This window comes from Trachypithecus francoisi, unplaced genomic scaffold (genome assembly GCF_009764315.1).
Source record: "Trachypithecus francoisi isolate TF-2019V2 unplaced genomic scaffold, Tfra_2.0 Lachesis_group10, whole genome shotgun sequence".
In the NCBI taxonomy this organism is placed as follows: Eukaryota; Metazoa; Chordata; class Mammalia; order Primates; family Cercopithecidae; genus Trachypithecus; species Trachypithecus francoisi.
Genome location: NW_022681455.1, coordinates 43,984,737 through 44,055,673, shown reverse-complemented (window position 1 = coordinate 44,055,673; position 70,937 = coordinate 43,984,737). Strand labels below are relative to the sequence as shown.

The window sequence follows — 70,937 nt, the reverse complement described above, 5'->3', positions numbered from 1 at the left end:
TTTGTATTTTTGTATTTTTAGTAGAGACGGTGTTTCACCATGTTGGCCAGGCTGGTCTTGAACTCCTGACCTAAGTGATCCACCCACATCAGCCCCCCAAAGTGCTGGAATTACAGGTGTGAGCCACTGCGCCCGGCCAGCAATTAATGTTTTAATTGCCCGTTCCACTTCTCTTTCAAACTCTTACTCTGAGGAGGATAGCTATCTGCTCATTGCTGGATATTATGGGCTGTACACTGTGTTCCTTGGTCTGAAAAAAGGATGGTTGGTCACCCAAATCCATGCAATATTTTCTGTTCTGTTGTTTTTTGTTTTTGTTTTTGTTTTTATGGCACTCTGAAAATTTTCATCTTCCACCAGGTAAGCAAAGCCCACTCCAGAGCCAGTGTCTATTTCTGTCTAGACCCACTTGTAGCCCCTCAGGGTACCACTCACTTGCCAGCTTTCTTTAGGGCATACCCCCTAGGGAAACAGCCACGTAGCCATTGGCAGTCTCTGGCTCCCTTGCTGACAAACAGAACAGTCTTATTAGTAGTTTGTGCCTGAGACGGTGCAAGAGGAACATGTCTAGATCCAGCCTTTCTCTGCATCCCCATCTCTGCTCATTTCAGGGACCCAGGTGAACACCTCAAGGAAATACAGAGATATCTGCTTGTCAATTCCAGTCACCTTGCAAACATGGAGAGGGGCTTTCTTAGTGGGTGCTGACATGTTCTACTTTAAGGCACCCCTCATACTTCCACAGGCCCATGCCCCATAAGGGCATTTCCTCAATAGGCCACGTTTCTATTGCCCTTCTGCCTAACCATCTGGCCAGGCCATTGGCCAATGCCCATGAGTCAGTAAAAACCCAAACACAGGGGCTTCTGGCATCGTTCAATTCTTCCATCGCTGTTAGGAAAGCAGCATGTGATTCAGCCCACCAATTTACCTTCCTGGATCATAGGAGCAGCCTTCCAAAGAGGAGGTTGTCCATTTACCTTGGAACTGCCATCCACAAACCAAGCAGTTGTTTGCTAGTCAGTTGAGAGCACTGTAGGATCCAGTAGCTGCTCACACAGTTCCACAGTCAGTCCTGGGGTAATGAGGCTCCCTGCTCATATCTCCTCCTTACATTCCTCAGGTTGCATGATTCTGTGTAAGCCATTTCCATTTTATTATGGAAACCTCCTAGGCACTGCTGTCCTCATTAGTGTTTTTCTGACATCACCCGGGACAGCGTGGGTATTTCAGGTGTCAAGATCATTTTATGTCCTTCAGACATGGGGTACCAAGGATACAACAAACAGATGCGTAAGACAAGGTATGGAGGAAGGAAGTGGAGCTTCCATGCCCTCCCTGGGTGCACCACCCTCCAGGAACCGCCATGTTTCCAGCTATCCGGAAGCTTCCCACTTCCTTTTCTAATGCTCACTAACCATTCCTTCCATAATCCACAAGTATCCTTGCCCAGGACTCTTTTTAAAACTCAGAGCCACATTTTCCCTTCTCCAGGCCCCCGTGCTCTTGACTTTCTCAGGTGGGACAAAGTGGCCCCAACAGTCTCATTGACAAGCTTCCTTTGTGCCAAAAATGTTTTTTTATGGGGAGAGGCCCTTCAAGCACCCCAGCAGCAGTGGAGAGGGAAGGGCCTATCCCATCTCCAGGGCTCCCTGGGCCTCTGTTTCATCTACTGCTGCCCTCTGGGTCTGCAGGCCACTCTCCTGCAGGGGGCGCAGCAAGGAGCCCTGCTCTTCGTACACTCCCCACCTGTGCTGTGCCATCAGGCCCAACTGCAGCCTCTGGCTCCCTTGATCTTGACTGGCTATGATCATAGCTAAACAAGCCTGGGTTGCCCCTAGCATCTTTCACAAACCTCTACCAATTTTTATCTGCCAGAAACCCTCTTTACAGGCCCATAGTCCTGTCTCACATCTGTCCTTCCCTTCTCTGTTCAAGCCTGCTTAACACAGCAATTTGGCAAAGAGCGCTCCTGCCACACACTGATTTCTGTAGTCACCTCCCCTCTTCCTTCATTACTGGGACACAGACTACCCAGTAATGTGTGGGATTGCACAGTGTCATGTACATTTTTGAGAGCTTCCCAGCCTTCTTGAGACATCTATCCCACCCAGAGATTCGTGCCATGGAACCCTGCCTATCTTTTTGCTGAAATATTGGCAGTCTGACTTTGGAAAGTCTGTTCCAGGCCCTCCACCGCTCTCATCTGGATGGCTGCAGGAACCTCCCTGCTGCACTCTGAGCTTCTCACAGCCTCTCCCACCCACCCAATCTCTGTACCAGCATTAAGTAATCTTTCTAAATTGCACAGCCAGCCCTGCCCCTGCGCTGGGGGAAGCCAGGATAAATTGGTTAAACAAGGTTGACAGCATGACTTTCAAAACCCACCATGGCCTGATTTCTTCCACTCTCTACCTGCATCTCTCTCTCTCTCTCTCTCTCTCTCTCTCTCTCTCTCTCTCTCTCTCTCTCTCTCTCTCACCCCCCTTCCCTTAACTAAATGTCTAATTGTGCTCACTTTCCTGGACGTACTATGTTATTTCACATGTCTGTCTCTGCTTCTGCTCCTGCTGTAAATCTCCCTAGGATGACGTTCCAACTGTTCTTGATACAGCTGTTCTAAAACTCACTCAGGAGCCACCTTTTCCAGGAACCCTTCCCTCAGCCCCCAAGTTAAGCCAGCTCTGCTCCTCTGGTTTCTCTTTGCATCCTGAGCCTATCCTAGCTCTTGTCACACAAGGCAGGCACTGCTTATCCTACGTAACAGTCATTCTGCTCCACCCTTTCTTCATGCCACCAGAACCTCACCTTTTCAGGTGACAATGTATCTAGGCCCAGGGGATGAGTCAAGCTTCATCTAAGACATCACCAGCATCCTGTTCCTATTTGCTAGTCCCTCAGTTTCCTAGCCTCCCTGAAGCATTTCTTCTCAGTTGTGCCCAATGATATATGAGAGGTCATTTTCAGAGGGGGTTTCTGGGAAACACGTTTCTTCCCTGATAAAAATAGAGCCCCTTTCTCTCCTTGGCTTTTTTCTTTTCTGCCCTGAATATAATCACAGGAGTCACCATAGCAGCCATCTTGTGACCAGGAGGCAACAAGCATGGAGACAAAAATTAACGTGGTTAGGATGGCAGAGCAGAGGATAGAAAAAGGCTGTTTCGATAGCATCATTGATGTCATCCTTTCACCAAAGCTGGAACCCTCTGCCTCCAGACTTCCAGAGATGTGAAATTGATCAATGTCTTTACTGCTCAAGCCACTGTCTGTTGGGTATTCTGTTGCTTGATACCAAATATATTCCCAACTGATGTGGCCTGTCATAAAAACTATCTTGGTGTCTGTCTCTATGACTAGACTCCTTGAGGGCAGGAATTGTGTCTTATTTTTCTTAGTATTCCCAGAGCTAACACAATGACTCAATAAAGTATGGTTCGAGGGAATTAAACTGACAACTTTCCTTCCCTGACAATCACAAATAACAGAACAGGTTCACTTTAAATTTTTTTAATTAAAAAAAAATTTTTTTTTTTAGAGACAGGGTCTCACTATGTTGCACAGGCTGGACTTGAACTTCTGGGCTTAAGTGGTTCTCCCGCCTCAGCCTCCTGAGTAGCTGGGACTACAGGTGCACTCCATCAAGACCAGCTGGTTGCCTTTAGCCCAGGTTTGCCCTGTCACTGCCGCTCTGCCAACCAATCCCTCCTTCTTCCATTCACTTCCCGCACCCTCTGAAAGATTAAATGGTCCCCAGAGCCAGTTGAGAACAAGCCGGATGCTCTGCCCTGGCAAGTCCTCACAGGTGAGGTCCCCACCCACTGTGTTGTCTTGGGCCAAATGGGCATCGAGAAGGCGCCATCCACATCCTCCCGCTGGAAGACAGGACACACCCTGTTAGTCCTGATATCTGGATCCCCACCCGCTGTGTTGTCTTGGGCCAAATGGGCATCGAGAAGGCGCCATCCACATCCTTCCATGGCTGGAAGACAGGACACACCCTGTTAGCCCTGATATCTGGATCCAGATTTCTACTGTTCCAGAGAATCTCACCTTCACTCTCTTTAGGAATAGAACTTCCTTGAAGCCATAAAGTTGGCTTTCAGAACAGGCCCCAGGCCTAGGCAAGTACAGACACCCGATTAACAAAGAGGCCATCTGGGTCAGCCACTCCCACCCCAAACTGCCCTACCTACTGCCTTTCCTGAGCTTGGCTTGGGAAAATCTTAAGTTTCAGAATGAACCACCACCCTGTGCCCTAGGTCTGCTCGTTAAATATAGATCTAATTATTTAAGGTACAAAATATACTTTTAAAACCTAATCAGTGTTGAGCACTTGAAGACTGATAGCATTTCATATTGATTACTGGGGACTCCAAATATGTGTACTAAATACTGAATGCAGAACTCAGCTTCTCATAAAACTTCACAGGAAGTATCACCCAAGGATAGCTCTCCACCTCCCCCACATTGACATTTGGTAACCGGCCTCGCCTAGGGACTCACCCGTCACCTCTAGGTCCCACTGTGAAGCCTTCAGACAGAGGCCCACCTCGTGGAGGGCTCCAGCCGGGTGCTCTCCAATGTGCCTGCCCATTTCTGCTCCCACCAGCGAAGTCAAGCGTGTCCCAAAAGCCATTATTTCTGTCCCCAAAGCCAGTTGTGCTTGTTATTGTAAGTATACAGTTTAATAAAATGTGACACAAAACAATGAAATATGATGTGAAAAGAAAGAGTTTTCTTTTCTTAAAAATCCAGGTTGAACACTTTGGAAGAATTTGGTAACAGGAAGCAGCTGAAAAAAATGCCATTGAGCAAGGCATAGAAGAGACAGACTATAAAGAATGGTGCTGGCGGGTAGGGTGGAGGGCCTATTCTGGAAGGCATCTATCTTTGATTGGTTCTCAAGAGCCAGGAAGTTCTTACTCCACTTTAAATAAACCAAAACCAGAACCCAAAGAAGTGAATATCGTGGGTTAGTTTATGCCAAAATACCATGCAGGGCACAGGAGGGCCTGTGACCAGGAGAAGTCTTCATTCATACATCCAAATGCTGGCACATGTTAGCACATCCATAGGTCTCCAATTCTAATGAAATATTTACATTGTATAGGTTTTCTTTCTTTATCATCGTTTGTCAAACCAACCAACTACAAGCCTTGATGGTATTGGATAGGAGGGCCTCACTGCACCAATTGTAAGTCCTGCAGCAAAGACTTTATCACTGAGCCCCTGTTTCCTTGTGGATTTTCATCTGCCCCACCTCAGAGGACCAGTGAAGATTACTGGGAGAACGAAGCAGCCAGTAAAGTGCCTGTCGTTAGTAAGTATCAATTCTCCATTCCCATAAATGGTCTCACCATCCAGCCAATTAAGCAAGTCAGAAATCTCAGAATCATTCCCAGCAGTTCCCTCTCCTTCCCTTCCCAACTCCTTGTACACCTCACCTAGCACCAAAATCCTGCCAAGTCTCCTGCTGAAAAACTCCTGATTGTCCTTGGAGCTCCAGCCTTATAGCAGCTGCCCTGGACCAAGCCATCACCCTCTCTCGCCTGGGGTCCCTACCTGGCCCTGCTGCTTTCACTCTCACCCCCGCCCCAGAATCCAGCCTCCTCCTGCATCAAGAGGGATGTTTTAAAACATGACTCTAGGCCGGGCGCGGTGGCTCAAGCCTGTAATCCCAGCACTTTGGGAGGCCGAGTCGGGTGGATCACGAGGTCAGGAGATCGAGACCATCCTGGCTAACACGGTGAAACCCCGTCTCTACTAAAAATACAAAAAACTAGCCGGGCGAGGTGGTGGGCGCCTGTAGTCCCAGCTGCTCGGAGGCTGAGTCAGGAGAATGGCGTGAACCCGGGAGGCGGAGCTTGCAGTGAGCCGAGATCCGGCCACAGCACTCCAGCCTGGGCGACAGAGCGAGACTCCGTCTCAAAAAAAAAAAAAAAAAAAAAAAAAAAAAAACATGACTCTAATCATGTCACTTCTTTGCTTAAAACTCTTTGGCAACTTTCAAAATTCCTTCAAATGACTGAGAAAGCCCTACATACACACACACACACACACACACACACACACAGCTGCACCCACCACGTGTCAGCTCCTCAGAATGCACTCTGCTCCTTCGCACCTCAGGACCTTTGTACACACTGTCCCTGCAGCTTAGCACAGTCCTCACCTCTTCCTTCCTGGCTGGTTATTGCCTACTCATCCCGCAGGCCTCTACTTAAATGCCATTTTCTCAGAACAAATTTCCCTTTCATTTATACAAAAAAAATATTTACTCAGCACCTTCTAATGCCAGGCATTATTCTAGGTCATATCTTGGGAATACAACCATGAACAAGACAGACAAAATCCCTGCCCTTGCCAGGTGTGGTGGCTCATGCCTCTTCGTGAACAGAGTACTAAAGCCAATGGCTCAGCACTTTGGGAGGCTGAAGTGGGGGGATCACTTGAGGCCAGGAGTTCAAGGCCAGCCTGGGCAATATAGCAAGACCTCATCTCTACAAAAAATACCAAAAAATTATTCAGGCAGAGTGGCATGTGCCTGTAGTCCCAGCCTTGGGAGGCTGAGACAGGAGGGTCCACTGAGCCCAGGAGGCTGCAGTGAGCTATAATCATACCTCTGCACTCCAGCCTGGGAAACAGAGCAAGACTCTGTCCCTTAAATAAATAAATAAATCCCTGCCCTCACAAAGATTATATTCTAGTGGGGAAGAAAGAGAATGAATAATTAAATAAATACTATTTTCAGATGGTGATAATAAAGGCATCTGATCACAATATGATTCATTTTATTTTTAGAAAAAATAAATAATTACAAAAAATAATTTATATTTTTAGTTGCTTAAGGAAATTAGGTTTGAACAATATATCAAAGGAATTTATTTATACCAGTGACTGTTGAAATTTAGTTCTAGAATGTTGTTTCTGTTCATACAATTTTTAAAATGTGACTGTGGCATGTTCCTTCAATCAAAAAATAAAACAGGATAAAGTGGCGCCACTCATGGATACACACATATGAATACACAGACCTTTGAGTCACTTTTGAGGTCACACACTTTTGAGGTCAAAAGTGATGTGTAGAGACATCACAGTCTCGCATGTGTATACACAAAAGCACACCAGACACAAAACATGTCTCACTCACACACACACACACACACACACACACACACACACTTATTTGGAAACACACAGAGACAAGAGGCCAGGATGTTAGCACCACTACCCCCGACCTCCCTGGCACCTCCTACATCCCCACCTGCCAAGCTTGACCCTGCTTGCTTGAGGCACAATTGCTGAAGGTGGCATGTCTCCCTCCTCCAAGGACATCTTCAGGCCCTAAATTCTGCCCCTACTCCCAACAATTACCCAGCAACCTGAGCCCTGGCAGAGGCCAAGCTTAAATTAAAATAAAAGACAGATAAAGGTACATTGAAATCTTGTGGTCATTCTCTACTCTGACCTCTACTCACCCCCAACCCCCAAGCCCAGTATCACACTCAATACCTGTCCCATCACCACCATAGACCAACCCCACACACCCCACACTCACTCGGTGCACACACTCCCACTGGCCCTCTATGGCATGTCACTACCTCTGCCCACAGACCCAGATCCCTCAGATCTAAGACATGTATACTCACTGGAAATTCACAGGCACGTGTAACCCCCATCCTCACATCCCCACACTCACACCCACAAATCATACAGTCCTACGCAAGCCTGTCCCACAGTACGTGCAGATGCAGATCAGCCATTAGACTTCTCAGAAGACGGGAACATATGGGGTGTGAGCCCCACACCCACACATACCCAAGGTCCATGCACTGCCCTCTCTCCTCACCACTACCTGAAAGGTGTGACTCACTGCACTTACACCCAGAGCCAGCCATGCAGGACAAAGTGGTACCTCTCCACCCCGGCCCCCAGCCAGCCTCCAAGCCTCCCCATCATCCACTGCCACCTGACACCACCTGCCACACTGCCCGAGAGCATCCAAGAAAAGGCCAAAGTCTTCAGAACAAGGTCCCTCCTGAGTGGGAGGGGGTAAGTCACAGGACCTGAGGTGATGTCAGAGCATAACGACATCAGAAACCTAGTAAAGGCTGAGCCCTGGGCAGAGGGCACAGCTGACTGCCTGGGCCTGTGTAGGCCTGGCACCCCTGGGGCACAGCTGGCCATGGCAGCACTCCACTTTAAATAAACCAAGGTCATCATGTACCCATTCTCTGCATGGGGCTGGGGCCTCCTTATCTCTCCCACCCACCCACCCCCAGCTTAAATCATCTGCCATCACACGTAGGTCAAATTTGCCCATTCACCAAACACATAGGGAGACAGATGTAGAGGCAGTGTAGACATGAGTCACTTCAGAACCCCAGATGAAGGAGCCACGTGCACAGCATCATGTGTGCCACCACACTCAGCAATTTTTTTTCTTTTTTCTTTTCTTTTTCTTTTTTCTTCTTCTTCATTTTTTTATTTTTTATTTTTTATTTTTTATTTATTTATTTTTTTTTTTTTTTTTTGTAGATAGGGGTTTCTCACTATGTTGCCCAGGAGAAAAATGAAGGAATTCTGACACAGGCTGCAATATAAATGAACCTCGAGGACATCATGCTAAGTGAAATAAGCCAGTCACATAAAGACAAACATTGTATGATTCCACTTATTTGAGATACACGGGGGAGTCACATTCATAGTAACTGACCAGGGAATGGAGGACAGTGGGGCCGCCACAGGAGTCTGCCCCATTGCTACTGGATGCAGGGAAGGATCAGGGATATCTCCTGCTCTTGCTTCAAGGCTTGGCTCCAGGGTGCCTCTGAGAGTAACAACGATGCCAAGGAACCAGCCAAAATAGTCACATCAGAGAGACTCTGAGGGAAGACAAGGTCAGCACTCTATAGAAGGCCTCATGGTCTTCTCTCTGATCCCCTGATACCAAGAGTAAACCCGACAGCCAGCAAGGTGTAAGGAGAACAGACACAGAATGTCCTGGGCCCCTCTGTGGGAACAGAACAGCCCTGAGAATCCATGATTCTGTGACCTGTGGCAGGGGACACAGAGGACAAAGAAAAGGGAGAGCAACAGCCCTCCTCCAGCCCTTCCTCTTGACCTGCCATCTCCACCTGAGTCCACACCTGGAGACGTGACTGTTCACATGGACAAAGTGTGGCCAGATCTGAGGTTACAAACCTGCTGCCACAGCTCACCCAGCCCTTGTCCCAGCCAAGCCCCAGTATCCCTTCATGAAGGACTGAGAACCAGCAGTTTCCCTTCCTAGGGGCCCCTGCAGGGCAGGGGGAGATGAAGACCCAGTGCGCAGCAGGATGCCGGAGAACAGGACTCATAGAGGCTCAGAGCCGCAACAGAAGAAACTGAGGGTGGCATAAGGAAGGACTGCCTGCACAACAAAAGACAATCTAATTCGATTAACAAATACTGGCTGAGTGCCACCTCTGGATCAGGCACTGTGTTTAGGTGCTGGGCCATAAGAGATGTAGAAAATGTATTCTATGCCCCCAAAAAGCTGAGACTATAACATCGTAATGACAGCCAGCACCAGCACAGCGTTTTAGGATGTGCTAAGCTCTGTCCTCAGTGCTTTTCATGTCATTTGATCCTTTCAACCAATCTTCTAAACTAGATAACATTATTATTCCCATTTCAAAGATGGCAAAGACACAGAGGCATGCAAGAGCTGAGTAACCTGCCAAGGCTGCACAGCCATGAGCCAGGTTTGGAATCTGGCACTCTGGCTCCAGGGCCCTCGCTCCAGCCATGTTGCTCTCCATCCGCCTTCTGTATGGCAGTGGCAGGTCATCACGCGCTCATTCTCTGCATGGGGCTGGGACCTCCTTATCTCTCCCACCTGCCCGCCCACAGCTTAAATCATCTGTCATCACACATAGGTCAAATTCACCCATTCACCGAACACTTGCTGAGCACCCACTACATGCCCAGCCCTATGCTGGTACTGGCCTTAAAGAGCTCTTTGCCTGGTGGGTGACATCATCCAGATAAACCCAGGGAGACGGATGTAGAAGCAGTGTAGGCATGAGTCACTTCGGAACCCCAGATGAAGGAGCCACATGCACAGGATCAAGAACTAGGACCATTCTCGAAAAATATAAACTTGTATGCATCAAAAGACTACCAACAGAGTAAAAAAGTGGTCCACAATATGGGAGAAAATATTTGCAAATCATATATCTGATAAAGGATTGATATCCAGAATATATAGGGAACTCCTAAAACCCAACAACAGCAACAAAAAATTCAAAAATGGGCAAAAAGACTCGAGTAGACATTTCTCCAAAGATGATATACAAATGGCTGATAAGCACACTGAAAGATACTCGGCGTCACTAATTATTAGGGAAATGCAAATCAAAACCACAATAAGATATCACTTCACACCCATCAAGATGGCTACTATGCAGAAAGCAGAGAATATGGAGAAAATGGAACGCTCTGCACTGTTAGTGGGAATGTAAAATGGTGCAGCCACTGTGGAAAATATGTATGATGGTTCCTCAAAAAATTAAAAATAGAATTACCATAGGATCCAGAAATTCCACTTCTGGGTGTAAACCCAAAAGAATTGAAAGCCAGATCTCAAAGAGATACTTGTATACCCATGTTCGTAGCAGCGTTATTCACAATAACCCGAAGCTGGAATCAACCCAAGGGTCCATCAATAGATAAAAGGACAAGCAAGATTATTTAACATTTCAAATATTTAAAATGAAGAAATTCCTTTTTTTTTTTTCAGATAGGATCTTGTTCTGTTGCCCAGACTGGCGTGCCATGGCACGACCGTGGCTCATGACAGCCTCAACTTCCTGGGCCCAAACCATCATCCTCCTACCTCAGCCTCCTGAACAGCTGAGATCACAGGCACGCCACCGCACTCAGCAATGTTTTTTTCTTTTTTCTTTTCTTTTTTTTTTTTTTTTTTTTTTTGTAGATAGGGGGTTCTCATTATGTTGCCCAGGTGAACAGTGAAGGAATTCTGACATAGGCTACAGCATAAATGAACCTTGAGGACATCATGCTAAGTGAAATAAGCCAGTCACACAAAGACAAATACTGTTTGATTCCACTTATTTGAGATACATGAGGTAGTCAAATTCATAGAAACTGAAAGAAAAATGGTGGTTGCCAGGGGCTGGAGGGAGGGGAATAGGGAGTTAGTGTTTAACACAGAGCTTCAGTTTTGCAAGATGAAGAGTTCTAGAGATGCATGGTAGTGATGGTTACACAGCAATGTGAATGTACTTAATACCACTGAACTGTACATTTAAAAACAACTAAGAGGGTACATTTTGTTATGTGTATTTTACCTCAATAAAACACATTTAAAAAAAAAATAGAAGCAGCAGCTAGGGGCAAAGTGTAACTCCAAAGCCAGACAGCCTCAGAGGAGAAAGTCTCCTTGGTGCAGACAGAGCAGAGACAGCAAAGAAAGCAGTACCGGGGAGAGCCGAGTGTGTGATGGCAGAGCTGGCCGCGGCCACCAACTCTGGCCGTGTTCTAGATGTGTCACTTCCCTGCTCTAGGGTTCAGTTTCCTCGCCTGTCTAGTGGGATCAGTGAAACCTGCTCTGCCAAACCCGTGTGCAAAGCTTGGAAAATGATAGGCCACAAGTATGCGACGTTATGACACAGATAATAACTGTTAAAAACCCGTGGTCAGGAATCTGATGGAAGTCTTTAGATTTGAACACTTGAAACAAGACACGTTCAAACTGTCATGAAAACGTCTGTGAATCAGAAGGAGGAAAGGAGCGCGAGCTTGCAATAAAGTCTTCCCAGAAGGAGAAGCAGCCCTTTCTGCAGCATGCTTTCCGAGAGGATAATCTTGTCCATCTCTGTGCCTCCTCCGGGCCAGTCAGAGGCTCTGCCTTGCCCCTAGGGAGCCACCAGGCTGCACAGAGGCAGAAGCAGCCTGCAGACACAGAGCCCAAGGAGTGGCAGATGAATCCAGCCTGGCTGAGCTCAGGGCCACTAGATTCCCACTGGGGGAGGAAGCAGAGGGTAACATGGGTTGGATGTGGTAAGCCCTGAAAGCTTTCCGGAGGACTGGCTGAGCCACTGTGGTGGGGAAACAGCAGGCACACGGCGCATCACCCATGGTGGCAAAAAGCACGGACTCTGATGCAATACAGACCAGGGTCAAGTCTGCTCTGCCTCTTGCTCTGTCTGATCTTGAGCAGTGATGTGAGCTGAGCTTCCCTTCTCCTCTGGTAAAATGGGGGTGTGATATGTACCCTTCTCATGTGGCACTTGTAAGGATTACAAGTGAATCTATGTGCTATGCCCAGGACCCAACAAAGAGCGGCCTTTGTTATCATTATTAGTCCCTATTACTAATATAAGTGCTTTCCAAGGCTGGGAGGTGGGACAGAGATGGAACGTGGGAGAAAGACTGCGACTGTGGTCGGGTTGAGCCAGGGTGACAGTGGGGCTCCTTCCAGGTCTGATGGGACATGAGTGTGTATGGGGGAAGGAGATAGTAAGGGTCCCAGGGTCTTGCCCTAGCCAAGGCCTGACCCTCTGAGGTCCAAGACATACCCTCACCTCCCATTCGGCTAGGAGAGTCCCCCACCTCCTACTGTGGGAATCCTAAGCCTGGCATATATTTTCTTCTCCCAAATTTCTGTCCTGTCAGAGCTGGGGGGAAGCACCCTAGATAGACCTTACCCTCCCTTTGGGGTTTACAGGTCGGTTCCCTGTGCTGTTAGCCATTAAAGACACAGATCCCTCCTCATGACCCAAGGCTAACCAGGAGAGCTCCAGGAGACAGCCCCTATGAGGATGTGTTTAAAGGAAGCCCCAGCCTCCTCTTCAGGCAGGCCACCCCTCTTTCACCACCTCCCACCCATCCGCCCAACCATCTTCACACACAAGGACACCTGGGTCTATTGGTGACCTGATAGGTAATCATTAACCCTGGGAGGAGGCACTGGCCCTTTAAGGCTGCCCTGGGAAGAGATGACAAAATCACACCACTGGACTTTGTGCCCTGAAGCTGTTAGGGAAAACAAGGCCCGGGAGTGGAGAGCTTCAGCTGGGAATCTCAGACAGAGAGCCGCTTCTGTCGGCCTTCCTCCCTCTGTCTCCTCTCTGATAGGCTTGCCCTGCATGTGAATAACGGTAACTCCGCTATGCATGCAGGTCTGGAGGAGTGGTACCCTCTCTGGTGGGCATCCTCTCTCCCTGGATCATTAGGCTTTGTTCATACCCCACCTCCTTCTAACAAGGGTCTCAATCTGGGCCATCCTTTCCATCTCCATTGTGTGAAAAGGGGGACCATGGTAAGGACCACCCCAGCAATGCCCAGCACCCAGCCCAGAGCCCAAGGTGCTGACCCAGAGAAGGCACTGGCCTCTTAAAGGCAACTGGGTGGTGGCATCCACAGAGAGAGCACAGGGTTGGGAGTCAGGACTGTCAGGTTCTGGACCCCACTCCGCCCTGGGTCACTGCAGAGCCTCTGGAGTGTCTCAGCCAATCTCTGACCCCAGTGTCTACATGCAGGCAACAGGCCCTCTCACTGCCAGCTGGTCCTGTGGCTTTGCAGCCCTCGGTAGCAGTGATGGAACAGGGGGTGCTGATGGAGGGGATGGCCACCACTGTCCCTCCTCCTTGTGAACCAAGACCACAAACAGGTCACAGGCACATCTTGGTCTAACAAAGATGAGCAAAGCTCTCTTAAACAGCTTACATCAAATAAGTGATTAAGAATTTTTCAAGGACCTCAAGCGCCAGGCCCTCTGGGAAGCCTTCTCTGACTGTCCCAACATTTGGCTCCAGTGCTGAGGAACTGCTCTGGTCAATATCTTATCTCCCTGATTGGTTTGTGACCTCTTTGAGGCAAAAGAACTGTGTCACCTTCAACACTGAGAGCCAGAGCAAGCACGGTCTCAATATTTTCTGAGTGAATAGATGCATGGACATCAATGGTGTTTAAATATCAGTTCTGTACACAGAAGGAAGCCCCAGGTCTGAGAGAAGATGTGCAGGTTTGACCAAGGATGGGCCAAGTTCTTTCACAGCTGGGTAACCTCAAGAAACAATCTGACCTCCCTGGCACTCCTTTGGCCCAGATCCCATAAGCTAGTCAGTTAGTGACCATCGATTAGGAGTCTGCTGCTGTCTGCAGGGCCCTGGAGAGGTTGTCAGAGGGCCACATTGCTCAGCTGCTTTTGGTTCCTTATGAAAAACTCTGAGAAAAACAGCAGGAAGAAATCAGGACAGAATAGGCAGACCAAAGACGGGAATAAGATGCAAAGAATAGGCTGGAAGTAACCCCAGGAGACCTCCTAGGGGAGGTGAGGGGCAGCCAGCATCTAAACTCAGGTGACCACACAGTCTGAGATGTGACCTAATAGATATAGACCACATGCCAGAAAATAGAGGAGTGGGAAGCCTCTCAGGAGGGTTTATCTTGAAGGAACCCCCACCAAAATCTGTTCAGCTGATCTGAGCTTTTATGGGAGCAGGAGATGCAGGTAACCAGAGAAGGGGCGGAAGAACCTTTGTAAAGCAACAGTTACCTGGCAGGTAAACAAGGTCAATGGAGACCTGTTGTTTTTCCAGGTTCTTGGTGACCTCACCTTTGACCAACAATTTCCTGGCACTAGCTCAGGCTGCCAAGGGGGGAAGAGGGGGAGGAAGAAGAGGTAAACAGCAGGTAAGGCCAAAGGTGGCCCTAGAAGGCAAGGGACACATTCCAAAATGTCTCCCCAGCCTGAGACCTGCAGCAGAGCCCAAAGTCCAATAGGGAACCTACACCCGCATTCCAGTCATCAAAAACGCCATAAATACTGGATTACCCACCAGAAAGGATGCTTCCCACTGCCTAGGAATGCCTCCCTTTCCCCAGGCTGAGGCCCAGTTCCCTGGCTCCCCAAGTGTCCCCTTGTCCAGGAGGCCTTCTAGATGGGCTGGAAGGAGCTGAGGATTTCCACCTGGGCATGACCTCTTCCTCCTACCACTTCTTCCTCTTCTCCAATATCATTAACAACCAACCGTCAGGGGAAACTCCCTTTCTTCACTTCATTCCCCTCAGCCCAGACTGGCCAGTGGGAGAGCCCCAGAGCCATGTGGTGCTGCGATCCTGCTGGGCACTCGAAGAAGAAGCCCTGAAATTTCTCAGCCAGCAGCCAGGTTCCTGGCTCACTCTGCCACTCACAGGCTGCATGACCCTGGGTGAGTCACCAAACCTCAGTGTTGTCACCTGAAAAACAGAGATGCTGATGAGGAACACTTTCACATGGCTTTTGAAAGGAGCAAAGGAGATAATGTACAAAGTAAAATTAGGCATTATTATTCTAAATGCTGGATGTTACCAGAGATCACCCAAACTTCTAATTTTGTTGATGAGGAAACTAAGGTCCAGAAAAGACATTTTAAAATAAAAGGATTTGGGTCCTCTCTCCTCTTCCTTCTCCTCCTTTAGGACTTATCTTCTTAGTTTAGCCTGGCCTTCTAAATGCAGGTTTCTAAACTTTGTAGGGCACAGATTCCTTGCAGAATCTGATAAAAGATAAGGACTTTCTCTCCCCAAAGGGCATTCATTCATATACCCCCAAGACTGTGAAGGTAATTTCAGGGGGCTCGTGTGTTCCAGGCTGGGGTTCTGCTCTATGGCAGAGCAGAAAAAGAGAGGCTGTCCGTTCTCTGGTCGAGCCTCCCACAGCCACAGCCCCAGGGAAGCAGGAAATAACAAGGGGCCAAGCCTGAACTTCAGGGATCAAACTTCGCCCTGAGGGTCCCCCAAAGCCCAGTCCTCAAGACCCTGGGAAGAAAGTCCCATTTAATCCCCTTCCAAACTCCTCACTACCCTCTCCCTTACCGTCACCCATCTTCTCTCAATCCACCTAACACCCCCACCCACCCACAGCTCTTCTTTTGAACTGGTTAATTCTGTTCTGGTCTTTGAAAGTCAAACAGAATCTTAGAGACCATCTGTACAAACCTCTTTATCTTTACAGATGAGAACTATAAACAACAGAAGGCATACTGACTTGCTTGAAGTCACCCAGATAATTAGGACAGGAGCCAGGCTACATTCAGCAACTCAGTCCCACGGGTGTGCGCTGAGGACCTACTGTGCATCCTGGGCCCAGCTGGGAGGGGTGGGGCTGCCAAGATTGAGGAGCTGTAACCAGATTGGCCAAGCAAGTCTAAAATCCTTGGAATGAGAGTGCAAACAGGGTTACCAAGCTCCTGATTGTGTAAGAGAGGTTGCAAAATCTCTAGAAGTTCAGCAAGGGCAGGGTTAGAGCATTCATTCATTCATTCATTCATTCACTTATTCATTCATTTAACAAATATTTATTGAACCCTAAGCACTGGTCATGGGCCAACAGTCTCGACAATCACCCAGGCAAGGTTCCTGCTCTCCCAAAATCCTAGAGAGAGAAAGTCAATCTGTAAATAAATAAATAAATTTTAGCTAGAGATAAACACCACGAAGAAAATTAAAAGAGTGGAATGCAAGCAACTTGGGGATGCCATTTATATTGCAGGGGAGAAGGGGAGAGGTGCTCAAGGAAAGCCTCTTGGAGGAGGTGACATATGAACGGGGGAACCCCGAAAGGTGAGGGGGAGGCATCCATGCAAAGATGTGGAGGCAGCATGTTCCTGAAGGAGGGAACAGCAAGTACAAAGTCCCTAAGCGGACATGACACTGATATGTTCAAGGAAGGAGAGATTATTGTGTGCCCAGGGTGAGAGGGGCCTGTGAGGAGGCTGAAGAGAATGTCAGGAGGCAGACAAGGCCTGGCCTTGTGGACAGGCGATGAGGACAGGCTTTATTTTGTGTGCAGGGAGGGTTTAAGCAGAGAGGTAGCATGATCCTTCATGTGGCATCAAAGTGGTTTCTGGTTGCTGGGAGGAAAAACAATTGGAGAAGCTGGAGAGGAATGGAGAAGCTGTGGAGCTGAGGCCAGATGGTAGAAAGAGGGGAACAAGGACAGAAGTGTTTTTGAAGCAGAACAGGCCCCGGGATTGCTGATGGCTTTCATCACCCTAAAGGGGTGGTCAGATTATGAATGCCAGGCTTTGGGCTTGAGCAACTGTGGGAATGGCGGTGTCATTCACAGGTATAGGAGAGTAACAGGTTTATGAGGAGAATGAAACCTTGCAATTTGTGTATCGGGAAAAAAGCTCAATATCCTTTTCTCACAAAACCTGTTCTGTCTGAATGTACTATAAAGACCATGCGTCCATATAACAACAAAAGATACAGCCATTTAAAGAACTCAAAGGTGTCTGTGACAGAGGATGGGGCAGCCAGGCTCTGAAAATAGCCAACATGGCCAAAAATGTATCAATCACAAGTAAAATTTCAAAACTGCTTTCCTTCTGGGCTTTCCACACCGTGCGGCTGACAGCCAGGGCTCTCCCTCCAGCCAAAGGCGGGGCCATGTGGTCAGGGACCGGGGCTGGCAGGGGCACCTCACGCCCTGTGTTTGAGCTTCTTTCACTCTTGTGCTCCCTCTCATCTGATTTTCATGTTGTGCGAACCGTGGTCACTGGATTTGGGCATGGTTCTTTTTGTAAGTCGAGAGTTTTTTTTTTTTTTTTTTCCTTTTGTAATCATCTTCTTTGAGAATGAAGGCGTTTCTTTTTATTGGAAAAAAGTACCAGCTGGAATCATCCACTGAATCGCATTCCCGACGCCACATTCTGAGGGGAACTTGGGCATTAGATCCTGCCGTGGCACCCCCGCTGGGCGCCCTCAATCAGAGGACAACACTGACCATCTGCCCTGTGCCTGTCAATGCAAACCCCAGAGGAAGACACAGCAAATTCCTTCCTCTAGGGATTCTGGTTGGGAAAATCTAGCCTCTTCCTCCAACTCTGTATCCTGCGTGGTCCTACTGCACCCCAAACCCAAGGCTTCTGACCTTGATGAGCCCCAGTCTCAGCCCTAGTCTCAGTCAGCCCTGCCTCTTTCCTGGGCCTTCCCTGATCTCTGCTGCATCCTCCTTCTTTCTTTCCTCCATCCTTCTTTACCTCTGACTGGAGATGTCCTGAACTTTTTTCCTCCTGTGCTGGTCTAGCCCCAGGCCACCTCCTCCTGGAAGCCCCCAGTGATCAAGCCTGATGCCATCATCAACTGGCAGCAGTTTCCAGTGCTCTCTCCTTCTATATACTGGTGTGTGATGGTCCTGGGTTGTGTGTGTGTGTGTGTGTATGTGTAACAGATCTGAAGGAGCATCTCTTCTGTTCAGATAGGAGGGTCTTAGGAGCCTCATAATGACCAGTGGACACCTTTCCGTTCTCTTCCTCGAGAATCCTCTCACTATGGGCCTGTTACCAGTGACTGCCCTGTCTTCCCACTCTCCCTGGCCTCTGTTTCAGGTCCCTTCCATCCAGCCAACACGTATTTACTGAGTACCTACTCTGCACCAGACACGTGCTGAGGGCACAAGTATGAATAAGATAGGCAGTTCCCAGCTCTCACGGAACTGCTATTCTGAGTGCGGCATCCGCAGGGAGGTCGATGGGTGAGTGGGGAGCGCGTACACAGAAGGAGAGAGAGAGAAGATCATCACCCACAGTGACAGGTGCCATTTGCTCCACAAGTTGAGTACCTGTGGTGTGTCAGGTGCTTTTCCAGGGACTTAAGACACATCAGTGAATAAAACAAAGACACCTACTCTTGTAAAACTTAAATTCAAGGTGGGGGGAGACAGAAAATACACAATGCACATAATAAATACATGCATTTTATAATGTGAAAACATTAGAGAGTGGTAAGTGTTTAGAAAAAAAGATAAAAGAGTATAGGGTAAGAGGGCTGGCGAGTGTAGGAAGAATATTGCCATTTTAAATAGGATGCCCAGGGCAGGCCTCATTGAGAAGATGATGTTTGAGCAAAGACGTGAAGAAGGCAGGAGAGTGAGCCCTGCAGATATCTGGAGAAAGAACATTCCAGGCCGCGGGGGAAAGCTGTGCAAAGGCCCTGGGGCAGGAGCATGCCAGATGTGTTTGAAGAACACCCTTGCTGTTCTTGGAAAGGAATCGTGTAGGACCTTGAAGGCCATCATAAGGACTTTGGTCTTTAGTCTGAGGAAAACCAGGAGCCATTGCGGGGATTTGAGCCAAAAAGTGACATGAGCTGACTCAGCCCTTCTTCATTAAATGCAGCAACTGATAGAAAGTGACTGAGGTGGGGAGGAGGCTGCTACTTTAGGTAATGAGGTCAGGGCGGTCTTTCTGAGGAGGAGCATCTAAGCTGGGAGGTTAGAGGCAGAGAATGGCCCCACCCACTCTTCTTTCCCCTCCTCTTCCTCAAACTGTCAATCAGGGAAAAGCCTTCTGATGTCTACCACACCTCAAACATCTCCTTTCCCTCATCCTTTCATCCTCTCTCTCTTCCTCTCTCACCATCTCCATTTTCTCCCTCCCTTCTTCTTTAGTCTTTTGCCGCACCCCTCAGAGATGAGGCCTCTGCCTTCCTGGGGTTCTTAGAAAACAGTTGTGAAAAGCAGAAGGAAATGCTGCAGTAGGCCCTTGGCAGGAAGGAGGGCAGCAGATTACAGTGTCTGGTCCCAGAGGCTCACCCTGTAATCATCACTGTGTTTCAGGTGACCGGGGACCCTGAGGCATGCCCCACCAGGCCAGGACTTTCTATCCTCAGCCAACCCTCCCCAGTCCCCCACCTCAAACATAGGTGAGAGAGGAGGCAGCCTCAAGGCCTTGCCCTCAGCCCAGCCTTAAAGGCCTGATGAGGAGCCAGCTAGAGGGGACCCCTGAGCCTTCAAGCACAACCCCCACGGGGTACAGAGGATGAAACTGAGGCCCCAAGAGGAAACAATGCAACTCCACGTCGCAGGTTGAGATTTGAACCCAAGACACTGTCTGCACCCCAGACTACCTCATCTTCTGGCCTAGGCCTTGGGGTCAAGCAGCAGGTCAAGGATTTGGGTCCCTTGCCTCAGACAAAGAAGAGGGCCTGTCTGTGGTCAGATACTGCATTACCAAGGCAGGGCAGGGGTGCTTTGCTGCTAGATTCTGGCATCCAAAGGGCCAGGGAGAACGCATCCCCAGTGGAGAGTGACCCTAACCCCACATCTCCAGGAGAATGGGGATGGCTCAGGACAGCCCTGTCCCACTGAAGTAACAGCTCAACCAGCCAGTGGAGCAAAGCTCCAGGGGACAGGTAAGCCCACAGGCCATCTTTTCAGCTCCATCCCAGGGGCCCAGGCCCTGAGCCTGTGAATAAAATCCCTCCTGTCCTCTAGGAAGAGAGATTTCAGTGTCAGCCTCCTGGGTCACCTGTCTATCCAGTCCAGAAATAGACCTGGCCCTCCTTGGCTGTCACGTGCCATGCGTGGCTGTGGCCTCCAGCACCTGAGTCATCTGTGACTCATCGCCCTCTGTCCTTGGTCTCAAGAGGGTTGGGCCAGGAGGACTCATAAGACCAGTCTTATGTCCCTGATACAGGCCTGTCCCTCCCTGCTCCACCCCACACTGCGACACAGGAAAATAGCCAGACACCTTGCAGCAGACACCCATATGAACACCCACGTGCTCACAGGGGACCCAGACACATAACCGCACTCACCCGTGCACACACACACACACCTTCACAGCGCCCCTCTGCTCACATGTGCGCTGGGTGGCCCCACGTCCCCCAGAGTCTCTCCATAAGCCCAAAGCACTGCTCTGAGATGTAGGCTCTGCTATTAACTCCCTGGGTGACCTCACGCAAGATTCCTCCCCTTCCCCTTTGGGGCCTCAGTTTCCTCCTCTGATCTTGGACTCACACGTCTCCAAGATCCTTTCTAGACCTTAATCTAAGGTGGTGCCTGGTGATTATGGACTACGGTGAATTAATGAACGGAAAGAGTTAGGAGGGTGACAGTGGGCACAGTGGAGGGGGAAGGAGGACACCTGCCCAGGACCCTTCAGATCACACCACACCTCTGGCTACAGTCAAGCATGACAAAGAATGGCAATGCCCTGAAAGACTCTTCCTCAAACAGCCAACTCTGGGCCCCCAGTGCCCCCACCAAAGCCACTACCTCAGAAGAAAGACCAAGGGGTTGAACTCCTACAGGGAGCTCCCTAAAGACATCACTATGTCTCCCCTCAGACTGGGGCTCCCTAAAGACACCACTATGTCTCCCCTCAGACTGGGGCTCCCTGAGGACAGGGCTGTGTCTCCTCTCAAACTGGGGTTCCCAGAGGATGGGGTTGTGTCTCCCTCAGACTGGGGCTTCCTGAGGACGGGCCTGCGTCTCCCTCAGACTAGGACTCCCCGAGTCAGGGCTGTGTCTCCCCTCAGACTGGGGTTCCCTGACGACGAGGTTGTGTCTCCCTCAGACTGGGGCTCCCTGACGACGAGGTTGTGTCTCCCTCAGACTGGGGTTCCCTGACGACGAGGTTGTGTCTCCCTCAGACTGGGGCTCCCTGAGGACGGGGCTGTCTCTCCCTCACACTGGGGCTCCCTGAGGAGGGGGCTGTGTCTCCCTCAGACTGGGGCTCCCTGAGAATGAGGCTGTGTCTCCCTCACACTGGGGCTCCCTGAGGAGGGGGCTGTTCTCTTTCTGACTCTCTGACAGGTCAAGAGCTTTCAGTCTCACCTGTTTTTCCAAATCTTCCTCTCTTGACTGAGCATGATGCAACTCCAGGCCAGTTCTTCTCAGCCTGGTTTCTTCTCTGTGAATTGGACCCAGGATGACAGCACCCACACAGAGGGGGCCATGTACTGATGAAACCATCTAAATAGCCATCACCACCAGGTCTCTCCCATATTCCACCTGTGTTATCCTCAAATCCTCCCGGGTAATGTGGGTCACACCTGGATATGGTTCCTTAGAGGAAAGACAGGGCAGTGTGGTCCAGAAATCAGAGATCTGGCAGGAGCCACAAAGCTGAGGGTCATCAGCCACTCACACTCTATTTGTCCTTGTTCACCCACCCGGACAGCAGACACCTCCCCCACCCCTGGGAAGGGGTTAAGGAGTATCCCTCCCAGGGTAGAGGGCATTGGGAAAGCTAGGAGGGAGCCATGTTCCTCCACTTGGCCCAAGATTCAGTTTCCCAATCCAGTAATATTACCGTGAGGCAGAAGCAGGCCGGAGGCAGCTGGGCAGACTGGACACCACCAGGCTGTGGATCCCAGAATCTTCTTCTCTTGTTGGAGTGGCCCAGGGGACCAGACTAGCTCCTGAGGGCTCTCAGCTGGGAGGGCCCCGGGCTCTGGGTAAAGAGGGGCACGAGCTCAGCAGAGGCAAGGCAGAAAGACTACTCAAGAGAGCGAGGAAGAACCCCAGACAGGAGGTTGTAAGTGGGCCTGTCATCTCCGTGACGGGGAGAAATAGCAGAGACCACGTCCGGGTCTCCAGTTGCCCCTGTCACCCTTCTGTCACAGCTTCCAATACTGACTTCCTTACTTTTTCGTTTTACCACAACCCCCCTGAAAAATACTTCCTACCTCATGACCCAGAACACATGTACGCACACACACACACTCCACACAAGTTTCAAGAAACAATACTTACCTTTACTCCATGCAAGACTAAATATTTTATACCCTATTCTCCTTCCTATGTAAGAAAAAGAATCATGCTGGTTGCATGCTGTTAAATCGACTTCATGACCCACATAGATCACAACGTAAAGTTTGGAAACCCTACTCCAAGGTCAGCAACCTAGATATAGTGCCATTGTACAGGTAGAGATACTGAGGCCCAGAGAAGAACCAAGAGCTGCCTGAGGTCACAGGGCTGGTTGGTGACAGAGGCCCAGCCAGAGCTCTGGGGTCTTGGCTCCCAGAGAATTTTTCCACTGGAAGTTTTCAGAGCCTGAGGGACTCTGAGATAGCTGCCTGCAGAATGAGGACTAGGGAAGAGAATTCCCACCAACAGGTCATCAGGAAGGGGGAGACGGATGTTTACTAAGGCTCTCTTAGAGCTTCTGCAGGTCACAGCAGTGAAGGCTGTGCTGAGCCTATGGAAAAGGTCAGCCTTGAGGGTCAGCGCCAGGTCCTCCTGAGCACGATGAAAAGGAGAAAGGGGAGTGGGCTGGCTGCAAGGTCACACGGATTCAATCCAAAGGAGGCTCCCAGTCTGATGGGGCAGACACTGCCTGAGCCCTCAGAGAGCTCCTAATTTGTTTCAGATGTCTGCTGCAGGCAGAAAGTGAGGACAAATCCAGAACGAGGGCCCACACACAATGTCTCCACTGGACACCTCAGCAGCAAAGCAGTGAGAAGGCTGGGGAGGAAGTAGAGGAGCAGCAAAGCACCTGAGAACTCTCGAGAGGGAGGTCCAGCCACTCCCTCCATGCAGGGTCGCCAGACAAAGTACGGGATGCCCAGTTAAATCTGAATTCCACACAAACAATGAAAATTTTACGGGGCACCTCATGTTTTTATTTGCTGCATCTGACAACGTACTTCCAGGATCTTCTCTCCTCAGACTAGAAGGCCAGCTGACCATAGAGGCCTGAGGCCCATGCAGGACTAACAGACAGAAGGAGAAACTGAGGAAGTGCTTCATGTCCAGGTACCTGGTATTGACCCAGCGGGGGTGAGACAGAGATGAGGAGCTCTGGGACCCCCATCCCCCAGTAGGTAGTCCTCAGACCACAGATACCTCCTTCCCACTTTCAGAGAGGGAGAGAGGATGGTCTGGGGTGCAAGAGATAGCCTTTGGAGTGGACATGTGATGGTGGGCAAGGGAACAAATGGCTTCCTTTGCCCCCTCCCAGCAGAAACCCGGGCCATTTGAGATAAGCCAGACTCCAGGGACACTTCCTGTGAGGCAAACGCCAACGGCTGGCACACCACCGGCATCTGGGAGCCGGGCTAGGAGAGGGGCAGTTTCTCCGAAGTCATGGGGCCTGGGGGAGGGTTTTACCAGCATCGAACTGAGCCCTTCCCCTCACCCCCATATCTCTTCTGCCCTCTTTCCCCACTGTGTGCCCTCCCACTCACCACCAGCACCACCGTTTGAGTTTTTAATGTGGCTGCCAGACACGTAGGTAGTACCAAGGGAGTGGTTGGGGTCACCACAGTCACAACAAAAGGGGATGAGCCCCACTGACCTCAACAAGAAGGCATTCCCTGGGCTCCCATAATCTTTGCGGCAAAATGTCCCCTTCCCCAGTCCCCAGAATGGGGGGTAAGTGCTAGGACTTGGGGAGGGGGGCACAGAGCAATGCCAGGGATGCAGCCAGGAGCCAAGCCTGGGGCCACATCCTGGGAGGGGACTAATTGTAGGCCTGGGACTCTGCCCAGGGCTTAGGGCACCATACCCTGCCTGCACCTCACTACAAGAAGGAAAGGAAAAGTTGTTTCCATTTTTCCTTATGGGTTTCTGCACTGGCTGTTGCCACACCAAGAGAATGAACCATCCCAAAAAAGACTCGGTATTTTAGATGGTTCATCTAAAGGGATCCGTAGGTCCCTTTCTCCCCAAGGGAGAAGGCCCAAGGTCATACCCTCACCTTCAGGGAGCACACGGGCTAATCAGAGAGAATTTGCCCCTGCTCTTGGGGACCCTGACGGGGTGAGGTGACTAATGTTCATTTATTCATTCATTCTACAAGTACCATATTTATTGAGCCCCTAAGAGGGGACTGGGAATGGGTTTTACCAGCATCGAGCTGAACTCTTTCCCTCACCCGCAGGTCTCTTCTTCCCTCCTTCCCTTTTAAGTGGCAATCACTGTGTGTTCATTGTCTAATATAATCCACATCAATCTACCTCCACTTGGGAGGTAGGTGTTGCCATGCCCATTTTACAGAGAAAGACAATGAGGCCCAGAGAGATCCAGCAACTTGCCCCAGGTCACAGAGCTAGAAAACTGATGTCAAAAGCAGAGCTCAGCCCTGTCCGATTTCAGATCCTCTCTTCCCACATCCTTGTGCCAAATCACGACAATAGCTAACCTTTATTGGGCCCTTATTGCATGCCAGTCATCCTCCTATGACCATCCGCATTTCCCCGAGCACCAGCACTCTCAGCTCTAGTATGGGGACACTACTGCCTACGTCTGGTGTGGGGAGGATGACATGATCATGTGTACACAAAATACTGTGAAATAGATATCATGGTGCCTGTTTCACAGATGACAACTGAGATGCAGAAAGGTAATTGTCCTAAACATAGCTGAGAAGCTGTCAGAGCTGGGGCTGTGTTTGGGGTTTGGGTTTTGGATCTCAGGGCTCAGAAGTTGCAGCTGGGATTTGAACCCAGGCAGTCAGGCTGGGCCAGGCCAGAAGTGACCCAGTGTTATCAATTCTGGGCTGCCACATAGAGGACTATTAATAGCCATGAGGTGTTTATTGCTGAACAGTCAGCAGTTCCCAAAGGGCAGCTCCAGGTCATGGGACTGCAGCCAGGTCAGCCCCCAACCCCCAGTCCCATGGGGGTTCATCCCAAGATGCTGGCTCCCCCAGCTGGGCCTCACCCAGCCCCTGGGAACCCTTACCCAACCAGGCAGCCACCCCGTGACTGGAGATGGTGACCCCTGTCACACTTGTGTGTGTGCGAGCCCGTGTGGATACGCCTATGCGGAAGAAGATCTATAGGAGGAGTCTCACTCCAGGAGTGAGGATGCCTCGGGAGGGCATTTGCTGGGGCCAGGCCTTCCCCACCACTCCCAGCCTCAGGGGCCCAGCAAGCCCTGCCATCTTCTCTCTTTCTCAAGCTGGCCAGGAGAGCAGCTGGGAGGGAACCCCGGGGAGTGAAGTAGGGAATACCTGGGGTGGGGGTGGAGATGCCTTTGGGAGCTAAAAGCAAGTAGATAAGCAAACATCCTCCCTGAATATTTCCCCAGAAGACATCCTCCTGTGGCATCCCTGGGAGATGGCAGCTCCCAGCTCTCCAAAGTCCCAGGGAAGGGCTTCTCCCCTGCCTGGGTCCCAGAGGCCCCTCTCTACCTATACCACAAACCATTTCACCTAAAGATCCTAGAACAGACAAGTTTTCACCTTGAGGGAGCTTCTGAAGACAGCCCTGGGGACATCCATCCCCTGCAGCCTGGCCCAGGCAGCCCTGCCCGGCCTCAGCATTTCTTGCCCAGAGCACAGCTGTGTATATAAGGGTGGACATCCGGCCTCCTCCATCAGACTGGAGGTTCCCAGTGTGTTTAGGGGACCTAAGAGAAGATTGGCCATGCATGCTGCTCCTGTTCGTTTGTTCATTAATTCCACAAATACTCGTGCAAGCCCACCTTGTACCTGGTCCTGGGCTCAAAGCCACTGGGCATCATCCCTACCAGGAGGGGCTCTCCACACCCTCTTTTCCCTTCAGTCCAATCCGTTTCTCTCACTGCTGGGTTCCAGGGCTGAACCTGCTCTGGCGTGCCTCACTCCTCAGCAGGAGAATAAGGATGCCTGCTTGCAAAGATGATTATAAAATCCAGCCAGACCATTTCAGATTTTTTTAAAAAGCGGGAAAAAAGCCCCACAAATGACCAAAATGTACTAAAGGGGGCGGTCAGAGAGGAAAAAGCTTTAGCACGGAGACTAGAATAACAACACGATGACAACGATTTTTTTTAGGACATCCTATGTACCTGTCACTTCATGAGGTACTTTTACATGTCAATGTCACTTCAGGCCCTCAAACTCCACCATGTAGGTATTATTGTGCCCATTTTAGACATGAGAAAGTTGAGGTGCAGGGAAATAATTTCTCCAGTGGCAGACCCAGGAGGGTGGCCCAGATTAGGCTCTGCAGAGGCATCCAAAGAGAGGTCCCAATGGGCCAGGCCTCACAGGACATCACCCCACCTCCTCCCCAGGACAACTGGATGAGCTACAGACAGGGAGTAGGGGAACAGTCTTCCCACAGGAAGTCTGAGGAGCTGATGAACAGGGTTCTCAGGCCTCTCCGGCAGAGGAGACACGAGAAGCCCAGGAAAGGGACATGTACTGGCATCTGTTCCACCTGGAGTCAGACCCAGGGACCATCAGGGGATGTGTGGAGAAAATCGGGCCCCAGGCTGGTGAGCCACACATGCCTGATGACAAACACGAGAGAAGCTCTGTGAGCATTGTGAATGAGCATCGAGATTGGAGGTAAGGATGGGGTACCAGCATCCGGTGACTCCAAACAATGCAACAGCCAAACGGAGGCAGGGTGGTGCCTTCCCGAAACTAGTATCCAAAGAAATGTCTGATGGCAGAGGCTCTGTCTTCTCCCTCAGATTAGATACTCTGTAAGGACTGGGAGCATCCTGAGGGCCAGGGCCATGTCAATCCTCCTTGAGACTGGGAGCTCCCTGGGAACAGTACTTGCACTTCCCTCATAGAGAGACTAACTCCCCAAAGGCAAAGGCAGCCTTTGAAAATCTTTGTCAGATCCCAGCCCCCTCTTGCCCTGGGAGACTCAGGCCCAGCCTCGCTCCATAGGCACCTGTTCCTAGTGAGCCCTTTCCTCTGACTCACGGCTCCCTGGATTCTAGCTCTTCCCCTTCCATGTCACCCCTCTGTCCCCTTCTCAGCAGATGCTCAGTCAAGCCCTGTCTTCGCTTTGCATTTTCCTTTTCTAGGCAGATTATAAATATTTACTGATTCCTTCCCTGCCTTCCCCTAGTCCCATGTCCTAATGGACAATGCCCTGTGGATATAGCTGAATTATCTCTCTCCCAGCAACTCTGAAGCCAACCTGGTGGAGCCTTCCAAGGGTCATCCCATCCATCCCCATCTCTAGGCTGGCTCATGCTAAAGCCCCCCCCCCACCCCAGTAAATGAGAGGCCATCCATACACCAGGGCATAGTACATATGCTTGGTATTCCCTAAATGCTGGAGGATGGGAGGAAGAAGGCAAGAAAAGGATTCCACAATCTCTTCCTCCAAATCCCTCAGGCTGTGCTCTCTGGCAGTTCTTCTCATCGTCTCTCCTCTATCCCTCATGCTGTAGGTGAGGCCCACTTTCTTTTGGTGAGACTCCAGTAGAACCAAGTCACTCTCCTCACTTGAGAAATTAGGACAGTACTTTGTGCTGCCTGGGAGAGCCCTTACCCTGAGTCTTCCCACAAAACTTACCACCATGGCAGATGCCTGGTCTCTGATTCCCTTATAAACACTCTCTTCTTTCCTTGAACATCCCTCCATCCACTAAGATCTTCATGAATACCAGTTACGCCTTATGGATGGGAAGGGACAAACACCCTAATCCCGAGGAAATGACTGTTTTGTTGGATGGCTCAGTTATTATTGAGGAGTAACAACAACCCCAAAGCTTAGTAGCTTTAAACAACACAGTGTATACATTTGCTTACAACTCACTAAATTGGGGCAGTGATGGCTTCTCTCTACTCTATGTGTTGTTGACTAGAGTGGCTCACGTGGCGCTAGGGAATCCAAAGTGATTTCACTTACACGTCTGGTGCCTCAGCTTCAGGTGATTGGAACAGCTGGGAGTTGGCTGAGCCTCTCTCTCTCCATCTCTGTCTCTCTCTTCCTCTATCTCTCTGTCTCTTTTACCCTATCTCTCTCTGTCTCTCCACAGTCTCTCTCTCCAGTAGAGTACTCGGACAGTTATAGCCTGGCAGCTGCCTTACAAAAGGACAAAAATTGATACTACGATGCAGCTTAAGGCCTAGACCTGAAAGTCCCAGAATATCTCTCTTGTGTTGCATTTTTTATTCAAAGCAAGTCATAAAGCCGGCCCAGATTCAGAAAGAGGAAAAATAGACTCTACTTCTTGGGGGGCAAAGCATGTGGGCACAGGGATAGAAAGAACTGTTGACCACCATGTTTGCACACTGGCCACCACATGATCCTAACACATGAAATTGATCCAGAATCACCAAGTTTTGCATGGATCCACCCTTCGGCCTTGCAGGTCTTGTGGGAGGGAGGAGAGTGGGCCAACAGGCTCTCTACAAGCCTTTCAGGGCTGGGAGTAGGATGGGCAGCTCCTTGGAGAAGGGAGAGTCTCAGGCTAGGCAGAGGAGAAGGAGCACTGGCTAGCTGCAGACCAAACAGTGGCTAGGCCAGGGGGTGTGAGTCCCACAGAGAGAAGATGATCTGGGAAGGCAGGGGAGGCCCTGGGACTTGCTTAGGTCTGGAGAGATCCTTGGGAAAGGCTCCAGAGGGGTATCTGAGCTGGTCTTATACAACTAGGGGAGGTGGCATTTTCATGTTCTCCTTCTTTTCTCCATGGTCTGTTTCAAGGCTGTCTCTCTCCTCTAAGGCCGTGTGTTGCAATCTCTTGCGTGCTTAGGTTTCCGATCTTCCACTGACGAGCCCCAGCCCCTGGAGACATCTCTTACTTGCCTTGCCTTGCCTTACCACACTTGGGGAAGTCTGGATTTCAGCCCTGGGTTTGGCCACCACTACATCCTCCCCCTGTCCCACTTTTCTTCTTGCCTGTTTGTGTTCAGTCTAGACGATTCATTTTTATTTGTTGATGTCCTGCCCTAGCCTGGGGCAGCTGTGGTGTGGTGAAAAGAGCACTAGATTTGGAGTCAGAAGAGCTGGTTTAAATTCTGGCTTGGCCATTTACTGGCTGTGTGTAAATTTGGGCAAGTTATTTACCTTCTCTGAGCCTCCTGCTTCTCATCTGCCAAGCAATAATAAGGAGCCCCATCTCCAGGGTGGCTAAGAGGAGACAGTACTAGCACTGACAAAGAGGCCTCTGCTCTAATCCCTACCAGCTGACTTTGAGTTCACTTCTAGAAAATCCCTGCTCAAGTCCCCACCTGTCCAGCTAACCCTCCACCAACCACTCCTGACATCTCTGCAGAAATCCTGTACTCACCTCCATAGTCTTGGGATGAAACCTTCAGGTCCAAGCCTCAGTTTAAACAATGTCAGTCATTTAACAAATGTTTATTGAGCATGTACTGTGTTCCAGGCACTGTTCCAGGAGCTGGAGATACAGTGAACAAAACAGACAAAAATCTCTTCCTTCATGGGGCTGGCATTCTAGCTGGGGGAGACAAACAAAAGGGGGAGTACGTTTTAAAGCTATACTGTCTGAAATGGTAGCCACTAGCCATGTGTATATTAAGCACTCGAAACGTGGCTACAACTAATTGAGACATGCAATAAGTATAAAATATGCACCAGATTCAAAGATTTATTTTTTCTTTACACCCGATTTCTGCCCTTGGACAGATGCAAAGACTTAGTACCAAAAGAGTATAGAATTTCTCATTAATAGGCTGAGTGCAGTGGCTCATGCCTGTAATCCGAGGCAGGTGGGTCATCTGAGATCAGAAGTTCAAGACCAGCCTGACCAATATAGTGAAACCCCCATCTCCATTAAAAATACAAAAATTAGCCAGGCATGGTGGTGTGCGCCCATAGTCCCAGCTACTCGGGAGGTTGAGGCAGGAGAATCACTTGAACCCAGGAGGCAGAGGTTGCAGTGAGCTGAGATCGCACCACTGCATTCCAGCCTGGGCAACAGAGTGAGACTCCGTCTCAAAAAAAAAAAAAAAAACTTATTAATAATGTTTACATTGATTAGATGCTGAAATGATATTCTAGATATGTTGGAGTTAAAATAAACTATTAAAATTAATTTTACCTTTTCACAGTTTTCAAACTCTGGTGCCTAGAAAATTTTAAACTCTGTAAGTGACTCACACTATATTTCTGTTGGTAGCATTGTTCTAGAGTCTGTTAGGCAGCTACATGTGCTATGGGGAAAAAGAAGAGATGGTGAAAAGGAGGTACCCAAGTGCAGAGTGGGAAGGGGGGTCAATCATAAATGCAGTGGTCAGGGTAAGTCTCACTGAGAAGGTAACAAGACTTGAAAGTGAGGAATCCAAAAACATGGGCCATGTGTAAGAAAGTGCTCCAGGAAGTGAGGACAGCCAGTGCAAAGGCCCTGTGGCAGAAGCATGCCCACTGCATCTGAGGAATGGAGAAACCAGCATGGCTGGAGCCACACGGCCAAGGCAGGGCCCGAAGTCATTGAGTAGTCAGGGAGTCAGCCCAAATGGTGCAGGCCTTTTAAGGCCATTTGGGTTTTTCTCTGAGTAAAACTGTCTCTGGAGGGTTTTGAGTCAAAAGGTGACAAAACTTAACTCACATTTTAACAGGCTCTCTCCAGCAGTTGTGTGAGATTCAGCTAAAGGAAGGCCAGGGGAGAATCCAGGAGACCAATTTAAAGGCTCCGGCAAAAATCCAGATGGGATGAAAAAAGCCCCTACCTGCCAGGCGCAGTGGCTCACGTCTGTAATGCCAGCACTTTGGGAGGCCGAGGTGGGTGGATCACCTGAGGTCAGGGGTTTGAGGCCAGCCTAGCCTACAATGGTGAAACCCCATCTCTACAAAAACACAAAAATTAGTCGAGTATGATGGCGCGTGCCTGTAATCCCAGCTACTCGGGAGGCTGAGGTGGGAGAATCCCTTGAACCCGGGAGACAGAGGTTGCAGGGAGTCGAGATCACGCCATTGCACTCCAGCCTGGGCGTCAGAGCAAGACTCCATCTCAAAAAAAAAAAAAAAAAAGCACCTACCTCCCAGGGCTGCTGTACAGATTCAGTGTAGGGGCCAGCACGTGGTCAGTGATTGGGAAAGGAGCACTTACTAGACCAAAAGCTGCCTGAGGCTGAGACCTTGCAATGGCCCGCACTGCCAGTCACCAAAGGTGCTTCCCCACCCTCAGTGCAATTCCTCCTGGAAGACTACAACAGCCTCTACCAGCCTCTCTGCCTCCCATACTGTTGCCAGGCACCTATGGAAAAGTGTATCTGACTGGGCCGCTCAGTGTTTAAAGCCCCTCAGCTGCTGCTCATCCCTGACAGGCCCTAGGCACTTGGCATGGTGCTGCAGGCTCCCCTGGAGCTAACCCCTGCCCATGTCTCCAGCCTCCACCCCACCCACCCACTCCCTGCCCAAGTGCCACCTTCATGCCTTGCTCACACTATCCCTTCTGCCTGGGATGTCCTCAACTCTTTCACCCCCTTCCCCCCGTTCTCTCTGTCTTCAAACCATTCTTTAAGTGGCAGCCTAGAGATAACGTCGTAAGACACCACCCCCCAGCCACCACCCCCAATACAACTTCCACCCCCAAGCTAGATCAGACGCCCCCAGCACATTTTATGTATTTTCTGCTCATGGATTTATAGTTTTGTGTCTCCCCACCCACTCACCCTCACCAGATCCTTGAGGGGTGGAATTGTATCTTATTCATAGCACACAATGACTGGCTCAATATTTATTCAAGCCATATTTATGATTTGTAAGGATAAATGAGAGGCTAGAGGAAGTGAATTTGGAAGCACTGCTCTTCAATGCCAAAGACCTGGACAGGTGCCACCTTACCCAGAAGCAGGACATGAGAGAAGAGCTTAGGGCAAGCTGGAGCAGGGAGTCCCATCAGTGATGACCAGACCTACGGGTCCATCTTCCAGAGGCTCAAGGAACTCCAGGGTGTAACTATGCAAAATTAAGTTACACCCTGGGGTCACAGCCCTCCAGCAGCATCTCCTTCCCACTCCCAGCCTGTTGCAGCCAACAAGACCCCCACAGACAAAAACAGCTTTCTCCTGTCTCCTGGGAAGCAAGCTTGGAGACATGGCCAGTTCTTTCCCTGGCTAAGGGACAGAGGCCTGGATTATCTAATTCCTGAAGGCAGCACTACCAATTGCAAGGGCCCTTGGCTCCTGTCTTATAAGCTGTTTCTCCCTCTCCACCCATTCCCAGAGCTTACCACCTTCTATATCAAAATTGGATGGATGGGTTCCCCCAGGACCAGCTCAGCCAAAATGGAAGGACTTTACCCCCAGCACGACAAGGTGGGTCACCCCATATCCTACACATTAGACATACCTTTCCCAGACCCAAGACAAATGCCATGTTCCCCAAAGGAAGAGGGAAAGGGGGCGGGAGGAAGTCTAGAGCAAGGATTCAATGGAGAAGGAGAAACCAAGAGGAGCTTTGAGATCAGAATTAAATTCTTTAATACAAAATGCTTTTTTTTTAAGATATATCTGTATTTCTTTGTCGTTGTTTAAAAATAAATATGTACTACGGAATATCTCGAAAAACTGCACTAGAGACAAAGACGTGATGTTAATATCTTTTCCCCACAATTATTACGGATAAACAGTAGCACCAATAAATAAATGATAACAAATATTAAAATTAAAAAAGGAGAGAGATTTAGTATGTAGAATTCTCTATTTTTTCTTGTTTTGTTTTTACATATAAAAAACAGAATAGCAATGTCTATTTTATCAGAATCACATATATACATAAACATATATATATATATACACACAAATACAAGTTGCCAAATATATATATAGTATGTAGATGTATATTGAAACCTTATTTCAAAGGAATGTGTGCTGGGGAGCCAGGGGAACGGGGAGGGCAGAGCTAAGTGTTAGCAAAATTAAATATCTGTTCAAAATAAGCTAGTGACTGTCACCGATCAGGGAGAGAGAGATTGGAAACATGAATTTTATATACAAAAACCGGTACAAATAAGAGAGCGAGAGAGAGCAAAAGATACATCTCATAAATAGTTGAAATTAAATATTAACCAAGAATACTGAAAAAAAACCCTACTCTTTAATTAAATTAACTGTTTTAATTTCTAATTAAAAAGGATATTAAATAAGTACCGTATATAAAACACTTTCTCTTTTCTCTGCCTCCACAATGGGCACGTGGATCCTGCCCTGTCTCTCTGTGCCTCGGGAAGGGAAGGGAAGGACCAGGGGATGGAGGAAGGTCAACCACTCACACACACACAACCAGGTCTCCTGGGGGGACAGAACTAGTGGTTTCAATGGTGTGAGGACATCAGGTCCTTTTAGGCTGCACCCCAGGAAGAGGAGCAGGAAGAGGACGAGGGCGAATCCCAGGAAGGGGAGCTGTCATGGGCTGCTTCTTCCAACAATGTGTCTCTTCTCTTCGCCGGGACATCTGCCAGTGGCCTCCTGGGCAACTCAGAAGCAGGTGAGAGTAAGTGAAGGCCGCCCAGGCTCCTGAATCTTCCAGGCGGTGCCCCTGGGGGCGAGATGCGCATGCAGCATGTGGAGGGAATCCCCAAAGCACAGCAATGTCCTGAAGCTCCCCAAACTCCTAGTCAGAGCCAGTGTCCTCGTCCCTGGACCTGTCATCTGTCTTTCTGTCCATCTGACCCGGGGTAGAGGCTCGGCGCCAGGGCTGGGTTTGTCGGGGTTCCCAAAAGTGGGTCATATTTGCCCCCATGCCCTGGCCTTGCACATTCCTGGGCAGGGGAGAGGACCCTGGCCCCACCAAGTGGGACAAAAAAAAAGATCATGCCAGAGTCTCTCGTCTCCTCCTCTTCCCTGTCAGGATCTGAGTGGGAACATTCCCCCTCCCAACTCAAGTCCACAGCAGTCAAATACATCCAGTGAAGACACCAATAACATTAGCACTGTTAATTTAAAAAAAGAATATATATATTTTATATATAAAATATAGATATTTATTTTTATATATATAATATATATATATATATATAAATGTATGTATGTGGGTGGGTGTGTCTACAGGAATCCCAGAAATAAAACTCTCTAATCTTCCGGGCTCGGTGATTTAGCAGCAAGAAAAATAAAATGGCGAATCCAATTCCAAGAGGGACCGTGCTGGGTCACCCGCCCGGGAATGCTTCTGCCGGAGTCTCGCCCTCCGGACCCAAAGTGCTCTGCGCAGAGTCTCCTCTTCCTTCATTTCAGGTTTCTGGATTAAGGACTGTTCTGTCGATGGTGATGGTGTGGTGGCGGCAGCGTGGTTTCTGTATCGATCGTTCTGTATCAGTCTTTCCTGGTGAGAGATCTGGTTCCCGAAACCCTGAGGGAGGCTCCTTCCTCCTGCCTGGCTCACCGCCTCGGCTTGTCACATCTGAGGGAAATGGAAAACAAAGGCTGGGGTTAGGACCAAGTAAGGAGGCCTGGCGATGAGGCAGGTGGCCTCCCCATTCCTGGGGGACCCTGGGTCACTGCAGCCTCCAGCACCATAAGAGCAGAGAGGACAGGAAGGTGTGGTCCTGGGGCAGAAAGCCCCCGTGTGAGAACAGCCCCAGCCCCGCCCTCAGGGAGCCCTGGTCTGAGCAGCAGCTCCGCTCAGGGGCTCCCAGTCTACCCTCCGGAGCTTGCAATCTACTTGAGACAAGACAAGGACACAGGAACACTTTACAAAGCAACAAATGAACGGATACCAAAGAACAGTCCCCACTTGACATTTTAAGAGCTGATGGGTGACCAGAGCTGGACGAAGTTCATCAGCAGAGGTTCCCTGCTGAGGAGGTTTTTCAGTTCAGGCTCTAGGGGCTGGTGTGGGGAAGAGAGTAGGCAGGTCATCTGGGAGAACGCCTGAGACAGAGAGGCTTGGCTGGGTGGCCAGCAACGGGAAGGGCCTGCCCTGGGGACAGGACGCTCCTGAGGGGGTAGCGTAGAGCAGGAGGCCCCAGGAAGGTGAGGGAACATCTGCATTCCCCATGTCCCCTCCCAGTGTGACTGTAGGCCTCATCTCTCTTGAGCTGCCTGGAGGTTGCAGGCCCAGGTACCAGGTTGTCTTTCCTTTCAAATATGCTGCTTCACTTAGGATGGGGAGAGACAATTCGGTGGCTTCACTACTCCTGCCGAAGCAAAGGGGGCCTCCAAGAATTTTCTCAGCATGCCCCTACCCCTGGGTGATTGTGAGGAGGAGGCAGAACAGGCCCTACCCTTCTGGGGAGCCCAGAAATGGGAGTCCTAAGCTCCCAATTTTGGAAACTGATATTCCCAGGTACAGCCAGCTTGGGGGTTGGGTAATGGTATTGGGAGGTTAGGGTAACTTCAGTTAACTCCCAAGTCACTTCACACAAACCCCCATCAGCAGAATCATCACCAAAAAACCCTAAAATGTCAAGTCCCTTATCTTCCCCAAAGACCCCTGGGGAATTGAGACTCCCCTCATCCAGCCCTGAAGTTAGGCAGAGCCCCCACCCCCAGCACTAATAACACCCTCTTGGTTTCACATAGGGCCAAGACATATAGAACCCCACACCAACTACCCAGGCCTGGTTCCCAGCATCCCCTGAGCATCCACAAGCCACAAGAACATTGCTGGGGGAGGGGAGACACTCCAAGGACTTCCCTAATGCAGCCTCAGGGTGAGCTGGGGGTGCCTTGGCCCTGTCTAGGAAATCCCCATAAAAGTCTTGCCTCCCTGAGTGAAGCTTACCCTGACCCCCAGGGCCTCCCTCACTCTGAGCACAGGCCAAGTTGGTATAAAGAACACAGGCTAAGGCATTAAAAGATTGCCAGCCACCTGTCCCAGCCCTGTGCTCCTGACCTCACCCCCTGAACTGACTCACACATTCAGTCATGCACTTGACACTTCCTTGGTCCCCAGTATGGACAAGGGACAGAGGTACAGATGCCTGGGGCTCACAAAGGTAAGTAAACCAGGCCCGGCTTACGGAGCTCACAGTCTAATGTCAGGAGAATGGGCACAGAACCCTCCCTTCACGCATCCTGGGGGCACTTGAAAATGTGTGGGCTGCTTGGGGTTGTCACCATGACTGGTGGAGGATTAAAGGTATCTAGTATTCTTGGATGCTACAGTTCCTTCAGTGTGTAGGCAAAACTGCCCCGTCCTAAACCAACAGCCAGAGCCCTTGCCCTCAGAGAGCCCCAGTCTGAAGGGGGAGACATAGCCCTGTCCTCAGGGAGCCTCAGTCTGAGGGGGGAGACATAGCCCTGTCCTCAGGGAGCCTCAGTCTGAGGGCAGAGGCATAGCTCTGTCCTCAGGGAGCCCCAGTCTGAGGAGGGAGACACAGCCCTGTCCTCAGGGAGCCCCAGTCGGAGGGGAGAGACACAGCCCTATCTGCAGGGAGCTTCAGTCTGAGGGGGGAGACATATCCCTGTCCTCAGGGAGCCCCAGTCTGAGGGAGGAGACACAGCCCTTTCCTCAGGGAGGCCCAGTCTGAAGTGGGAGACTCAATCCCTTCCCCCATCAAGAAACACTGAGTGAGTGAGAAGCCCAGCCATGCAGACTTCAAAGGGCCGAGGCAGGCCCCAGTGAGAGCGTTCACGTGCTTTGTTGACATTGTCCACACCTGGAATCGGCTTTCAGCTTCTCAGCATTAGTACCAGAGGTAGTAATAACATCAGGACCAACAGCCACTATGAGCAGAAGGACCACAGGACACAACACACAGCTTGCGTCCACACCACCACACTAAGCCACACCAGCCTACCACTCAGGCAACCAGGGCAACCTCGGAACAGGCCCCGCCAGGCTGGACCAGCGCCTGCAGCCCACCACAGGGGCCTTAAAAGCAGAGAAGGCAGCAGTCACCAGGCAGGCAGCTAGAAACTGAGCAAGCAGCTGGCCCCTCTCAGGCACTCTCTCGCTCGCTCGCTCTCTTATCTCTCTCTCCCCATCTCTGTGTGATGCCCCTCTCTGACCTGCTTGCCCTCTGGGAACCAACCTGCAAGTACGTTCGTTTAACTCAAGCTGCCTCGCCTTGCAACGCGAGTCTGTGTTTTTGCAGGAACATTTACACGTCTGCGGATCTTGTACAAACAAATGCTTTCTCCGCTCTGAGCAAGGCCCACAGGGACTGCAAAAAGGCAAAAGGAAAGACATCTAAGCTAGAGCATCAGCAGAGAGAGAGAAAAAAATCACCATGCAACACCCCCTAACACGTCCGCCCGCAGCTGCACCCCCACCCAGCTGGTCAGCCCCCAGGGCCTGGAAGGATCCAAGCACTACAGCAGAAGACAGAGAGAGCGGCGGAAAGAGGCAGCACTGGCTAGGACACCTGCCGCAGGAAGAGGCGGGCACAGATGGGCAGAGAGTGCGGGGAGTGGCTGCCATAAGGGATAATGCTATGTCCCTGGGAGACCAGGGTGAGTCTCAGACCACAGGGACCCAACTGTTGCCGCCCCCATCGGAGCACACCTTGACTCTTCACCTGCTGGGGATGGCAATCAGGGGCCACTGAGATGGCAGGGGCAACCTTCTCCCTGTGCGAGGCTCCTGCCCAGGCCCTTCCACCAAGGTGGGCTAAAGTAGGGTGTGATGGGAGGCTAAGCCCAGAGGCAGTGTCCACAGGCCAGGCCATTGGTGGCCAGAGGACCCAGGGCAGGGCCCACCATAGCCTCCAACCCAGAGGAAGAGGCCGTCCTACAGGGAGGCCTCTGTGGGTGCCATGGGTTGGGCTGGAATAGGGGGCTCCCCTCCAGAGACCCCAACTCCGTGAGGAGCCAAGGCACTTCCACCAGATGAAGGGAGGCTGCCATATGGTGTCTGATCCCACCCAAGCTCCTCCTTCAGCCGAGGAGTCATTCAACAAGCTGCCTCCAGTCATTCACAGCCCTTCTTGGGCCGTGTCTGCCCTCCCCACCACCCTCCGCTTCCAGACGAGTGCAGAAGCCTAGAGCAATAGAAACCAGTTGGGTGAGCAGGCACCCGTGCCAACATGGGCCCATCACCAGTGCCCAGTAGGTGAGAGAAAATCGGTGCCCAGCCAAGCCAGAGTCCCTTCCCTTAATCCTCCAGGCCAAGTCGGCCCCCCCATTCACCCCAACCCTGGACCAGCAACGCCACCACCAAATCTACCCGTTGGTGCCAATTAGTGGAGTGAGAGTGAGAGAGAGACACGGGCCAGGGGGATGAGAGCCAGGGAGGGACCAGGGGAGGGAGGCAGGGTTACAGGGTATGGCAGGCGGAGGTTGGACTGGGGGCCAGGGAGGCTCCAGGGAATTAGACAGCAGCGGGCACCAACGTACACGCTCCAGGACTTATACCGGGATTTCTTGCGCTTTCGTTTTTGCCCCTTTCCCTTTCCTCGAACTGATTTTCTGGAAAATAAAAAAACAGAGACAGAGAGAGAGCGGGGGCAGTGGGGGAGTAAAAGAAGCGGTAAGGAGGGCAGGGATGGGGGAGCGACCAAAGCAAAGCCACACAGAGCCGCTTCCTGGAGAAAGTATCAGGAGGCAGGTGGTCTCTGGGGAGGCGCGCACAGGCGTGTCTGGGCAGCAAGCACTCGATGGCTCTTTCTTCTCCTCAAGCTGCCCACCCTGGGATGGCAAACCCAGTCCCTGACAAGGCTTTGGTGGGAAACCGAGACTGGGTGGAGGGCACAGGACCCAAGGGTCTCCATGCTCACAATGGCTCCCGGTCTCCAGCAGGGGGCTAAGCCTGAGGGAAGGCTCTTTGCCCAGCAGCCCTGTCCAAGTCTGACCCTGAAGGTCAGGGGGTGACAAAAGGTAGGCCAGACTCTGGGGAGAAGGTCAGAGACCTGCCTGGATGGGGAGCAGGAGTGGGAGGGCAGGCTGTGCGTCAGGCACCTTCTGCCTTCATTTCCGACTGCGACAGAACCTCTGGGAATCCCGGTGTGGGGGAAGTAGCTACCTTGGGAGCTGGCACAGAACCAAGAGCAACACCAGCCTGCTCAGTGCGACCTGTACTGGGAGGCAGGGCTGGGTGTCCTGGAGCCCTGGGCAGGCAGCAGGGTGGGGTGGGAGTTAAGGAGGGCTGGGGAGGAGGGGCTTGGGCGGTACTTGGCAGGGAGTTCTCTCCCCAGCCTGTCAAAGCCTGCTACACCATCTCACCAGACACTCTTCCGAGCCCAGGCGAGCCCCCCACTCCACCCGTGGCAGAGCAGTCATTTGGGGAAATGGGAAGGGGGGCAGACTGCAGCCTGTCCCCTTCAAGAGAACCAGCGTTCTCCATGCCTGCCAGGCCCAAGAGAACACACCTCAGAATGTCTGTCACAGGGAAGAAAGGAGTGGGAGAAGGGACCAGAGAGGGTAAATCTGTCCCCCTTAGGAGAAAGCACCAAAGGGTGGAAGGAAGGTTTCCGCATCCTCTCGTTCTGGAAGCTGGGGGCTGAGGGAAGAGGCAAGGGGCTGAGGCCTGGCGGGGGCTTCAATGTCCCCACAGCACTGGAGGCAGACAAGATGGTGTGGGGGAAAGGGCAAGGCACAGGTGCTCTCTCTCAGTCTCTCTTTCCCTGCAAGCTCTTGCCGATGCCAGTCGCCCACCCTGTCTTGAAGGGTTACTGCCACCAGACTTTGTCCCCCGCCCCATCCTACCCGCCCCTTAAAAAGGAGCACTCACAAGCCTCTGAAAATGACCAACATTCAACGTTTTCTCCCTGGCCAAGAGGGCTATGTGTCTGCCGCCTGCTGCCTACAGGAGGGCATGCACTGAGAAACCACCCTCCAGCCGGCTTCGCATCCAACTGCACCATCACAGTAGCCACCAAAAGAGACCATTTCCTCTGACACACAAAAGCTGGCCTCTCTGCCACCCACTCCCTCTCCCCACTGTGGGTGCCCTAGAGCAAGCCAGTGAACCAGTGTCCACAGTGCCCCCTGACACACCAAAACAGCAAGTCCTGGCCAGGAATGATCTGGAGACCCGGAAGGCACTGTCCCTTACAAAGGAAGTGCCAGGCTCCTGGCTGGGTTTTCTCACTAGCCCTAGAGCCATCATCCTGGAGTTGGCTCCATCCATTGTTGCTGACACCACAAGTCCCCCACAAGACCAAGTCCCTGACCCCGGGAGGCTATGGGAGCCCCCAACAGAGGTAGCCAAGAGCCCCAAACCAAGACAACCGGCCATGGAGAGGGAAAAGTGCTAAAGTCAGGGCCACTTACTTTTCTTGTCTTGCTCTATCTTTCTTTGGTCTGCAATGGGTAGGAAGAGAGAAAAGAACAAAATAGAGAAGGGTTAAGATGGTGATGATAATGACAGGGAAAACAACAATAATAATCACAGTAAAAACAGCACTTATTATGGAGCAACACTGTTTTAACCTTCTCATATATAACTTGTTTAATCCTTATAACAATGCTATGAAGTATACTACTATTGTGCCCATTTTACAGATGTAGAAACTGAGGCACATTGAAGTAAAATGCCAAAGGTCACACAGCAGGAAGCTGGACGTGGGCTAAAAAGTACAACATGCTTAACCCTGGCACAGATCAGACACCCTGCAGCCACTTGCTGATAATGAATCTGCGACTACATCCTCACCTGCATTCACATTTGTTGTGCTGTAGGAAGCTCATCTCTCCTATGTGTTGGCCTTGGTGAGGTTTGATCCGCATAATCTGGAGGGGAAGGAAGCAGATCACAGAGGTTAGTGACCCAGCCAGCCATACCCAGATGGGACAACCCTGGGGCTCCTGCCACTCAGCACCCAGGGGTTCTGCAGAGCAGGGATGGGTGGTGGAGACAGGGAGGACCAAGAGCTCTAGCAGGAAAGAGGCTCAGGCCCACCCCAACTCCCCCAACCCTGCTGGCCTCAAGGAGCCCTTGTTCCACTTGAGGCCAAGACAAGGCTGCAAGGGTTGGCCAGGCTGGGAATTCAAATCCTAGGTTCTTACCACTCCCCATGCCCTCCCCTTCTTTCATCCTCTCTAGGCTTCACCCTGACTCCTAGCAGATACCCAAAAGCAACCCCCTCCCTGTGTTTCACAGCTCCCTCCCACCCTACCTGGGCTGAGATGTGCCCCATTACCAGGTAACACCAAAGACTTTTTAAACTCTCCATGGACCAGGCTCGTTCAGCTTCCCAAACAGAGTCCCCAAGAAGGGAGGGCCCTCAGGATTCTCTCCAAGAGAGGGAGAGAGGGGCCTCTGACACAGGCATCCATCTGCCCCCTCCTGAGCCAGGGGGCAACCATCAGGGAGGAGGAGATGGTTGGGGCTTGCTGGGAACCTGGGCTGGGAATGCAAGGATCTTCTTCACAGAAGCAAGACCCTACTACACCTCCCCTGTGCAACTCAGGGGCAGGAGCCACACAAGGCAAGTCTAGCCAGAAAACGACCTGGGACCACCTGTTCCCAAAGTGTTACGCCCCTCCCTATCCCCCCCTGCCCCCACTTCCCAAAGATGCCCACCTGCATGGTGATGTTGGACTCCTCAGTGGGCACACACTCCAGGCCCTCGTCATTGCAGCAGCCCCCACATCGCGTCAGGGGCACACAGGATGGCTTGAAGATGTACTCAATCTCATCAGGGTACTCCTGGAAGATGTCCACCAGGGTCTCGATTGGATGGCAGTAGCTGCGCTGATAGACATCCATGAACTTCACCACTGCATGAGAGGCGGTGACACATGAGCCCGGTGGACGACACAAAAGATGGCTAGCCCCTCTCTCCACCCAGCTCTGTAAAGCCACTCCTTGGAGCTTCCGTATCAGGCAAGTCCTTCCAAAAATCTAACTTAAGTCCCTCCTACTGTGTTTGAAGCACTTCCCTAAGCTTTCCACCATCAACACTGGTGAAGACCTGTTTTCATTCCAGAGATCACACGATGTACTCAAGTTCCAAGGGACATGGACTGCCACATCTGATCCCGCCACCTCACTGTGACAGCTGAACTGAATCCTGGGCCAACCTCGATGCCAGAGGACAGTTTGAGTATCAGTATACTCCATGGGGATGTTCTAAGCTTTCCCTAAAAGGAGGAAGAGCCAGCTTTGCCAAGCTAGTCTCCAGTTTCCTACATCCTCCCCACAACCACTACCATAACATCAACCATACCAACAGCTATTTATTGAGCACTTACTACATCCTGGTTACTGTGTACAGTAGTCCACAGCTATCATCTCACACAAGTTTCTCTACATGGGACTATGAGACACTATTGAGATTCCATTTTACAGATGGGGAACAGGAGGCTCAAAGAGGCTAAGTAAGTTGCCCCAAGGCCGCACAGCCAGTAAGTAAAGGAGTCAGAATTAGCTGACATCAAAGTGTTCCCAAGTCTATATTAGGCAAAAACAGAGGAGGCACCTTTCAGGAGGAGGCACTTTTCCCCCAGCCAGTCCCTTTCCCCAGACATGAGCTGAGAAGGTGGTGGGCATCAGCACAGGGGCTGGGCCCTCCTGGAACCCGCAGGTAGCAGTGGGCGGACACGCTGTGCCAGCCCTGCCAGCCACTGATAATCCCGCCCAAGAGGGCAAACTGCTTGCATCATGGAAAAAACAGTGCTACCACTGTAGCCACGAAACATTTCTAGAAGCTGATCTGAAGGGAGACCAGGGTAGAGACAGTTTCCCAAGCTGGCTGTGGAGCCTGGGGTGCACTGGAGCATGAAGGGGTAATTCTGGGCCACAGGGGCGGGGCCCTTGAGAATAAATAAATGCAGGACTCTGGCATGACTACTCCAAATTGTGGCCCAGCCTGCCACTCCTATCGCACCCCACCACTACTACCACATAGCAATCCTGTCCCTGAAATGGGTTCCCTACCCAGAGGAAAGGAATAACACCTGGCCAGTGAGGAGGCCCCGGCTCTGGTCATGAGTTGGTGTGACCTTGGGCCAGTCCCTCCCCTCTCTAGGCCTCCAACTCTGCTCAACTGTGTAAGTGGGTTGGGCTGATCTCTAAAGATGCTGAAACAGGCTGAAAAGGTGGAGTTTTGGCTTCCACTTCCAGCCCTGGGAACAAGTGCTCTTTTTTCAGCCTGGGTAATATGAAGTTTAGAACTTCACCAAAGCATCTTAAGTGTATGCCTCGTGGACTTCCACCCCAGCTCCCAACCCCCACCCCCAGAGACCACAGCTGAGCCTCCCCCTCACTCCTCCCTCCAAGGTCTGCTTTCCAGAAGAATAAAGGACAATGAGGGGGGCTATGTACACAACAGGTTGATTGGGAAGAAGGTGGGGAGAATCCACAGGTGTGAAAACAGAAAGAACAGTGGGGGAACAGGCCAGTCCACTGCCTCCTGTGAGGTCTCTACTTCTTTTATCCAGACCACCAACGGGCACAGAATCCTTCTCTACCCACCAAGGGTTAGAGCAAAGCATCATCAAAAGGAGTGAACAAGACCAGAAGTCTGAAAAGGTCATTTTTTAAATCCAAGTCAACACGGAAGAAGATGACTAATCAAGAAGTTTTGAACTGCCCCTTCATCACGATTGGGACAGAGGAGGGCCAGGCTTGTGGCCCAGGAGGGGATAGCAGAAAGGTCTGGCCTGGGCAAGGGGTTGGTAGCTGAGGGTAAAAAGACCTGGGGTAGGAATTCCCCCAAAAAGTTTCCCCTCCATGGGAGGTGGAGGGGGGTAACCTCACCCGCACCCTTCATCAGGCAGCCGCCCCTCCAAGGGCTGGCCTCCACTGCCTGGGGAGCACACACATACACTCCAACACCAGGTTTTCGTGGTTGTCCTTATTTATCGCAGACAACCTTTTCTCCAGCAAACAAAGACCATTTGTCTTGCCTCTCCCAGACCAGAGACCACTGGGAAGCTGAAAGGAGTAAGTGGCGCACTAGAAGCAGGGGGCCGGTCAGTGGCTGAGAAGCCATGTCCTAGGCCAAGGAAAGGACTCCTGGGGTAGGGAAGGAGGAGGCAGAACAGGCTGGGCATCACCACTGCTGGCCACTACCCAGCCATGCGGGATTTAGGTCAGGAAAACTCGCCTGAAGGAAGACCCAGGGCCGTCCCTCCCCAGAGGTGGAGAGCACAGGCCACCGTCAGTGGTGGGGAGAGCCAGGGTGTCCCCAGAGAAATGGGAGGATCCAAACCACAACGGAACAAAAGGCAGGCGGACTCAGGGTTGGGCGGGGGGGTGGGGCGCCTGGGAGCTACAGCCAGCCCTCTGCTGGCCTGGGAGGGAAGTTCACAGCACCCGAACATAGTCAAGTGGGGCTTTCTCCACCCCCAAAGGAATGCAAACCAGGGAAGGGAGGGGAGATCCCATTAGGCTGAGCCCTCTGTACCTCCAGCTCACACAGGAAGGGCCACAGTTCCCACAAGTGGGACACGGCTATATAGGAAATGACACTAAATGTCCACCCTCCCCCAGGAGCTAGGGGAGACAAGGGACACTTCTCCTAACATCTAGGATCCCTGAACACTGTCTTCCTGCTCTGTGCTCACAATTCCTTCTCCGAATAAAATTTTACTGGAAAGAGCAGAAGAAAAAGGCAATAACTCCTACTTCTAGCAGAGACCTGAACAGCGGAGAGTCCTCACGAAACTGGGGGTGAACCTCATGGTGTCCAGCTCTTTCTTTCTCGATCCTCATATTCCTGTGCCCCTTCCCCTTCCTCCCCACAGGTCTGAAGAAAAAGGAATTAGGCCATCCACCCATCTCCTGAGAGGACAGGGAACCCCATCCAAGAGCCAGGGAGACTCACCTTCGTGATGATTCTGCCCTCCTCCTTCTGCCATGGGTGCAGCCTGGGACCACTGAGGACAGAAAGAGAGCAAGGCATGGGCATGGGCAGGGACTGGGGTGCACAGGCCCAGCCACCCAGCCCCTCCCCCTCCTCACTTCCCTCCCACCAACAGCCTCTGGCTTCTCCAAGTCTTCTGAGTCGAACAGGACACATCCGGGGGTCCTCACGGGCACAGAATATGCCCACCACTCCTGGACTGCTATGATTATAAACCCGAGGAAGTGAAAGACTAACCAGATGCTGGGGGCTGGGGAGCTCGAAATGCAGGAGGAAAACCCCAGAATGCTTCACTGTCCAGGTCCCCTGTACCTTCCCCACACTTCCCTGTCCCTACTCTCACTACCCCCCTGATTTCCTGGTCCAAAGCCATGGTAAGTATTAAGGTCAAATAGGAGGACAAATTTGGACTGGGGCAGGAAGGACTGGGGGCGAGAAAAACAACATGGTGACCTTCTCCTGCTGACATGACAAATACCAGGGTGAGCTGATGTTGGAGAGGGAGGGGGGTGCCGAGGACCGAAGGGCGCCAACCGCCCTTCCCCATCCAAGTTCTTCTAGTCCTAGCATGTCCACAGGTTGCTTCGAGGAGGAGACCCTGGGGGAGAACCCCATTTTCCTCTCTGGACAAATCTCTCCAGAGCCTCAACAGATTTCCAAAGTCTCACCTGTCTTCCACTTCCACCTGTTCCCTGGTTTCTTCTCCCTCCCAGGGTGAGGAGGTCCCAAGCCCCTTTCACCTGGGCACCTTCAAATGCCACCAGGGACCACGGAAGGCTTTTATGTTTTGGCACTGCCCAGCCCCTAGGGGGCCCCCTGCACCACCTTAGGCCTGAGGCCTCCCCTAACCTTCCCCACTGGCACCAGATCATTCCTCCCCTCCCCAGAAGCTGTGAAGGTCAACATGCCAAGACATGCGGACCTGACAGCACCCAAAAGGAAAGGCTTCTGCCAGCCCTTCCTGAGGGTCTCCAGCTCTCACCAACTCCCCTCCCGCCCAGCACTCACAGAGCAGAGGGGCACTCTAGCCCACGGAACACCAGACCCTGCTAGTGGGGAGTCCCACTGTCCATCTTTCTTTCCCTCTCCTTCCCACACACCCCAAATGCACCCCACTCAGGTCCCCCAGCCCTGGTCCCAGGACAGCCAAGGTCAGAGGAAGCCCCTCCCAAGAGAAAAACGTTCCCAGGCTTCCAGCTGGTCAGCTTCCCACTGCGGCTCCTCCAGGGAACCCCTGGATTCTGCACCTCAGCTCCCTACCCATTCCCATGACACCCCCTGCCTTCCCCCTGACAATATTCTCCCTGGACCCTCCACTCCTCCTGGGCCCCAACGAGGAAAGGGGACAGAAATTTCGTACCCCTTCCAAGGCCAGGGGGCACAGGAGCGGCGGTTCTGGGCAGACAGGGGCCAGGTGTCCTTCTCTGGGGGCCTCTGAAGGTCACACTGTGGCCAGGCAGCCACTCCTCCCCCTCCTCCCTACTTGGAGGCCTGTAGCCAAGGCCTTTGTGCCAGGGTCTGAGGAACTTGTGGTGTTAGCAGCGACCCCTGTCCATGGCTTTCCTCGTGCCTTCTCTCCAAGGGAATTCTGGCTGAGGGAAGGCATCAGGGAGGAGCCGAAAGGGACCCTTTAGGTGGCTTTTAGAAGCAAGTTGGGTGGGCCAAGTTTGGAGTTCCAAAAAACCACCTGCTCCAGCGCTACCTTTCACCAGGACAAAGTGTGTGCAAGGCTGGCAGGAGCTCCTTTCCAGGGTTCACGAAGAACTATTCCCATGCTGCCCGTGTCACAGCAAATTTCAAGCCATTTCTCCAAAAGGGTAAAGTGGGGCAATGACTCTCTTCAAACTCTCCCTTGACCCATCCCCAGAGAGTTAAAGCACAGCTCACTCGGAACTGTTGTGGAGGGAAGGGAAGCACACTGTCACCAAGTCGGGACTTTCGGTGGAGTGTGACAAAGCGCCCGGTGGGCTCCCGCGCCACGACTTCTGACAGTGATCATCCTTTCCCTGGACTCTGGGACCAGAAAGGGGTTAGATGGATCTTCTCCGCAGAGAGGAATGAAAATAAAAGGGGTGACAGGGTTTTCTCTCCGCGATAGAAAGGAAATGGGTAAAGAGAAGGGGCGTCAGGAAATTCCTCCTAGCACTGGGCAGGGGTAGGGTCTGGAGACAGCAGGAAGGGGTAGGGATGGTTCTTCGGATCCCCAGGCTGGGTCTACCTCGCGAGGTCACCTTCCCGCAGAAGGCTGGCGGGGGGAGGGGTGCCGCTCGCCACTCTGGGCTCCCCATTCGGGCAGCCGAGGCTCCGGGAACACGCGGCCGGCCAGGCCCGGGCTGATGTAATCGGCTCCGCGCCGCGCGCACCCGGCCGGGCGGGGGAGGGCGGGCACCGAGCGGGACGCGAGCGGAGACGGGCGGGGTTGGCGCGGCGCAGGTGGCCCAGCAGGGAGGGGGGGTCCCCGCCGCAATCTACCCCAAAACTTTTCCCAAACTCGCGGCGAGGGCCGAAGAGACCGAGGGGCAGTGACAGCAAGCCCCCTCTCCCTCCTGCGCCCTGCCCCCTCCACGCTCTCTGCCCTCCCGCGGTCCAAGGTCCGAGCACCCCCCTGCCGGCTGGTCTCTGGCTCCCGCCCCCGCTGCCCGGACTTCCAGTTCGTCTGGGACCAGCGGCCGGGAGCAAACTTCAGCCGGCAGCGGCAACGCAAGCCCAGCCCCCTCGGCCTCCTTCTCCGGCTCCCGCCCTCGGCTGGTCGGCCCAGATCGTACGTGCGGTGACTCCGGTGGGTGGGCAGGGCCCGCGTGGGCGGTGAGCCTCTCTCCGGGTGCCCTCCCACCTAGCGCGCGCCCCCTCCCCCTGCACCTAAGACGACAGAGGGGGACGCCGCGCGCCTGGTGCCCATGGACCCGCGTGGGGCACGGAGCCCCCACGCGCGCGCTCGCACGCACGTCCCCAGCCGGGAGAGGCGCTCGCAGCTGCCCGCGGCGCCAGCCGGGCACGACCACTTACCTTGGCATGGTGGAGGTACAGCAGCAAGGCAAGGCTCCAATGCACCCAAGAGAGCAGAAAGTTCATGGTTTCGGAGGCCCGACCCGGGCCGGCGCGGCTCGCGCTCCCTCTCTGGCTCGGGCTGTGGGGCGGCCCGCTCTCCTCGGCGCCTCGGCGAGCTCCTCTTCCTCCCCGGGCCGAGGCCCGGGCCAGGGCCTGGGGCGCGCGCGCGGCTGGAGCACTGTCTGCGCACACCGCCGCCTCACCCGTCCATGAGCCCGGCTTCCAAGCGCCGAGTCGCCACCGCGGCCCCCTCTCCTCTTCCTTCTCTTCTTCCTCCTCCCCCTCCTCCGGCTGCGGCTCCTCCCGGCCCGAGCTAGCACTTCTCGCGGCTCCGCTCGGCTCGGCTTCCCCGGCGCGGACCACGGCTCCTCCGAAGCGAGAACAGCCCAGAAGTTGGACGAAAAGTTTCAGTGCGACGCCGCGAGCCCCGACCCCCTCCACCCCGCCTCCGGGCGCGGGCTCCGGCCCCTGCCCGCGGCTCGCCGCCGCGTCCACTGTCGGCCGCCGGCCGGAGAGGAGGTGGGCGCTGGGGCTGGGGGCGGTGTCTGTCTGTCTGTCCGTCAGCGCTACTGGTCCGCTGCGGGATCCCAAGGGGGAGGGCTCACGCCGCGCTCCGGCGGTCACCCCCAAAAGCAGGTCACTCACTTTGCCCCTGTCCCTCTCGCTGCTCGCACGCCCGCGAGCTCTCTCTGACCCCGTCTCTCTCTTCCTCGACTTCTCTCTGGAGCTCTTGCTACCTCTTTCCTCTTTCTGCTGGTTTCCAAAATCCACAGTGATTTGGGGGAAGTAGAGCAATCTCCCCAAGCCGTCGGCCCGATTCAAGTGGGGAATGGCAAGCAAAAATAAATTAAAACGGGAAACAATACAGTTTACAAAAAAAAATGTTTAAGAAAAAAGAAGAGGGATAAACCCCGGATCAATGAATATCAAATTCCAGCACGGAGCACCCTGGCCGGTGAGTCCGCTGACCGGTCCACCTACCCGCTGCGCCTCCCAACAGAGCGCTGGTGCTAGCCCGCAGCGCCACGACCTCCGAGCTACCCGGCTGCCCCAAGCCTCCGCGATCCTCCCGGCTACCAGCCGACTTTAAAAAAAGAGGGGGCCTGGCTCCGCCCCGCCGGGACCCCGCCCCCGGCCCGCCCCGGGGGGCGGGGACAGGCGAGCCTCTGGCCCCTCCACACGCGGCTCGGGCCCGGGCTCTGCGGACGCCCAGTGAAGCCTGGCCCGCAGCCCGCCGCAATGAAGGGGAAGCTCGACCCCCACCAAGGTTCACAGCCTGAAAATTACCCATCCGCCCCCGGAAACTCTGTCCAGAGACACGCGCCCGCGGGGCATTGGCGAGGAGGGAGCAAGAAAGTGAGGTTACGTGCGGACAGGGCCTGAGAGCCATTCCCTCTCTGCTAGGAATATTGAAGGGGGCAGGGGAAGGCGGACAGCCAGACAGGGACGGGTGGGGAGAGGGACACACAGATCTATTGGAATCCTGGAGTGACCCCTGGCCTTCTCCCCGCTCCAACGCCCTCAACCCCTACACGCACACGCACACACTCACCCACACAGACACACGTCCTCACTCTCGAAGACGCTGCTCGCTCCATTCACCCAGCTTCCCTGTGGTGGCCGAGCGCCCCCTAGTGACTGCCGTCTGCACACCCCGGCTCTGGCTAAAGAGGGAATGGGCTTTGGAAAGTGGGTGGGGGGAGTTTGCTCCTGAACCCCCTATTTCTGACCTCCCAAATAGCTACATATTTGGGACTGGAGTTGCTTCATATACAGAGAACCTAGGGCTAGGCACAGGGGGCACAGTGTGTCCCTCTGACAATGTGCCATCTGGAGCCCTCATCTGGCCCGCGGACATCAAAGTGAGCGGCAGCCAACAGGCTGGAGTGACTGGGGTCCTTTGGGAAGTGTCCAGGGATGCTTCCCTGGGAGGAAGAATTTGGCACCAAGTTTGTGGAGCTGAGAACGGGAAGCTGTGTGGTTCCGGGGTTAGTCAGTGACCGGGAGGGAAGAGGACCTGTTGGAGCCCACGTATGCACTGTGGAGTCTGGCAAAATCCAAAGGGGGAGGCAACTGGGCAGACAGAGGCCCTTGTTCCTGCTGCCCCCCCAACCCCAGATGTTGCCAGGGAACTGAGGCCAGGGGGCTGGTGGGGGCGGATGGAGGCCAGGGCCTGCGTGATGATTCAAACCTACCCGCCAGCACTAAGGAACGTCTGTAGGCCAGCTGCCCAGAGCTCCCACCAGGCCAGGGGCCAAGGCTTCTATCAGCCCAAGCCCAGACTCATAGCTCATCTTCTGAACAGAAATGGGGGTTTCTTCTCAGCTCCCCCATTCCCTCAGGATCCCTTGGCTACTTCTCCAGGCTCATAGCTTCTCCCCTCTCCCTCCCCCAGTCCCCTCCCTTACCTCCAAGCCACCTTTTCCTCCAACTCTCCACATCTTCCCTAAGTGCTCCCGAAGGCCCCCATCCCATTCTTGCATATGGGAACCAGCTTGGAAAAATTCCTGACTGGGTTCTGACCCGGCTATTTCCAGGCTGCCCCAGGGAACAAAGTTGGGGTTCTGATGCCTGTGGGAAGAGTGGGACCAGTCAGTCTGATTGTCCACCCAGATCTTGCCAGGGTCTGGCCTACAGCTGGCATAGCCTCTGTGGAGGCATGGACTGAGAATGGGAATGCAGCAGTTTCCCTCAATTTGACCAAAACGCTCCAAGGAGCTTACCCAGTCAGCCCCATCCTCAGCACATGGTGCTGTGGTTTGGTGGAGGTGGTAGGTTACCTCCCCGGTACCCCCAGTTCCATCGGTGTGGTGTCCTAAGGCCCTTATGAGGAGAAGGGCTGGCTCCCACCCCCCCAACCCTCCCTTTCCATCATTCATGCACTAGTCCTGTCTCCACCACTTGGCAGGCTCCCCAGCAGCAGGGACAAGGTCTTTGTACAGTTAGTAAATGTTTATTTCCTGGCTCAGGGCCCCCTCCCAGGGCTCCATGGGCCTCCTCACCTGGGCTCCATGCTCTAGTCTGATGAATGCGATACGGAAGGGAAGCCACTAACTTTCCTCCTTGTGTGCCTCTAGCACCTCAGGAGCACAAGCTGTAGGCACCTTGGCAGGGACCCCTCCCTCATCCCTACCTTGGGGCGGGATGGAGGTTCTGAACCCTAAAGGCTCATTCTGGCCCCCTCCCTTGAATCCCTTCTCAACTCAGCCTTCTTCAGCCCCTAAAAGAGCCAACAGATCTGAAAGAGCAGGTCTTAGTAAAAAACAAACAAACAAATCTGAAGTTAAGAGGTGGCTGGAGGGGTTCCAAGGAGGGATACCCATCACCTGTCATTCCATGACCCCAGGCACCCCCACCCTATAAGCCAACTGTCCTCCATGGTGGTACCCAGCAAGGTGTGTTACAACTACCTGTTTGTATTTCCCTGTGGGCTTTGCCCAGGGATCCAGGGGAGTGAGGGCACAGAATTCCTTTTATATAAAGCTAGGATTACAACCTGGCCTAGGGGTTTTTGAGCTACCTTCTTTAGGGTGAGAAAGTATGGCCCACATCCCCCTTTCATTTTGGAGATATAACCTGGCTGTGACCTGGAGGGGTTAACTCTGGATCCCATGCCCCAATGTGTTGTCACTGGCCTGTACAACAATGCACTCTTATGGACTCAGCCAATGCCCACATTGTCACCAAATTAAAAGCTCAAATCACCTAGTCATCTGAGCCTTCAAAAAAGGGGAAAAAGCACAAAACAACAATCACAAGACCACATGTATCACTGTGGCACCTTTCCTCCCATGGGCTTAGCCCCTTGAACAAACTTGATTTCACTTATCCTCCCCTCCCTCCCCAGGCTGCTGCAGGGGAGGGGGTGTCACAGCAGACTGTCTCCCCAAAGAATCTTCCAAAGGCCCAGAGAGTCACCTAGCAGATTGGGGGAAGGGGCAGTGAAGCAGGGAGCGACCCACACAGAGGTCATGCTGGCTCCCAGTTGAGGGGCCCACTTGGAGGGCCTCACCTTGGGAGCCCAGTGGCCACTCCCCACAGCCTGTGGCTTTGAAGGCAGTTCAGAAGGAGCCAAGGAGGAAGGGGAAGGTGTTCCAGGTGAGGGGGAAGGGGAGAAAGGGGTGGGGGTGGAGAAGAGCATGAAAGGCAGCCAGGAGCCAGCGGTGGCCCCAGACAAAGAAAGTAGTGATTGGGCCAAGGCACAATAGTTGTACTTTGTCCTGATGTCCTGTCAACTCCAATATTCAGGGAAACTCTCGTCTGTGTGGGTGTGGGTGGTTAATCTAGAAGCGGGTGGATGAAGGGACAAAATCCCTCCTGAGATTGGAAAGAAGGTGAGGAAACAGTCACTGGATCTTGTTGTTTTCCACACATTTCTCCAAGTGGTTTCACTGCGATAGAAGGAGGTCTTGTCCTTCACTCCATTTCCTGACTCCCAGGTGACTAGCAGGACACTGATCTGCAGGAAGGGCAGGATACAAACCTGGTGAATTGAAGGAGAGAGAATTGGGTTGGTTCCTCTCAATTCCCTGACCCCAACTGTGGGTCAACATCTCTCTCTCTCTCTCTCTGTCTCCCCCCACAACTCCCCCAACCCCCGCCTAGGTCTTTGCAACAAAGCATTAAAAAGACAAAGAGAAAGCAAAGAAAAGGGCCTGTTTGGTCCAGTACCAGTGTCCTAGCCCCATGTGGATCTGGAGGTTTGACTTGAGGTAATGATAAGTAATGATGGCCAATTGATCAAAAGATTGGAGCAGAGGAAGCCAAGGAAGATAACTCTCCCAAGAGGATCCAGTCAGGAAAGGGGGAAGAAATGAGGAAGAGGACCTAGCTGGAGAGAGGGCAGGGCAGAGTCACTGTCTGGGGAAGCTTACCTACCCACACCACCCCTAGGCCCATCAGCCTCTGCCTCTCCTTCATAGGCCCCAGTCTAATCCCCTGACACTAGGCTGTCCCTGATGAATCGCATCTCCCCAACAGCCCCAGGCATGCCGAACTGCTGACACCCCAGTCTCTGCTATTCCTCCAAGTCTGACCCCAAAACATGCCCATTTCTGCCCCTGTTCACATCCTCCACCCCTACCCTGTCTTGGAGGGAGTCCCTCTGCTGGGAAGAAGGTGTGGCATGTGGTGGCAACTAAGGTCCCAAAGCTGTATCTGCCCTTTTGACCTGGGCCTTGCCTGAGAGCTGAGCTAAGCTCCAATTTGTGAATATTTGTAGGGACTACCAGGCACCAGGCTCCATGCTGATTTTACAGGAGGTACAGGGACATCTAGGCAGGGCAGTGGAAAGTATAGGGACTTCGGATTCAAATGGACCCAAGTCTCATTCCTGGCTCTGCCACTCTAACTGTATGGCCTTAGGCAGGTTATTCAGCCTCTCTGAACCACAGCTCCCCTCATCAAAAATAGGAGTAAAGATCCCTGCCTTAGAGAGTTGCTGCACACAGACAACTGTGCACACAGCTGCCCCAGAAAGCAAGATGAGAAAGAGGCCCTGGGGGAAGCATTATGAAGGTATGGAAGCAAAGAGCCAGACTGGCTAGACTGGGCATCTGGAAGGGCTTGGGAGGTGGCTTGGGACATGTATTCCACAAGCAATTATTAAACTCAGCTTGTTAGCTCTGCTTTGTGTTGAACCCTGGGACTACAACAATGTCGGTAAGCTGGACCTACCTGTAGTGTTGGCTTTTTTGGAGTGTTGGCTTGTCTGGATGGAGGAAAACAGAAGAGTAAACCAAAAGTGGGAATTCTCTGAGGGGCACTTATTTCCTGGGAGTAGGGGAAGGCTTCCTGGAGGAGATGATACTTGATACTTAAGTTGGGTCTTTTTTTTTTTTTTTTTTTGAGACAGGGTCTCACTCTGTCACCCAGGCTGGAGTACAGTGGCGCACGGTCTCGGCTCACTGCAACCTCTGCCTCCCAGGTTCAAGCAATTATCCTGCCTCAGCCTCCAGAGTAGCTGGGACTGCAGGTGCTTGCCACCACACCTGGCTAATTTTTGTATTTTTAGTAGAGATGGTGTTTCACCATGTTGCCCAGGCTGGTCTCAAACTCCTGACCTCAAGTGATCCTCCCACCTCTGCCTCCCAGAGTACTCGGATTACAGGCATGAGCCACCGTGCCTGGCCTTGAGTTGGGTCTTGATGGAAGAGCAAGAGTTTAGCAAACCAAGTGGACTGCGCAGAAAGAACAGGCAAGGGAAGGTAGCCTGGAAGGTTCTGGTGGTTCACACTGAGCCCTCCTGGTACTCCTCGGAGTGATAGAGACGTTGAGGCTAGGCAGGGCAGGGGATTAGGGCGTCTTCAGAAACATTCCCTGCCAAAGCTCACAGAGACGACGCTGCTCCCTCAGGGAGTGAGCTCCACACTGCCTTCCCCGCCCCCTGGGGACAGCTTGTCTCTGTCAGAGAATTTAAACAAGCCAACACTAGAGGTAGGTCCAGCTCACACATGGAGCACCACTGTTGCTTGCCCCAGGAGTAAGGGGAGGAGGGCAGAGGACACCAACCTGTGACAAGCACAGGGCCACTCAGCTGGGCCAAGGCATAAAGCAGAAAGATATATTTCCTCCAGCTTTAATCCCTCCCTGTCATTACCTGGTTCCCAGAGCCCTCCTGTCTACCTGTCACAGGCATGTGGCGACCTGGAAACAGCACGAGGCAAAAAAGTCCTGAGTCTGGCTGGGTGCGGTGGCTCACATCTGTAATCCCAGCACTTTGGGAGGCCGAGATGGGCAGATCACCTGAGGTCAGAAGTTCAAGACCAGCCTGGCCAACATGGTGAAACCCTGTCTCTACTAAAAATACAAAAGTTAGCCAGGCGTGGTTGTGCATGCTTGTAGTATCAACTAGTCGGGAGGCTGAGGCAGGAGAATCACTTAAACCCAGGAGGCAAGTAAGCCAAGATGCCACCACTGCACTCCAGTCTGGGCGACAGAGCAAGACTCTGTGTAAAAAAAAAAAAAAATTCCAGAGTCTGTTGCATGCTGTGTGACCTTGACAGCTCCCCTTTCTGGACCTCAGGCTTCTCCTGGGTAAAGCCTGAGTTTCTGCTCCCTAAGCTCTGGGGCTCTGTGAGCCTGTAACATCTCCATCAAACACTCCAGATGAGACGACTGATACCAAATGTCACATCTTCCAGGGGCTGTGTGTTTTAAAAGCCTCTTGGAGCGGGCAGTGCTTAACTCAAATATATCTAGCACTAATGGTGAAATCTGGGGCTCAGAACCAAGTGATAGAAGGGAGAAGCAGTTCTCATGAACCCCCAAATCCCAGCAGGTAGGTAACTGCTTCCTCTGTTACCTGAGATGCCAGACCTCTGTCCTTTCAGGAAAGACACCAGCTTGATGAACCCTCACTGTGAAAAGCCTCAGCCACCCACCCACTCCCCTCGCCCCACCCCACCACCCCCATAGCGAGTAATGGAAAAAGCCAGACAGGATGGATTTGATCTTGGTCCAACACTTCCAGGCCTTGAGACTTGGACAATTCACTTATCTGTCTGAGCCCCAGTTTCCTCATCTGTAAAATGAGGTTCATGGTTCTTACCTCCCAGGGTTGTAGGGAAAATATATGGAAACAGCAAACATCAGCTAAGCTCCTTGCCCAATGTGGGTATCACATAAATGTTATTTCCCTTCCCTGTCTCCTGTTCCTACCCACATTCGTGAACAAACTCTTAGAGAATGCAAACCCACTATCATCTGGCTAAAGTAAAACAGAAACGAATCAGGAAATGGGTTTACCCCACCCCTGGTTAAAAAAAAAAAAAAAAAAAAAACAAGAAATCACATAATGCATACCAAAGATGACTAGGGGTGGGGGATCTGTTGGCTTGGTTCCCGCTTTAGTCTTTCTTTGAAGCAACTATGTAACTAGGTTGTCACTAAGTTGGCTGCAATGTGAGTTCCTTCAGAGAAGTCCCAGGAAAAAAAAGAGGCAGGGACCCAAGGCGCCCCCTACCTCCCAGCAAGAAGGGCCCCTTCCCCCAGTAGCCCCCTGGCCTGGGCTGGAAGCCGGGGTGATGACCTGGGCCCCCCAGGATGGTTCACAAAGATAATGCCAGTTAATGATTGGCCCCCTGGTTGGCCCCCTGAGAGCTGAGCTAAGCTCCAATTTGTGAATATTTGTAGGGACTACCAGGCACCAGGCTCCATGCTGATTTTACAGGAGGTACAGGGACATCTAGGTAAGGCAGTGGAAAGTACAGGGACTTTGGATTCAAAGTCCCACCATACTCCCTGCTTTCCCAGACCCAGAAGTGCAGGGCATGGGGAGTGGGGAGGCCTCACCTCAGCTTCCAGGATCAGCCTGGCCCAACAGCCTCAAGATATTCAGGGAAGCAGGCAATTAGTCAGAGGATATCCATGTCAGGAGAACATCAGACTGTGCTCCTACGAGTCTTGAGGGTCCTCAGAGATAGGACAGGTGGCAGGAAGGTGTGGGAGTGGGCAAACACAGTACATGCAGTTTTATCTGCTTCATTTATTGGTGCTTCACTTGGAATTTCATTTGAGGAAAAGTTCCCACTGCTAAAGAAGCTTAGTGGTCAGAGGAGCAGAAGGAGGCCCAGAGTTGTCCAAAGCCGGAAAGCTGCATAGAGTCAAGACCTCAACCCAGATCACTCAACTCACAGCCTGGGGCTCTTTCTACCTCCACAGGGCCACTTCATCATTTAATCAGGGCCCAGCACTGAGCCAGGCACCTTTGGGATACAGTGGGCTTCTGCCTCTAAGGGCTGACTGACTGGGTGGGGAGCCAGGCAGTGCCAGAGAGGAGGTGCTGGAACTAGATGCTGCATGCATAGGAGTGTGTCAGCAGCTGACCCAGGGATCTGTTGTTTGTTCCTCCTTCCCTAGAGGGACTTAGCACTCCCTCACTGCAGGCAGTGCCCTGCAGAGGGCACAGCTAAACCATGCCCCACTGGGGTCTCCTGGAGAGATGGTCCCGCCTACATCTCTCTGCATGCCAGCCTGCTCATCCGGACCCGTCTCCTTCTAGAACACAGCTGGAAGCATCAGGAGAAGTGAGGCAGGGCATGCTCAGAGCTGCTGTGCCTGCTGCCAGCCTCTCCAAGTTCCAGGACCTGGTCACAGTCAGCTCCAGCTGTGGGGCACCAGGCCCCCATCAAGCTCAGGATGATGGCCAAAACATTTAACACCTGCTATGACTCAGACACAGTTCACAGAGAGCTGACGGTATATGCCAAGCCAGACATAAACCTCAATTTCTGGATGGTGGAGAGGTCCAGGGGACCAAGGAAGGAACTGGGGTGGTCAGAGAGGCACAGGGGGAACTCAAGGGCTAGAACAACAGCTATTTACCAATCAATCAGGAGGCGTGCTAGGGTACACCAGGCGAATGTCTGCCCTGCCCCGGTCCACTCTTGACTCTAGGCTGGAATGTGCAGCTCCCTGCTGAGAATGAGGCCTGTCTGGGTCCCTGGTCTGCATGCCTCTATACCTCCTCCTTTCTTGGAAAGTTGAGGCCAGGATTCCCTACTAATCTTCAAGTGTAGCCCACACCCAACATAGCAGGTACCTCACCAGGCCTTCAATTCCAGAGGCCAGGCCTGAGGCGGTGGACTCATGGGTCCCAGACACATTGAAAACATGGTAGACAAGGCAAGCCCCAGCTCTGGGGTGGAATTCCAACCCCAAATGTCCAGATCATGGACAGTTATGGGTAAACACAGCATTTTCTTTTCCTTTCCTTCTCTGTCTTTCCTCAGATGTCTCCATCCCTCCTTGCCTCCTTCTCTCTTCCTCATTTCTGCCTGACCCCATTGTCCCGGGGGCCTCCTGGGTCCGTCCCATTGACTAAGTGCTCCTCTGTGAGCTTAGCTCCTCTGTCTTCAACTTCCTGGAGCCCCCTGGGAAAGTGACTGACTGTTCCCCATTTCCCATTCACTGTTGGGGAGCAAGCCCGGGCAGCGGGGAACAAGCTAGGAGGAAAGATATTCTTCACATCCCCTCAGTTCCTTCTAGCCCTCCAAGAACTAGGAAGAACTTGCAAAGAGGACATTTCTGTGGCTATGGGACACACTCCTGCCTGTCGGATGCCAGGAGAGTTGGTATGGCAACGCCAGAGAGAGCAACAAATACAGTGCGGAGCAGCAAGCCCCCTCCATAAGACCCTGGCATGACCAGAGGTCTTAAGGAGGACAGAGGGAAGCACGATGAATCTGCCCTTCACCAGCTCTGACCGTAGCCTGGGGTGGCATCTCCTCCCCCACTGCATTTCCCTCCCGTCACTCATCCACCAACCCCGTGCCTTTCCATGTCTCCTCAGCTTTCCAGGCTGAAGGCTGCAGGGACTACTAAACCACACGTACACACACACAAATAAACCCCATCTACCACCACCACCCACGACAGGGCCCCGCAGGAAGAGAGAAGTGTTTCCAGAAACCCAGCTGTTCCAGGCAAGCTGACCTGGGTCACAGTGGCCTCCCCACCAAGGCTACAGAGAGACTAGGCGTCCACTGAGCACCCCCTCCCAACACCACCACAGGAGTTAAGTTGAAAGCCCCTCTGACAAATAGTGTCCCTGAAGCTCTGGCATTAAGCACTCTGCTCCCTGAGCAGTTCCTCAGATTGCCACGTGTGGGTCCTGGAGGTCAGGACATCTGGGTTCAAATGCAGGCACTGTCACTGCCTTGTTTTGTGGCCTGGAGCAAGGCACTGCTCATCCCTGCCTCAGTGTCCTCCTTTCTAGACTGAAGGAGCTGGACTGATTGCTAAAACCCCATTAGGACTCCAGTCTATTGCTGTAGGGAACAGGAAGGAAGCTGTAAAATGAAAGCTGTGGACACTCCTGCCTGTGGCCTGGCCGACTGCAAGAGATGGGGAAGGACCAAGGAGCACCATTCCAGGACCATCTTTTAGAGATACTATAAAGATTACTTAGGTACAGTTGGGCAGGAAAGCAGAGAAAAGTAAACTCTTCAGTCCATTGTCTGACCAACAGCCTGAGTTTGCCTATTACCACCAACCAGAACAGCTGAGATTGCAGCAAGAAGAATTTAAATCAGATAAGCAGAGGTCTACCAAACTCATCTTCTCTAAAGGATTTGTGGAATGATAGCAGCGGGATGTCTTTCTACAGACTTCTAGGCCCATTTCTGGCCTGGATGAAATGCTGGGGAGTGGGGGAAAGGTAGACAAAGGAGGAGAAGGTGAGCCAAGATGTCAACTCCCAGGCACCCGCTTTGGGAGAGGGGGTAGGCAGGGTGCCCCTGCCTGCAATCCAGGAGCTGAAGTGGGGGAAGGAATGTGTCAGGGGTGTGGTAGGGCTGAGCAAGGCAGGAGAATGGAATGAAAAGGCTGTCAAGTGGTGATATGAGTGTTTGTGGGAAATACCAAGAAAGACCCTTTCCTGGTGGGAGGGGATGAAAGGGAGCCTCAGCTCTGCCTCCCCCAGCCTGACTCCAGGGACTACAGAACCTTCTTGGAGCAGGGCCAGAGGTCTCCACTATGACATTAGCTTGGGCAGGGGAGCCCAGAGCCACTGTTTGAGGTGAGATAACACACACTTAGCCCTGGCCCCAGGCACTGGGGAGGGTAACAGGACAGAGATCATGAGGAGCAAGGGTGCTTCCTTCCCTCAGACTCCCGGGCTGCCCAGACCACCCCTGCTCTTCCTCTGGGCAGAAGCCCCAGACCTCCCCAGGGGCAGCAGGTAAGGCTCTAGGGAGACGTCTATCCTCACTCTACCCCTGGCCTGGCCCTGGGGCAGGTGGAATAATTCTGTGACTCATTCCACAGTTACTCCTCCTTCTCTTCCAATCCCAGAAATCTGGGAGATAAGGAGAAGGATGAGCAAGAGAATGGGTCCCCTTTCCCCTTACTTTAGTCAAAGATAATGGACCATTTGAGGCAAGGCCAATTACCTTGATGGGGGCCAGGTGTTATGCAAATGAACTTATGCATATGTATTATGAGGAAGGGTGGGTCTGCCCTGCTTACTCCCCTCTGGAGGCCCACACCCCAGCACCCAGTCTTCCAGCCCAGAAAGGTTTGTTAAGTGATTCCAAAGCCTCTGTCCACTCTGGCCTGTCCCCCAGGCTGTCTCCATACCGCCATCCTCCCCTTTTTCTATGTGTCCTTCCCTACCAGGAGTTGAAGATTTCTTACACCATCTCCCAGGTTCTGCCTACGTCAACCCCAATCACAGCCACCTTGGGACACAGCTCCTCACACTTCCTCCTCTCCTGTCCTAAAGCTCCTCAGGGATGTCTGGCTCTCCAGAACAGGGCCACAGTTCCCCAGGGCTGGCAGGGGCATCCTCCAGGCTCCTCGAAGCTGCCCAAGAGGAAGGTAGGAGGTGGACAGGGGCTGTTCCACTGGCCTGGCTGGGTGTGGGTTAGGGAGCCCCTTCTCTGGCCCATAGGAGGGAAGACCCGCAACACCCAGACAGACGTGGGGGGCCTTGAACCCCCTTCTGCCTGGGATGACAGAACAACCTTGCTGGGCACCTTCCATCAGTGGGCTTCAGATGTAGCTGTTGCCCAACCGTGGCCACACTCCATACATTCTCTGGAAGCCCAGGGCCCCCTCCTCAGTCAGGACCCCTCCCAGGTACCTCACCTAGTGCCACCCCGAGCCTCTAGAGGGCGAGGGAGAGCAGTGCTGGACTTCCCAGGCTCTGGGGCATGCCCAGGAGGCTTTCTGCACAGCCCCCTGGCCCCTGAAGAGGGGGCACCACGCTTGAGGCTGTCTATCCAGACTCACCCTCTAGGGGCAGGGAAGTATGGGGTATGAGCCAGGGCTGGGACAGGGACTGCTTGGAGGATTCAGGGACAGAAAGGTAGGCTGGACTGTGGAGGACCCTAAAGAAGGGTAGGTTTGAGTGATGGAAATATTATCTGAGTAATATTCAGATAATATGCTGAAATACACTGTTCATTTGAGTACAGAAAGGAGAGCAATGGCCTGAACCTCAGGAATCTCTGCCTGACCTTGGAAGAGAAAGAGGCTTCTTGGCCCACATTGCAAAGCACCACTACTCTCGCCCCATGCAGGGTCGGAACTAGGGAGAGGCAAGCGAGGCAGCTAGGTGAGGACCAAATGTAAGGAGTAAGGAGCTGCTCATTCTTATAAGGGTCGTGCAGGTGCAGCGCAGGCCCTAAGAGTGAGTACCTCCTTAAACACTGCACCAGGCCCTGCCCTCTTGGGAGCCTGCCTGGGGACTAAAGCCACAGGGACATTTAAGACAGAGTTGGGGTGAGGAGTAGGGTCACTTTTTCACACTGGACCCCTCAAAGGAAAGAACTAGCACCTAACTCAACTAAAGGAGAGTGGGGCCACAGAGGAGGTGAAACAGACAACTGTCTTGCCTGCGCCTGGGCTCTGTGTGTGTGTGCCTGTCTGTGACAGTGTCTGTGCATGTAATTTGTTCATTCAGGTTGTGGATCTCCCCACTTCTAGCTATCTGTCCCTGGGCAAGTCACACAACCTCTCTGAACCTGAGTTTCCTTGAAAACTCATGCCAACAATACCTATACAGGGTTCTTATGAGGACTGAATGAGATAATATATGGAAAAGGTGTAGCATGAACACCTGGCCTGTGCATAGTAGGAACCAAACAAATGGTGGTTTCTATTCCCGTTATTATTCATAATATGATTGTGTGCGGCCCCTTCTTTCCCCTGCCTCCTTACACATCCACCCCACTCCAGCCAACCAGGTCTTCTGACAGCCCCAAGCATACGTTGCTCATTTTTTCATCCTGGTCTATACAGTGCCAGCCGTGAAGATTTGCCTCTTAAAACATGAAACCTTCTTGAACCGCTTCTGCTCAGCAGTCTCCCCTAAACTCTTATAGCATGAGCTGTCTGTACCTCTTCATCCAGTCTCAAATGCTGTCTAATGTATTTAACTTTGTAAAGGAGTGTGTGTGTGTGGTGTGTGTGTGTGTGTGTGTGTTATCTTTCTCCAAGTGCATTCACAGAGGAGAGAGTGTTTTCCAGTGATCTCTTACCCCATCCAAGCCCAAGGACTAATACAGGCCTACAGGTATAAACATCTACATGTAGACTCTTTTCTTTTTTTTTATTTTTTGTTTGTTTGTTTTTTGTTTCGTTTTTTGTTTTTTGTCTTTTTTTTGAGACAGGGTCTTGCCCTGTTTACCAGGCTGGAGCACAGTGGCGTGATCTCAGCTTACTGCAGCTTCAACCTCCTGGGCACCTCAGCTGTCTGGGTAGCTGGGACCTCAGGCATGTGCCTCTATGCCTGGCTAATTTTTGTGATTTTTGTTTGTTTGTTTGTTTGTTTGTTTGTTTTGTAGAGACAGGGTTTAGCCATTTTGCCCAGTTGGTCTCCATCCCCTGGGCTCAAGAAATCTACCCGTGTTGGCCTCCCAAAGTGCTGGGATTACAGGTGTGAGCCACCACGCCCAGCTTACTTGTAAACTCTTTATGAATGAAAATAATAAGGGTAGCTGGGCGCAGTGGCTCACGCCTGTAATCCCAGCACTTTGGGAGGCCGAGGCGGGTGGATCACCTGAGGTCAGGAGTTCGAGACCACCCTGGCCAATGTGGTAAAACCCCATCTCTAATAAAAAATTACAAAAATTAGCCAGATGTAGTGGCAGGTGCCTGTAGTCCCAGCTACTCAGGAGGCTGAGGCAGGAGAATCACTTGAAGACGGGAGGTGGAGGTTGCAGTAAGCTGAGATCATGCCACTGCACTCCAGCCTGGGCAACGGGGTGAGACTCGGTCTCAAAAAAAAAAAAAAAAGAAAAGAATAATGGTAAATACTGCCTGGGATCATATCCCCACAGTGTGCCTTATGTTATCTCATTAATCCCAACAATAGCCCTGTGAAGTAGATTACAATTATAAAACAAAGGCTAGGAGAGTTTAGGTAACTTGCTCACAGTCATACAGCAAATAAGCAACAGCGCTGGAATTTAAACTCAACTCTCTCTGGCTCCAAAACCAGCACTCTTAACCACTATGGCTTGCATACAAGAATGAACAATCAACAAACCAAAATTTCCTTTCTGTACTCAAAGAAAGAAATAACCAAAAAGCAAGCAGATATCAGAACTTCAGTCAAATGCGTTCAAGGTTTCAAATCAGAATCTATTGGGGTTCGAGTTCAGAATGTTCTGCTGTTCATGTTGAGACCAGAGCCCCACCCAGTCATTACACCCAGATGGTCAGAGGCACCCAGAGGGTCTTCCCTTACTCAATAGGGTTTTAGACCATTTTTTCAACAAATGGGGTTGAAAAAATATTCACCCCAGAGCGAGTCAGAAAAACCACTTACTTTGTTCAATTCCCAGAATGTTCCTGTCAACCCTAGCTCTATTTTAACTTCTGTAGGAGAAACTTTTATTTGCTCTCCATTTGTTTATCAACAATTTGGCAACTTTTTGATAACTAAATGGACAACATTGGCCAGTCAGCAATATTACATGGAGTAACTACCAGAAAACCACTCACTGACTGATTTTCACATATATTCCCATTAATCCCCAACTGTTACAATAAAATGTTGTCAAGGGGAAATGTATCCCCTTCAGGCCTCCGTTCTCCTTTGCCATCTTCCTTTTGCTGCTCTGGCATTAAACTGCCTTGGAATCTCTACATTACATTCCCCTCTCTGTGACTCAGTGTCCCTACCTGGGAAATGAGGATCGTAAGACCACCAACTCTACAGGGCTGTGGCAAGGATCCAACCAGGCAATGTGTAGAAAGCACAGCGACTGGCATGGAGGGAGAGCAGAGGAAACATCTGGGGCTCTGGGTGCTGTCATTTCAAGCCTGGTAAAGATGCCCAGAGGCCTGACCTTCTCTAGCTGTGGGAAAACTGCTTCTCCCGGCACGCTTTCCTACCTTTCTCCTAGGATCCATGTCCCTGAGAATCAGCCCTCACTCACTACTCTCTCGTCCCTCCAGTGAGACCCCAGTCCCTCAAGATTTAGAATCATCAAACTCCATGACTAAGAAGGTAGTGAGAGCTCATCTGGTTCAACTTTATTTTTTCTGAAAGGAAAGGCAAAACTCTGCAATGTAAATGGCTTGCCTCTAATCCCATATCGTTTGCTTCTAATTCACCTGCAGAATCCTATACATTCAAAAAGTGGACCCTACCCACCTAGGCCAACAAAACCAAATTTGCTCAAAGCACTTTTGGACTTTACTTCCCTTTATGAATTGATCTTAGGCTTCATTATACAACAAACAAGGAAATCAATTTCTTAATTTGGTGCCATACCTTGTTTTGGACCAAAAAAAAAAAAAAAAACCAAAAAGAAGGTGCTGCTATTACCTACTCAGTTTGCCCCATCTCCTAGGTCACACACCTGGGCACTAAGCAACTTTTTTTTTTTTTTTTTTTTGAGGCGGAGTCTCGCTCTGTCGCCGGGACTGGAGTGCAGTGGCCGGATCTCAGCTCACTGCAAGCTCCGCCTCCCGGGTTCACACCATTCTCCTGCCTCAGCCTCCCGAGTAGCTGGGACTACAGGCGCCTGCCACCTCGCCCGGCTAGATTTTGTATTTTTAGTAGAGACGGGGTTTCACCGTGTTAGCCAGGATGGTCTCGATCTCCTGACCTCGTGATCCGCCCGTCTCGGCCTCCCAAAGTGCTGGGACTAAGCAACTTATACATTTAGTTCCTAAGGATGAAGTCTTTTTTTTTTTTTTTTCTTTTTTAGAAGGAGTCTCGCTCTTTTGCCCAGGCTGGAGTGCAATGGCGTGATCTCGGCTCACTGCAAACTCCGCTTCCCAGGGTCAAGCGATTCTCCTGTCTCAGCCTCCCAAGTAGCCGGGATTACAGGCGTCCACCACCAGGCCTGGCTAATTTTTTGTACTTTTAGTAGAGACAAGGTTTCACCACTTTGGCCAGGCTGGTTTCAAACTCCTGACCTCCAGTGATCCACCTGCTTCAGCCTCCCAAAGTGCTAGGATAACAGGTATGAGCCACCACACTTGGCCGGGATGAAGTCTTGACACCATTGTGGAATATTTTTAACATAATAAAGGCTCTGAATATTTTTAACACGATAAAGGTTTTATGTTTATTTATCCATAAATTTAGAAAATGTCTATTGATACTTCCTTATATACCAGGCCCTGTGCTGGGGGATGGAAATGGCACAGTAAACCAGACTTACTCAGTTTCAGAGCATACCTGATCTGTTCTTTCAGTATAATTACATGGAATTGATAATAATAAAAGCCTCTAATAGATGGACACAATGGTGCACACCTGTAGTCCCAGCTACTCCGAAGGCTGAGGCAGGAGTTCAAGGCTGTAGTGCATGAAGATTGTGCCTGTGACTAGACCCTGCTCACTGGCCAGGGTGACATAATGAGACCCCCAGCTCTAAAAAATAAAAAATTTAAATTAAAAATGCCTCTAAAAATAAATTAAAAGACTTCCAGGAAAAATTGGCAGCCTGGACTCTTATATCTAGTTTTCTTGTTCCTGAATCTCCACTAAAGCAAAGTTAGCAAAGACATTAAAACACTGGGGGCAAAATGAAACATCCCAGCCAGGTCACCCTAGTGTGAGGCTCACAGAACCACACCCACATACGCACACACATATGCACACACACCTACACACATACATACACTCACATACACAATCACACATACACACACCTACACACACATGCACACACATACACACACACACCTACATACCCACATACATACACTCACACAGTCACATATACACACATACCTACACACACATGCACACACATACACACTCACATATGGACACACACCTACACATCCACTGCGTACACTCATATACACGCTCACATATACACACATATCTACACACACATAGTCACACACACATACACAGCTTCCAACTAGCTTTACAAATCTCCACACCTAAAAATAAGCAAACAACTGAGGATTATGAGACATTTGAGGAAAGCTTCTAACACAAAAGACTGAGGCCAAAACAAACAAAAAAGTGACTGAAGGAAGCTGAGTCTACATAGCAAGAAGAAAGCTTAAAAATAACAGCACATTATTATCATATCCTGTGAATGATAAGAAAAAATATTGCAAAGATGAAACAAAAACACAACAGTGTTTTTTAAAAAAACAGAGAATAAGAGAGAGGTCTTAAAAATCAAATGCGATAACAGAAATAAAAAATTCAGTGGAAATTTGGAAGATAAAGCTGAGGAAATGTCCATAAAGTAGAGAGAAAATAACAAAAGGATGGAAAGTTACAAGTAACTATGCAATAAAACTACAGGACCAGTCCAGGAGAGACAACAACATCTAAATAACAGGAGAAACAGAGAAACTAAGGGAAAGACATCCTTAGTGACATAATCTAAGAAAATTCCCCAGAACTGAGGAATCCCTGAGAGCCCAGTGCAACAGATAATATTTTTTAAGTATTATTTTTACATTTCAATTTCCAATGGTTCATTGCTCATATTTAGGAATACAATTGATTTTTGTGTCTCACTACCATACTAAATTCATTTATTAGTTCTAGTAGCTTCCTTGTAGATTCCATCAGACCTTCTACAGCATTGATCATGTCATTTGCAAATAATGAAAATTGTACTTCTTCCTGCCCTATCTGAATGCCTTGTATTTTTCTTGCCTTATTACAGTGGTTAGAGCCTCTAGTACAATGTTGAATAAAAACAGTGAGAATGGACATCGTTGTTCTATCCTTTTTTTTTTTTTTTTTTAATGAAGGGAGCAGAAGCCCAAAAGCCTACAGCACCCAGTATTCCAAGGTAGTCTTCCATCCAAGTACTAACTAGGCCCAACCCTGCTTAGCTTTACAAGATCAGGTCAGATAAGATCAAGCACATTCAGGAGAAAATATTCTATCTTTTCACCATTATAGTTTTTTTGGTTTTTTTGTTTGTTTGTTTTTTGTTTTTTAGTAGAGGCTTCTTATCAGGTTGTGGAAGTTCCTTTATATTCTTAGTTTGCTTAAGTTTTAAAAATCAGAAATGGATGTTGTGTTTTGTCAAAGGTATTTTCTACATCTATTGAGATGATTGTATGGGTTTTTCTTTTTTAATTTGTTAATATAATGAATTACATTGATTGTTGAATGTTAAACTAACCTTGAATTCCTAGGATAAGCTCTACTTGGTCATGATGTTATTAGTGCACATGTATATACACTAGTACATATATATATATACTAATACATATATAGATGATATAGCATACTACATACCTAGGTTATGTAGTATAGCCTATTACTTCTAAGCTACAAACCTTTATAGCATGTTACTCTACTAAATACTGTAAGCAATAGTAACACAATGGTAAGTATTCATGTATCTAAACATTGAAAAGTTTCAGTAAAGGCCAGGCACGGTGGCTCAAGCCTGTAATCCCAGCACTTTGGGAGGCCAAGATGGGCGGATCACGAGGTCAGGAGATCGAGACTATCCTGGCTAAGATGGTGAAACCCCGTCTCTACTAAAAAATACAAAAAACTAGCCGGGCGAGGTGGCGGGCGCCTGTAGTCCCAGCTACACAGGAGGCTGAGGCAGGAGAATGGCGTAAACCCGGGAGGCGGAGCTTGCAATGAGCTGAGATCCGGCCACTGCACTCCAGCCCAGGCGACAGAGCGAGACTCCGTCTCAAAAAAAAAAAAAAAAAAGAAAAGTTTCAGTAAAAATACAGTATTATAATCTTATGGAACCATCATCATACATAAGGTCCATCGTTGACCAAAACATCATTATGCAGTGCATGAATATGTATATATAGTATGTGTATAGATGATAGAAAGGGTTCAATTAGATTTACATGAATTTTGTGTAGAAATTTTTCATCTATATTCATGAGAGATATTGGCCAGTAATTTTCTGTTCTTGTAATATCTTTGTTTAGTTTTAGCCTTATCTGATGAGTTGAGAGGTATTTCCTCCTCCTGAATATTCTAGAAAAGTTTGTATAGAATTATTATTTCTTCCTTAAATGTTTGGTGGTATATGTCAGTAAAACCATCTGGGCCTTGATTTTCTTTGTAGAGAGGCTTCCAACTGCAAATTCAATTTTTTAAAAATTACATACAAATCCATTCAAGTTATCTATTTCTTCTAGATAACCTGAATGGAGTGGAGTGGCACAATCTCAGCTCACTGCAACCTCCACCTCCCAGGTTCAAGCGACTCTCATGCCTCAGCCTCCCGAGTAGCTGGCATTACAGGCGTGCCACACCTGGCTAATTTTTGTATTTTTGTATTTTTAGTAGAGATGGGGTTTCACCATGTTGGCCAGGCTGATCTCCAACTCCTGACCTCAGGTGATCCACCCACCTTGGCCTCCCCAAGTGCTGGGATTACAGGCATGAGCCATCCCACCTGGCCTCTGTTTCTTCTTTTTTTTTTTTTTTTTTTTTTTTTTTTGAGGCGGAGTCTCGCTCTGTCGCCCAGGCTGGAGTGCAGTGGCGCAATCTCGGCTCACTGCAAGCTCCGCCTCCCGGTTCACGCCATTCTCCTGCCTCAGCCTCCCAAGTAGCTGGGACTACAGGCGCCCGCCACCTCGCCCGGCTAGTTTTTTGTATTTTTAGTAGAGACGGGTTTCACCATGTTAGCCAGGATGGTCTCGATCTCCTGACCTCGTGATCCACCCGTCTCGGCCTCCCAAGTGCTGGATTACAGGCTTGAGCCACCGCGCCCGCCTCTCTGTTTCTTCTTGAGTAAGCTACCATAGTATGTGTCTTCGACAGAATTAGTTTATTTCATCTAAGTTATGGAATTTATTGAAGTAAAATTGTTCATAATATTACCTTATCTTTTTAATATCTATATAGTCTGTAGTCAATCACAGCTTTCATTCCTGATACTGGTAATTTGTGCCTTCTCTTTTTTCCAGATCAATCTGGCTAGATGTTTATCAATATAATTGATTTTCTTGAAATAACAGTTTTTGGTTTTTTTGATTGTCTGAATGTTCTTCTATTTTCAACTTCATTATTTTTCTCTGATATTTTTCTTTTTTTAGACAGAGTCTCGCTCTACCACCAAGGCTAGAGCACAGTGGTGCAATCTCGGCTCACTGCAACCTCCACCTCCCAAGTTCAAACAATTCTCGTGCCTCAGCCTCCCAAGTAGCTGGAATTACAGTCACTTGCCACCACGCTGAGTTCATTTTTGTATTTTTTAGTAGAGCTGAGGTTTTGCCATGTTGGCCAGGCTGATCACGAATTCCTGACCTCAAGTGATCCACCTGTCTCGACCTCCCAAACTGCTGGGATTACAGGTGTAAGCCGCTGCAACCAGCTAAATTTTTCTCTGATCTTTATTATCTAATTTCTTCTCCTTACTTTGTGCTTAACTTGCTCTAGTCAAAGGTTTTTTAATTCACTAAAAAAGTTAAACTATAAAACAAAAAGTACAGAAATAATTTTTCATCTAGTCTGTGCTCTAAAATAAACTTTTCATTTCAAAATTCCTCAGTAAGTCTGAAAACACATTCAATCATTTATTCATCAAATGTTTATTGAGCACCTACTATGTGCTAGGCACTATTCTAGGCACCAGAGATAGTGAATAAAACAAAGGTCATGCCCTCACTGACCTTATGTTCTAATTGGAGATGGACAACAAACAGATAAATATATCATACGTTCAAATTAATTATATAGGCCAGGTGTGCTGGCTCACGTCTGTAATCCCAACACTTTGGGAGACCGAGGCAGGTGGATCACTTGAGGCCAGGAGTTCAAGACCAGCCTGGCCAACATGGTGAAACCCCGTCTCTACTAAAAATACAAAAATTAGCCAGGTGTGGTGGTGCACACCTGTAGTCCCAGCTACGGGGGAGGCTGAGGCAAAAGTATTACTTGAACCTGGGAGGTGGAGATTGCAGTAAGCCAAGATCATGCCACTGCACTCCAGCCTGGGTGACAGAGCAAGACTCCATCTCAATAAAGAAAAAACCACACACACACACACACAAAAGACTATGTAATTTTTTGTTGTTGTTGTTGTTGTTGTTGTTGTTGTTTGTTGGTTGGTTGGTTTGAGATGGAGTCTCACTCTGTCGCCCAGGCTGGAGTACAGTGGGGCTATCTCAGCTTACTGTAACCTCTGCCTCCCGGGTTCAAGTGATTCTCCTGTCTCAGCCTCCAGAGAAGCTGGGACTATAGGCACACGCCACCACGCCTGGCTAATTGTTGTATTTTTAGTAGAGACAGGATTTCACCATGTTAGCCAGGTTGGTCTTTAACTCCTGACCTCAAGTGGTCTGCCCACCTCAACCTCCCAAAGTGCTGGGATTACAGGCGTGAGCCACCGTGCCTGGCACTGACTATGTGATTTAATAAATAAATTTATTTTTAAAATATGGTGTTGATAAATGTCTGCATAAGACAAATAAAGCAAGGTGAGGGGATAGAGACTGAGCAAGTTGTGGGGGAAGGGGCTGTTTCTATTTTAGATGAGGTCAACAAAGGGCTCATTCTGAGTAGAGACCTGATGGAAATATGAGGGGGAACGTCCGGAAATATCCAGGGAAAGGACATTGCAGGCTGAAACAGCAGCAAGGGCAAGTTCCCTGAAACCAGAACACGTTTGTCTTTTTGAGCAAAAATAAGAATGTCTAAATGGCTAAGGAGAGAGGTAGCTAGGGGCCAGAACATGTAAAGCCTTATAGGTCACTGTAAAAACTTTATATTTAATTCTAAGTGTGGTAGGGAGAATTCTAAGATGATCCACCAAAATCCCCTGCTCCTTGGTTTGCCCCTATACATAATCCCAGGACTGTAAATACAATAGGTTTCACTCCGGCAGTTAGGTTGTTCCAT

General features: G+C 51.0%; 1 protein-coding gene across 5 annotated transcripts; it reads right to left on the bottom strand.

Moving 5' to 3' along the window:
* Positions 1 to 32,885: 32,885 nt before the first annotated feature.
* Positions 32,886 to 49,256, bottom strand: VEGFA (vascular endothelial growth factor A). Of its 5 annotated transcripts, none has more exons than XM_033217295.1 (8): positions 48,125 to 49,256; positions 45,080 to 45,131; positions 41,833 to 42,029; positions 40,963 to 41,039; positions 40,581 to 40,610; positions 38,706 to 38,777; positions 37,403 to 37,534; positions 32,886 to 34,827 (listed from the first exon to the last, which is right to left on the bottom strand). In XM_033217295.1, the coding sequence occupies exons 1-8, from the start codon at positions 48,188 to 48,190 to the stop codon at positions 34,806 to 34,808; spliced, it is 648 nt and encodes a 215-aa protein (XP_033073186.1). In that variant the 5' UTR covers positions 48,191 to 49,256; the 3' UTR covers positions 32,886 to 34,805. The 5 variants fall into 5 exon arrangements, with proteins under 5 accessions (XP_033073186.1, XP_033073187.1, XP_033073189.1 ...); XM_033217296.1 differs by having other exon boundaries at positions 38,724 to 38,777; XM_033217298.1 differs by lacking the exon at positions 48,125 to 49,256 and adding an exon at positions 46,479 to 46,787.
* Between the last annotated feature and the right edge of the window lie 21,681 nt (positions 49,257 to 70,937).

Excerpts from the sequence above, each read along its gene's own strand:
- VEGFA (XM_033217295.1), bottom strand. The coding sequence starts at position 48,190 with ATGAACTTTCTGCTCTCTTGGGTGCATTGGAGCCTTGCCTTGCTGCTG. Across the intron at positions 42,030-45,079 it reads AGGGCAGAATCATCACGAAG|TGGTGAAGTTCATGGATGTC; the intron begins GTGAGTCTCCCT and ends CCTCTCATGCAG. Across the intron at positions 34,828-37,402 it reads TTAAACGAACGTACTTGCAG|ATGTGACAAGCCGAGGCGGT; the intron begins GTTGGTTCCCAG and ends CATTTCCCTCAG.